Raw genomic sequence first — 72,089 nt, forward strand, 5'->3', positions numbered from 1 at the left:
TGAGGCACCTAATGTTGCCTGGCAGGGATGACACAGATACTCATTAGTCTGAATATTACAGTGGTATGTCACACCGGGCCAGTCACTTTTAGTACTATGCATCTACTTGTGAAATTTGACTAATAAACCTAATGGAGAAAAAAACACTCTAAACACATAACAAAAGAAAAATAAACTAAATAAATATTTATAATAAATAGTAAATCTAATAATAAGTAATAATAAATAAATACATATATCAAGCATAAAAAATCATCTCTGTGTTAACCAAGAATTCTCTCTTGGAAGTTGCTGAACCTTCATTTTCTGATTCTATTATTATCCCTAGCACAATTGCTACTGGGTTCTGGTATTTTTGGATATCATTGATGAGAATACACTCCAACAGCAATATGTTTTATAAATCCATTAACGTGACAAGACACTTTTCCTTTGCAGTTAGTAGAACATGCATAATTCCTATTCCTTGGGCATTTAAAACATTAGAATCCTTATCCAAGCCCTAAGCCAATGGTAAGTCCTTCAAAAATTTGCAGCATCTTTCACTTGAGCCCTGATCATCTAGGTTTCATCTCTGACATGGGAGCATAAAGGAGAGTATGGAGGTGTAACAGTTAGTTTAGGGAACTGGCAACTGTGCCTTGTAGTTTAAGATATGTGGAACTTCTCATTATAAGCCCTTTTCTTTGGGTGCTTATAACTTTGCCAAATTTTAAATATTTGATATGCAATTTTCCATGGTATTTGTCTGAGGTTGCCTGGGCAATATTAATTCACCTCACTTGTACATATATTCAGTATGATACATTCTCCAATTACATGATTATAGTATAATAGCAGAAAGAACCTGCGTCACCCGGGGAAAATATAGTAAAAGGTATGATGAATGAACTACGTCAATGACATTAACATAGCATATTTTATTGGAAATACTTTTCTCTGATATATTACTTTATGAAATTAACATAGCTAGTGATGTGCTTACAAAATGACAAATCCCATAGGGTCTCTTTTCTCAATCCCCACAAATCATGAAAGCCCATCTTCCTTTAAAGACTCTATGCAAACTGATGCCTGCAGCCTCCTTGCCAGAAGCCCTGAGAAATGGAGAGATGTTTCCTGGGATCTGCAGCAGCAGCAAATCACTGCTCCCCAAGTAGCCACTCCCCGAGTGCCTTCAGTGCGTGCTCCATGGGACAACCTGAATGGACTTCCTAGCGGCAGCTGGACCAGTTGCATTGATCAGAAAAGCAAAAGACCTTCAGACCAGGTGCAATGAGTGATATCTAGATGACCAGAATATGCAGCACCTGAATGTACCTGTCCTAATGAGAATAGGCTGTTCTGAGTGTACCGTGTCCTCCTAAGACTCCACGGTGCTCAAAACCTTGTCCTCCTACCCACCTTCTCTTTGTACTGTGAGCTGAATCCTGCAAAGTGCATAATGCCCCTGGCACTTGCTGATAACACACACAGCCCTGCCAGGAGAATGCGCGCAGCCCAAAGGAGGGCAAGTGGTGGGATGGCTCATTTGGGTGTGGGGGGGAGGAAGCAACTTTAATTTCCAGAAGGGGTTCAGTCAGCGCCCGGCTGCGTGAAGATGTTGAGAGGCTGTGATAGCTGGAGGCTTCTCTCAGCCACAATTAGCAAGGCTAGACCCCAAACAGCATTAGCCACATTTGGGTCTGTCCTGGAGACCTGCTGGTGCCCTAGTATAGGGGAGGTTGCTGATTCTCTGCCTCACTGAAGTCTCTCCCCCGTGGGCTGCAGGTGCCCACAAGCTTTATTCTCTAGCATCTTGTAGTTGCAGTTTATATGACACACTTAACAGAAGAGTCCAGCAAACGCCTATGATCAGGCGCTACTAAAAGCTAATTATCAGTGGGCCCAATTGGCGCTCTGGGGGAGCCGTAGGAATCGATTTTGAGGTATAACCAATCCAGTTATTTAAGTCTGGAAAGCAGTAATATCCGTGCAAAATTTGGTGTTTCTAGCTCTTACCGTTTCAGAGATCTTACGGGACAAACAAACAAATTTTCAGAAATATTTATAAAATATTTTTTTTAAATTCCTAATTATTTTAATTTTAGAACATGAGAACTTATTGCTTACCAGTTTTGTTTTCACTTGAAGTTAGCGTTTGACTTTCTCTAATCCTTACTGTTCTTGACCTCTCATATAATTATCCTCCTGCCTTTAACAGGCTATTTTGAGACACAAATATAAATAGATGGAGCAATATTTTGTACTTTTGATCAATAAAACCATATGATCCAAGTAAATATGCATGCCCTTGTTATGCCTTGGAGACATTAAATTTTGGGGAAAAGATGAGTGAGAAGTTGTTATTTTTATGTTAACGGTACTACAGGGAGTACATTTAGAAGTAATCAGATAGAATTAAGGAGAGGTCTTTTGAGATAGAAATCAGAGAAATAAGTTAATATATTTTGATTGAAAAAATAGCCCGTGAAATCATGTGTACTTGTCTTGCATTAGATTATATATTTTTTGCAGCAGATGTTGGTTCTCCTCATGTGTTTATGTAGCCGTTAGCACACCAATGTTGTGATCTTGGCTGGGGCCTCCAGGTGCCATCCAATGCAACGGCATAACATTTTTATTACAAGGAACAGATTACAAAATATAAATATGGAATGAAGCTATCAACAAGTACTAAATGTAATGTGGGGAAAGAGATAGATTACAATAGCTCAACAGAAGCAAGTATGCATAAAATATGACTTAGTGCCTGTTATAGTATATTAATTTCTGGAATGAATTTTTAGAATTTGTCCCTTTCTATAAATGTTTTTTCTATTATGTTTCTATTCTGATGTATAAAGTTATATATCTGTGTATATCTATATATCTATACAACATTATGGTGGTTTCGAATATGAACTATTTATACATTTTGAAAAAATGCATCAATTAATGTATTTTGGTCTTGAATTATTTACCAGTTTCTTTGCTGTAGGTGGTAAACCCAAATCATAGTAAAATTAACTGTGTGAATATTTCATAAACACTATATTTATTTTGTGTATTTATACATATGCCAACTTGTTGTAAAATCTGACCTAATTATAGGTGGAGGCTGTACAAGAAAAGAGGTAGAATTAAGATATTGTTTGGAATACCTAATATGATATTATACCTATGTGTGTTTATAAGATATGTTATCTGAACTTTGAATGTATAAACAATACTACTTTCCAATATTTATCTTCTCTTATATGCTAATTTCCATTCTTTTAATTGCGTAGAGTTCTTTCCCCATACATTCATTCTTTCTTTTTACATATGGATAGTAGCAACCATTTATTTACACTCTTAACACTATCTGACTATATTTTTGAAAATCTTTTTATGTACATTTATATTGAAAGTATGATTATCTATCTGTACCATTATTTATAGGGCACATTTATACTTACTCCTGTAAAATAGCAGAATAAAATTGAGTTAAATACAACTCATCCTTTAAAGTGAGTATTTGGCTATTTTTTCTAATGAACATTTATGAAAGGGATAAAAAAACTGTGGTACCCATGCCAGTGTTACCGAGGGTTTTCAGAAACCAAAGCATCAGCAATTTAACTTCTTCTCTCCAGGCAGTGTCAGGAATATATCACTTGAAACACAGCACTTCCATCTGATAAATAATTGATACAAGCAAGTCTACTTTTATCTAAAACTGGTATTCATTAGGTTTTAAGCACACACACATGCAGTCAATAGCTTAAGGATATCCCAGATACAGTTACCTACACAATGAGATGATTTTAAGCAATCACCAGTTCAAGGGACTCTGTTACCATCTAGCTGATGGGGAGTTTAGATGTCAGCTCCTTGCCCAGAGAAAAGCTCCCTCTGATTGCTTTGTGTGGCATTTACTTTTACCTATTATTTTGTAGCTAACTCTAACAAAACTCCTACAATACTCAAGGAGATGATAGAGGAAGTATTTGAGCCTTTAGCTATCATCTTTGAAAAGTCATGAAAGATGAGATAAATTCCAGAAGACTGGAAAAGGGCAAATATAGTGCCCATCAATAAAAAGGGAAATAAGAACAACCCAGGAAATTACAGACCAGTCAGTTTAACTTCTGTACCAGGAAAGATAATGGAGCAAGTAATTAAGGAATTTATCTGCAAACACCTGGAAGATAATAAGGAGATAGGGAACAAATCTGTAAAGAACAAATCATATCAAACAAATCTGATAGCTTTCTTTGATAAGATATTGAGTCTTGTGGATAAGGGAGAAGTGGTGGATGTGGTATATCTAGACTTCAGTAAGGCATTTGATACAGTCTCGCAAGATATTATCAATAGCCTAGGCAAATAGAACTTAAACACTGGAATAAGTTGCCCAGGGAAGTTGTGGAATCTCCACCTCAGGAGATATTTAAGAGCAGGTTAGATAGACATCTATCAGGAATAGTCTAGATCAGGGGTCTCCAAACTTTTCAGCCCGAGGGCCGCATTAACTATCAAACAGCAGTTCGGGGGCCGACTACACACTTGAGGTCCAAATAAAAAACAATCAAAACATGGATGTTGTTTTTAATTATTTATTTAATATTATTTTATTCAGTTATTATTTAATAACACATTGATACACTACACATGAACACCTGTATTAGTGTGAATGGTGAAATTGTTTCCTGGATGCCAAAATAGCAGACATTTCTGGCTTTAGATTTGTTGTCCCTAACATCAACAGTGACCTGAGATTATCATCGGACAAGTTTGTTCTCAAATTGTTCTTCACATATTTCAGATGTGGGGAACTCAGCTGTTGCTTCAGCCATGAAGACCTTGCACTGCTGAAAGTGCGTCAAGTTGTTGGCCTGTACTTGTTCCAAAAACAAATTAGCAGCATGCCAGGCACATGCTATGGGGCACTGCATTAATGCACTGGGGAAAACTCACCCTTCAGGCCAGCGAGAAGAAATCCAGAGAGAAAAATACTTAAAAGGAGCAAGGGACAAATGAAGCATTAAAAATTAACATTTTTCCTCACCTAGAAGCTGATTTTAGGCACTAGATCTGGTGTTTTAGGAGAGATCTGAAAGAATTTAATATCGATTTAAATCAGGGGTCACCTTTTTAAAGTTCCCGCCGGGGTTCACGTTCCCCCGCATGTCGCCGGGCGGGCGTTACCACCACCGCCCATCCTGCCCCCTGATTGGCCGGCTGCCCTGTCAGTCTGGGCGGGGGAACGCCGCCCGTGCTAACCCCCGCCCCCTGCGCCGTTTGCCGCCGCGCGGCCGCTTGTCAGCGGAGCGGCCCGCTTCTCCTGCCCCGGCGCGGCGTGAGTACACGCCGCACACCCCTGACAGGGCCCCCCCACCGCGGCAAGAAGGGCCCGTTCGGCGGCGCCCCAGGGACGGTCTCCACAGGCCGGATGAGAGGGCCTCGCGGGCCGCATTCGGCCCGCGGGCCGTAGTTTGGAGACCCCTGGTCTAGATGATACTGGATCCTGCCATGAGGGCAGGGGACTGGACTCAATGACCTCTCGAGGTCCCTTCCAGTTCTAAGGTTCTATGATTCTATGAAAACATAAAACCTAATGTGACTCCTAGTGGGTCAGCATAATATCTTCCTGGGTCACTTAATTTCAGCTGGAACCTCTCTGGTCCAGCACCCGCAGGACCTGACCAGTGGAGAACCAGAGAATTTGCTAAACCATGGGACGTCAATATTGTAGTGAGTCTGTTTCTTTATTTTTATTTCACCACGGTGAATAAATGAAACACTTGCAATGCTATTTAAAAATGTCTGACTGTGCTGATACATCCTATATAAGTTTATGACTAGCCAAGGCATATCAGATCTCTTCATAATAGCTTATGCTCCAATACATCTGTTAGTCTATACGGTGCTACAGGACTCCTTGTCGTTGTTGCAGATCCAGGCTAACATGGCTACCCCTCTGATAATAGAATGTTAGTGTTGTTGCACAATTTTACAAGGAAATAAGTAGATAAAATATAAAATCAGTAGGTAAAACTTAAAAATCATTCTTATTCTTTGAAACATTACCAGCACTTCTACAGCTTTCTGGTCCCTTTGGGATAATTTAGAACTAAATAACATCAAAGAACACTGAAAGCCAAGACTGGAAGCTATAAACAAAGTTTATGGTGGGAAACTTGGTCACACCCACAATAAGTGGACATCCAGCTAACTAAAATCACAGTGGACCATAGATGTTGCTAGAACAGAGAGTGTCAGCCTAGAGAGTTTCAACCTTTACTCATTATCTCAAAACATTTTGGGTGCATCAAAACGGGCAAGATTTTGTGCAAAAGCACTTGCTTTTGCGCAAAAACTTGCCAGCTGTCTACACTGGCTGCTTGAATTTGCGCAAGAGCACTGACATTCTAATGTAAGAATTCAGTGTTTCTTGTGCAAATACTTTGATGCTCCCACTCAGGGATAAGCCCTTTTGCGCAAGAATACTTGCGCAAGAGGGCCAGTGTAGACAAGCACCTTAATTTTTTGCGCAAGAAAGCCCGATGGCTAAAATGGCCATTGGAGCTTTCTTACGTAAAAGCGTGTCTATACTGGGCACGGATGCTTTTGCACAAAAGCACTTTTTGCGCAAAAGCATCCATTCCAATCTATATGCTCTTTTGCGGAAATACTTTTAACGGAAAAACTTTTCCATTAAAAGTATTTCCGCAAAAGCATGCCGGTCTAGACGCAGCAACCTAGTGTTTCTACCCATAACAACAATATATCAGGGGCATGGATCACTATTAACTCACTGGCTTCCATAAACTTTTTGCTCCCATTCTAATTAGCAAACTGTAAATATTCAGTTGTCTGACCTTGTCTCACAAAATCTTTCACAGAGAGAAGTCTGAGCCGTTTAATAAAAAAATTATATAGAGAGGCTGGAAGAGTGATAGCTGCAAGTTACCCAGGAGACCAGACATATGTTCAGAATATAAACTGAGGATTAAACTAGCCAGAGACATAAAGATAACAAGGAAATATTCTACAAATACATTAGAAGCCAGAGGAAGACCAAGGGCAGCACTGGCCTGTTACTAAATGAGTGAGGGGACAATAACAAAAAATGTTGAAATGTCAGACGTGCTCAATGACTTTTTTGTTTGTTTTCACCAGATAGTTTAGCAGCAATTGGATATCTAACTTTGTGAATGTCAGTGAAAATGAGGTAGGATAAGAGGCTAAAATAGGGAAGAGCAAGTTTAAAATTGCTTAGATAAATTAGATATTTTCAAGTTACCAGGCCGTAATCAAATACATCCTAGAATACTCAATGATCTTACTGAGGAGATATCTGATCTATTAACAATTATCTTCAAAAAGTCACAGAAGATGTATGACCTTTCAGGACTGGGAAAGGGCAAATATACTGACAATCCATAAAAAGGGAAATAAGGATAATCCAGCAAATTAGAGACCAGTAAGTTTAGCTTCATTAAGTGGAATAATAACGGAGAAAATACTAAGCAAATAATTTTCAAATTTCAAGAAGAAAATAAGATAACTAATATTCAGTATGGATTTGTCAAACCAATTTACCAAGACCACGTCCACATTATGAAATAAAGTTAAATATAATATGGTCTTATTTCATACCACCCAATTATGCAAAGTCAAAGGTCTGTGTCCTCTCTGTGTGGAAGAATCAAACATGGCCCTAAGCAGCATGTCCCCAATAAGGAGCCTACCATTGACTCAGAGAGTGAGAAACCATGGGAATCTATGCATTCTAGACTATGTTCAAGATGTCCACAGGGTCCAAAACTCTGCAGTGGGTGGCTGGGGGTCATGTTGCCATCACCCCAGAATGCACTCATCCAGTTCCTCCCTCCTTGCTTGACATCAGTGGGAGGCAGTCTGCTCATGCCTGTTTGTGCACTGGTTGTGAAAGCATGCAGCCCAGTTGTCAGGAAAGCACTGTAATGCTTATGTGTATCATGGTGCACTTTGAGAGCGTACAGGAAAAGGAGCTCAGTGTGGCATGGATGTATCTGCCAGTCAATCCTCTGGACACAGTGCAACGCTGGTTCCAGCTCCATGAGCTAGGGTCAGACTGGTGGGACCGCATTATGCCGAAGCTGTGAGATGATCAGCAATGACTGCAGAACTTCTGAATGCACATGGCCACATTCCTGGAACTGTGTGAATGGCTTTCCTCTGCCCTGAAGCACCAAAATACCCAACTGAGACCCGCTCTGACCATGGGCAAGCACATAGCAATAGTCTTCTAGAAGCTCTCTGGCTACACCAGACTGCTATCAATCAGTTGGGAATCAGTTCGGAGTGGGAAAATCTATAGTAGCGGTTGTCATACAAATAGTCAAGGCCACAGGTAATATTCTACTATGGAGGACTATGCCTCTACAAACATGGAGACCATAGTGGAAGGCTTTCCCTCAATGGGGTTCCCTAACAGTGGTGCCACAATAGATGGCACACACATCCCCATTTTGGCCCCTGATCACCTTACCACAAAGTACATCGACCTCAAAGGGTACTTCTGCATGGTGGATCACAAGGGACATTTCACCAACATAAAAGTAGTATGGTCATGAAAGGTGCATGATCCCAGCAACTTTCGGAACTCCTGTCCTGTGGGAATCTTTCGCGTACTGCCATAGGCTCTGAATAACTGCACATCCCCACATGCAACCTTCTTCATAACTATAATATTATTGGTCATAACTGGGAAATCCCTCCCAACAATCCAAACAGACTAATTTCCCGAACCATTCTCAAACAAGTTTTCAAGAACAGAAAGAGAAAGTGGGATGTACATTCCCCATGCAAACACACCTACACACAAGCAGAATATTTTGCTACTCTCCAATGCTACGGCTACCCTATGAGCCTCTTGCAGAAGAGCAATTGCAAATGGAGCACTCATTTGCATATGGCGTGCTCTCATTTGCATTTCCTCTTCCTTTCCCTTTCGTGCAAGAGGTTGTCTGTGCGAAAAAAGTGCTGTGTAGACGGCTCCTTTTTACACAAAAAAAAACCCTTTTCTGCAAGAGCAGTTCTTCATCAAAAAATGAGGAGGAACGGCTCTTGCACAAAAGGGGGGTTTTGCACAAAAAGGCACCATATACACACAGTGATTTTTTGCGCAAAAGGGATAGGAAGAGGAAATGCAAATGAGCGCTCCATTTGCATTTGCTCTTCTGCAAGAGGCTCGTAATGTAGACGTAACCCAAGTGAGAAGTAGAAGTCCTGATTGTGCATGCTTCAATCCATGTACTAAATGCCCTGAGAAGCCACTCACTGCTAGCTAGAACTATACTGTGCTTAGTAGGAAGAACTTTGCTTTGGGGATAAAGCATAGCAAGACCTCTGCAACCTGCTATATTTTGCTCCAAAATATACATTTTCATTTAAATAAAAAATGCTCATTTTTGGATGCTTAAATAAGCCTTCAACATGTGATACAAGTAGAACTGATGCTTGAGTTTGAAGGGGAATCTGTAACAAGATATCAGAGATTTTAATTGCCCTGTTTATCCCTCTTAAAATGATTTAAATGGCAGCTATTTTACTGCTCTCCAGTGCATGGAAGGAAAGGGTGTGAAATCATATGATCTGCACTATGTATCATCAAAAGCGGCGAGGAGTCCTGTGGCACCTTATAGACCAACTGAAGTGTTGGAGCATAAGCTTTCGTGGGCAAAGACCCACTTCGTCAGATGCACATCTGATGAAGTGGGTCTTTGCCCACGAAAGCTTATGCTCCAACACTTCAGTTGGTCTATAAGGTGCCACAGGACTCCTCGCCGCTTTTGCAGATTCAGACTAACATGGCTACCCCTCTGATACTTGACACTATGTATCATGAGTATGATTTCATTTTGGCATTGCAGGGGGTAGAGCTTTGGGGAGCGCCACATCTCTTTTCCATTCAAGAGAGATTCAAGTGAAAGCATACAAACAATTTTGGATGTGGTAAACATATCAGTAGGCTGTTTCCTCCATATAAACAACAATGAAATGTTGAATAAAGATGACAACTTAAATAGAAGATTGAAATCTGAAACAGTGGAATTGCTTCTAAATGAGACACCAGACGCAGACACATGCAGTCATATAAGGAAAAATATCAAAGAGATAAATATATTTCTTGGTTTGTGATTTAGGGCCTCATGCTTATTTACAGTAAGGCTATTTTACACTTTACACTGCTCTGGCAGTGCAACATGGGACTAAATATGGAGGTAAGACCCCCAATGCTCAGGTAGAGCAGAATAATGTGGCGTTAGTGCAAGTGAGAATCAGGCCCATCTTGTTAGCTCTTCTCCCTCCACTCAAGTCTAAAGGATTTTTGCATAATGAGCAGACAGAAGATCAAATGTTAACCTCCACAATCAGTGCATATTATAAAATCAGTTTTCTGAAAGGAAGTTAGAATATATGATGGGCAGCACACTGGCACTAATTTCATAGGAATGGAAGCAGAAATAGAACAAATAACTCACAAGAAGCAAATCAGTGTAATTCTGAACGTTAACTTGGTATTTTGAGTTCTCTTTTCGTATAATATAATGTTCTGCGTTAGACATTTGGAGATTCCAGGTGGGACTGTCAAATGGTGAGAACATAAATCACCCTGCCTAATGGTGCCTATGCCAGATTTCTGTCAAATATAGAAAATTTACATTATATTCTATATATAATCATGTAAATATAAAGCTTTTCTAAGCACATGATTAATGTAAAAAAGGTAAAGGCTCAGCATGGTAAAAAAACAACTGATGAAAGAGCAAAGGTTTCAGACAGAGGTCTGAGACCATTGACAAACATGTTAGGCCAACAATGGTGTAGATGTCCATCTGTACCTTGGATGTCACCATTAGGCTATGGAATTAAAACATCAGGCACGGATTTTGATGATAAGTACAGAAAAGTGATTACTTAGTGATGATCACATCCCCTTGAGGTGTCTGAAAACATTATTTAATTAAGAAGTGTCACAACTAGGTAATCAATAGTCAGTGCCACCACAGATCTCGCTATGCTGAGTAGGCAAGCAATCCTTCACCATCAGAGTCGCAATCGCTTTCTTTTAGAAACTGCCAGGGAAAAAAAACACTTCCACTCAGTCATTTCTTTCACTGAACAAAAAGACTTGAACATTCTCTTCAAAGAAGGGAAACTCAGCAAAGTAAATCAAGTTTTGATTTACTGACTGCTGACATTTAGGGTACGTCTAGACTACAGGGTTTTGTCGACAGAAACTTTGTCGACAGTATCGGTCGACAAAACTTCTGTCGACAAAGAGCGTCTAGACTACATTCAGTTCTGTCGACAAAGCAAACTGCTTTGTTAACAAAACCCTGTAGTCTAGACACAAGCCTACATGCAATAACACCTTCTGTCGACAGAACTCTGTCGACAAAAGGCGTTATGCCTCGTAAAATAAGGTTTACCAGCGTCGACAAAACTGCTGAGTTCTGTCGACATTATGTCGACAGAACTCAGCAGTAGTGTAGACACAGGTATAGTTTTGTCGACAAAAGTCCACTTTTGTCGACAAAACTCTGTAGTCTAGACACACCTCAGGCTGTGTCTAGACTACATGCCTCTGTCGGCAGAGGCATGTAGATTAGACACATAGGCAAAGGCAAATGAAGCCGCGATTTAAATGATCGCGGCTTCATTTACATTTACATGGCTGCTGCGCTGAGCCGACAAACAGCTGATCAGCTGTTTGTAGGCTCACGCGCTAGTCTGGACATTCCCCCTGTCGACATCAAAGCCCTTTGTCGGCAGCCCCGTTATTCCTCGTGGAATGAGGTTTACCAGGGCTGCCGACAAAGGGCTTTGATGTCGACAGGGGGAACGTCCAGACTAGCACGCTAGCTGACAAACAGCTGATCAGCTGTTTGTCGGCTCAGCGCGGCAGCCATGTAAATGTAAATGAAGCTGCGATCATTTAAATCGCGGCTTCATTTGCCTTTGCTGAACAAACAAATCTACATGCCTCTGCCGACAGAGGCATGTAGTTTAGACGTACCCGTATTGTGGTCAGATACTTTTTGGGCACTTTTTAAAGATAAACTGAAAATTCAGTCCCAGTCAGGAAAGATCCCTTTCATCTGCATTTCTTATTCTCAGAAAAATGGAGTATGACTCCTCTGACCCTTTGCAGAAGTACCAGTTCTGATGGCAAGTCTCACCTTTTTGAATATATGTCACGATGGTGCATTACCACCTACTTTGTACATAGGCTCAAATACATTTCTCTGCTTCTTATTCTATCTGGGTATGTCTACACTACCACCCTAGTTCGAACTAGGATGGTAATGTAGGCAACCGGAGTTGCAAATGAAGCCCGGGATTTGAAGTTCCCGGGCTTCATTTGCATAAAGCTGGGCGCCGCCATTTTTAAATGTCCACTAGTCCGAACTACCTAGTCCATGCCGCGTGTAGCCGCGCGGCACGGAGTCCGCACTAGTGGACATTTAAAAATGGCGGCGCCCGGCGAGATGCAAATGAACTCTGGGAAATTCAAATCCCGGGCTTCATTTGCAACTCCGGTTGCCTACATTACCATCCTAGTTCGAACTAGGGTGGTAGTGTAGACATACCTTCTGAGAATGCATGATTCTCTTATTTCATTTATATTAATGCTTTGAATGTGTTTTGTAGATTATGATAATATCTCTGAATCTTCTTTTCTCTAGACTGTAGAAATATAGATTCTTCCATCTTTGTATGGATCTTTATACATTATCTGTTGCTTTTGTTACTTGCTCTCTAACTTTATTAAACTAGACACTAAAACTGTACACAATATTCCAAGGCAATATATTACTATCTAGATCTGCATGCACTCCTATTATTAATTCTACCTATACAACTTTCAAGTCTTTAAGGCTAATGGTCAACTATTTATCCTGTGGGATGGTGGTCTACAAATTCATTTTGCTTTTTCAGTCCCCCAAACCTCATGCATAAACCCTTGCAGAAAGTATTTGTCCAGGATGGCAGGGTGGAGAACTTGATGCAGTTAGACTTTCAACTTTGAATCTATTCAGCTGGTTTTCTCTTGAATAGGCCTGCAAGATATCTTCTCTCCTTCAGTAATAGAGTTTACAGCATGAAATGACTCTTTCTTTCCCCTAAACTGGTTGTGAGAATACCAATTCCATTTACTTTCTCTAAGTAACCAGACTTTCTTATTATCAACTCAATTCAAATAATTTCCTGGCCACATTTTTGCGTATACAGTAGAGTTCACGTACTCGTAATCTGATAAATCACATGCCTGTTTATGTAGGATGATAGCCAGAAGCAGATTTAGCACAACACATTTTCATACATCTAACCAAATGGGGTATAACTTAAGTCTTCTGAAACCCTGGTCTCACTGGTAGTATCTAAGCCCTGGTCTACACTAGTGAGTTATTTCAAAATAACTCCTCTTTATTTCAAAATAATAAGCAGAGAATCCACACTACCAAGCCTCTTATTTCAAAATAACAGGCTGGTTATTTTGAAATCTGTCCTCCTGCATTCCATAAGGAATAACGCTAATTCTGAAATAGTTATTTCAAAATAGCATTAGTGTGAACATTCTGTTGCTGCTGTTTTGAAATAACTACTCCCGGGTATGGCTACACTACCCCGCTAGTTCAAACTAGCGGGTAATGTAGGCATACCGCACTTGCAAATGAAGCCGGGGATTTGAATTTCCCGTGCTTCATTTGCATAAGCGGGGAGCCGCCATTTTTAAAACCCCGCTGGTTTGAACCCCATGCAGCACGGCTACACGGGGCACGAACTAGGTAGTTCGAACTAGGCTTCCTAGTTCGAACTACCGTTACTCCTCGTGAAATGAGGAGTAATGGTAGTTCGAACTAGGAATCCTAGTTCGAACTACCTAGTTCGTGCCCCATGTAGCCGCGCTGCACGGGGTTCGAACCAGCGGGGTTTTAAAAATGGCGGCTCCCCGCTTATGCAAATGAAGCCCGGGAAATTCAAATCCCGGGCTTCATTTGCAAGTGCGGTATGCCTACATTACTCTCCTAGTTCGAACTAGGAGGGTAGTGTAGACATACCCCCCCAGAGTAATTCCAACTAATTACACCCCAATGCTTCTTGGCGCTCTAAGTTGAGGTAGTGTATTCACATTCAGGGAGCCGTCTTTATACTAATTTCGAGGCTTCACCATGGTGTGAACATGTTATTTTGAAATTATATTTTATTATTTGAAATATTTTGGGAGTTATTATTTCCAAATAAGTTATTTCAAAATAATTTCCCAGTGTAGATATGCCCTAACAGAATAAAATTGGTGGTTGCTACAGTAAGCTTGCCACTGTATAATACTTTGTTCATTTCTTTCTACTTCCTTGCTCTGTTATGATTTCAAAATGAATCACATTTATCACAGGCCAGTTTATAAATGTTTTCATTTTTGATACATTGTTTACTCCTAAAGTTTCCATAAAAAAAGATGAAACTGCCTACAGATATGGCAGGAAACTGCTTTTGTAGGCAGATCAAGAATAGGTGGCTGGGCTAACGGGAATCTGGTTTATGGGCCTCCCTGTGAGGTTTTGGAACTGGGGCAGAGCCATGATGGAGCTCTGATGTGCTTTTAATACACCTTTTGCTGCATATTTATATCAGGCACAAACTATTTGTTTACTAAGGCCATGTCTCCTCTATACAGTTTTGTCAACAAAAGGCAGCTTTTTTTTTTTACAAAATAGTGGAGTTATTCACACTGCTATGCTCCTCCCATTGATTTAACTCTCCTGCCACTGAGACATAATAAAAGGACCTGGACAAGAAGCACTTGCACAGTGCCAGTGTAGATCCTGCTTTGCTAGTGTCATCTTAAGAGGCATCCAGGAGGTGTCCCACAATGCCCATCATGACTACTCACATTGCATCTTTTCAGCTAGCCATTTCACCTTCTTGCAGCAAACACTGTTTGCATCTGCTTCTCATTCTCCTGTGCAGCTAGGGAGAGGTAGCATTGTTGAACAGTTTGTTGAAACACACTGAGATGCCCCAGGAATCCTCCATAGAGCCCTCTAGGAAACTACCTTTGCAGTACTCTGTAGCCCTCTGTGAAAGCTTCCTTGGGAGAGTAGCCTTGTTTCTTCCCCTATATAGGAAATTTTGCTACAACCACCACTCCAACACAGTGTAACCAGTCCTGCCAACAAAACATTGATGAGCACAATCCAGGAGAAGGGATGACAGGTAAGTGTGTATATACATTTTTCTGTACAGTGAACAAATGCAAAAATAGTGCACATCCCATCCCATTCTACCAAGGAGTATGTGTCAATTTCTCATTATTTTTCTTCTACCTAGAAGAGGCAGAGGTACAACAAAGAGAGTTATCTGCTTTTCATTTCCCTTTAGGGTTAGGCAGGATTTGTAATGTATAATTCTTTTTTATATTTGTGCATCTTCCCACCCCATAGCCTTTGTCAGTCAGCACATTGTTATTAGCTCACAACACATACTGCAGAATGTAAGGCAATATTCAAAGCATGGGCAGCACCACAAAACTCATAGGTTCAAAAGAAATCTCACTTAGTCATATGTGGAAATGCACCGCAAGCATAGCATAATTCATGGTTTCAGTGAAAGACAGGATAACAGTTGTACAAGTACAGGGAAACACAGAAAGTCATAGTCTTATTGTAAGGCAGTATTACATGTACGAATGGACACCAATCACAAAGCAATTTTTAACAATTCACAAAGCTTCAGGGTCAAACAACATGTCCACTGCACCACATTTCTGTGGCTAACTGTTAGAGTGATCTTTCAAGGCCTCCTGAAAGCACATAGCTTTACACAGGCCTCATAAAATGGACCATGTGTCAGGCTGTTCAGACTTACACATTGTCTACATTATGACATAAGGTCAAAATTATTAAGAGTGATTTTTAGCACCCAATTTTGTATAGTCAAAGAGTGCATGACTCCACTGTGTGCAAGAGTTCGACATACAGGCAGTCCCCGACTTACGCGGATCCGACTTACGTCGGATCCGCACTTACGAACGGGGCTTTCTCGCCCCGGAAGTCGGGGCGAGAAAGCCCCGTTCGTAAGCTGCTCCGGTGCCCCTGGTCTGCTGGAAACCGTCTCCAGCAGACCAGGGGCACCGGGCGGGTTCCCGCGCTTCTGAGGCTTTGCCAGAGCAAAGCCTCAGAGGCGCGGGGAACCGCCGCTGCTGCCGCTTCAATCTGGGTGCCTGTGGTCTGCTGGGGACCATCCCCAGCAAACCACAGGCACCCAGATTGAAGCGGCAGAAGCGGCGGTTCCCCGCGCCTCTGAGGCTTTGCTTTGGCAAAGCCTCAGAGGCGCGGGACCCCCCCGCGTCTGCGGCTTCAGTCCGGGAGCCTGTGGTCTGCTGGGGACTGTCCCCAGCAGACCACAGGCACCCAGATTGAAGCGGCAGCAGCGGCGGTTCCCCACGCCTCTGAGGCTTTGCTCTGGCAAAGCCTCAGAGGCGTGGGACCCCCCCGCAGCTGCGGCTTCAGTCCGGGAGCCTGTGGTCTGCTGGGGACCGTCCCCAGCAGACCACAGGCACCGGGACTGAAGCCGCAGCCGCGGCGGGGTCCCTCCCTCTGAGGCTTTGCCAGAGCAAAGCCTCAGAGGCTCTGCTCCCTGTGTCCCTGGTCTGCTGGGGAGGGGGGGGCGCAGCTAGTGTGCTCCCCCCCCCGCCAGCAGACCAGGCTTTTGTTTTGGACTCTGGGGCAGAGCAGCTGGGGCGCTGCCGATTGGTCCTGCAGCGCCCGCTCTGGGCACTACTGGACCAACCCGGCAGCACCCCAGCTGCTCTGCCCCAGGTCCTGATTCAGCCGCTGCTGAAACTGACCAGCAGCGGCTGAATCAGGACGCCTGGGGCAGAGCAGATGGGGTGCTGCTAGGTTGGTCCAGTAGCACCCAGGAGCGGCGCTACTGGAGCAACCCAGCAGCACCCCAGCTGCTCTGCCCCAGGCGTCCCCAAGTCAGCTTCTGCTGAAACTGACCAGCGCTGACTACAGGAAGCCCCAGGCAGAGTTGCTCTGCCCCGGGCTTCCTGGAATCAGCTGCTGATCAGTTTCAGCAGCAGCTGACATGGGGTTCTTAAGTTGATTCTGTATGTAAGTCAGAACTGGCGGTCAGTTTCAGCAGTGTCTGAATCTGGACGCCAGTTCCGACTTACATACAGATTCAACTTAAGAACAAACCTACAGTCCCTATCTTGTACATAACCCGGGGACTGCCTGTAGTTCAACATAGTGCCTTCCCAGTGGCGTGACTATAGTAAACTCTGACAGTGATACATTGTTCCTGCCAGCCCTTTGAATTCTGGGTTACGCTCCCAGTGCCTGATGGGACCAAAACTGTGCAGCAGGTGGTTCTTGGTACCTGTCTCATAATACTCTAATTTCCTCTCTTCCCACTGCTTGAAAGCAATGGCAAATAATCTTTTTATGCCATTTCCACCCCTGGTTCTGGTGCTATGAGATAAGCATGGACTGGTGGGACTGCATAGTTATGCAGCTATGGGATGATCAACAGTGGCTGCAAAACTTTTGCAGGCATAAGGCCACTTTCATGGAAGTTTGCAAATTGCTTTGTTTGGGACGAGCAAATGGAGGTGTAGTGCTACAGTTACTGAGCTTCCCTTGATTTATCCAGGTTGCCATGCATTATATCAGGCTTGTCCAAATCACACAGCATGATAGGGAGTGGATGCTGACTGTATGTGGCCAGAAACCTGGACCTTATGCTGCAATGTTTTGTGCTGCTGTGATGCAATACATTGTGTTATGTGCATCAATATGGAGATGATGTGCTACACATAACCTCCATATTGATGCACATAACAAAAATTATTCTCCTTGTGAATGATCTGTTATGAGGGTGGATAGAGGGATTCGAAGTATGAGGTGGGTTTCAGGGTTGGGGGGATGTGGGCTGTCTGTAGGGGTGGACTTTGGGCTGGGAATGATGAGTTTGAGGTGCAGAAGGGGGCTCCAGGCTGGGGCCAAGGGGTCTGGAATTTGGGAGCAGGCTCAGGGTAGGCAGTTGGGGTGGGAGTTTGGGGGCTGGGCAGGAATTAGGGTGAAGGAGAGGACTCAGAGTTGGTGTGTAGGGTCTAGGAGAGAGCTAGTTTGGTGGAGAGGGCTCGGGACTGGGGCAGGGGATTGGAGTGTGGGTCTGGGAAGGTGTTAGGGATTTAAGGTGCAGGAGGTTGAATAAAAACATTATTACCTAATTTTAGTGTTTGAAGCTATAGAACAGCAGGAAAATGGAGAATTAAATAATCTTAGGCTACGTCTCATTATGTCTCCTTATGCCTCAAAAAAGGAGGTTTTTTTTGCACAAAACGAACATACCTACACTGCTTGTTTTTGTACAAAAACCTCTTTTGCAAAAAACCTTGGGCAGAGATTATGCAAATGAAGCACGAGAAGTTGCTAATCAGTGCTTCATTAGCATACTCTCTGCAGGCAAAAGAGGCAGTGTAGACATAGCCTTACAGTCATCGAATTGGAAGGGACTGTGAGAGATGATGTCGGCTAGGGGTTTCCAAACTTTTTGACACGGGGACCAGTAAATCCATTTACGAGCTTTTGGAGGACCAGTAACAGTCATTTGCATATTTGCATATTCATTAAGCAACTGATAAATATTCGACTACGTTGTTTCTGGTCCTTCCAAAGCCCCCAGTGCCAGTGTTAGCAAAGCTTTTGATACAGACACCCACAATATTCTTGCCAGTAAGTTAAAGGAATATGGATTGAATAAATGGACTGTAAGATGGATAGAAAGCTGGCTATATCAGGGTTTCCCAAACTTTTTACTTTAGTTGGAACCCGGTTTTTTTCAGTACTGTTTTTTGCAGCCCAAAAATATAAACGCATATAAAAAAGAATTAAAAATGAATAAATTTTCAGTGTTTCACCCGGCTGCATCCTCCGCCCAGCCTGGGCTAGGGCTTGGGTGACCCAGCACCACATGGGCACTCTAGCAGGTGGGAACGGGAGCAGGAGCAGATGGGGGATAGGGTATCTGGCTAGGACGGAGAGTGCAAAGAGAGATAGGGTTGCCAAGTGTCCAGTTTTGTACCAGATAGTCCTGTGTTTGAGGCTTCTGTCCGGGAAACAAATTGAGAAAATACTGGACATATAAAATGTCCAGTATTTTCTAATTAGGTAAGTTTTATTATAATTAGGTGTATCAGTCTTTAGCTGCGAACTGCCTGGCTGGTAGATGTGCTCATGCTGCGTGAGTGTGTCTACCAGCCAGGCAGTTCGCAACTTCTTGAGGAAGGGTATGGGGGGGGGAGGGCAAAATGGAATCCCCGGGGCCAGACTCCCTCGTGTGCCTGGGTGTGCATGTGTCCGGTTCAGTCCTGCTTCCCTCCCCCCCCCACACACAGACTTCTCTTCCCGATCTCCCCAGTCCAGTCCTGCTGCCCCCGTCCAGCCCTGCTTCCGGCGACCGGTTCTCCCCTGCCCCTCTACCGGTCTCCCCCAATCAGTCCCACTCCCCCACCAGCCCTGCTTCCCCCATCCAGCCCTGCTTTGGGCAGTTGGTTCTTCCATCCTCCTCCCGATCTCCTCCATAGTCCCCTCCCCTCCCCCCGCCCTGTCCCCTGGCCAGCTCTCTGCCCCCGTCCAACCGTGCTTCCAGAGGGTGGTTCTCCACTCCTCCTCCTCCTGATCTACCCTGGCCAGCCCCCCCACCCCACGTTCAGCCCCGGTTCTGCCACCCACCCTCCCCGATCTCCACGGGACAGCCCCGCTATCCCCAACCTTGTTTCCACCGCCTGCCGCCCGCCTGGATCTCCGCTGGACAGCCCCGCTACCCTTAACCCTGCTTCCGCTGGCCGCCCACCCGCCTGCCCTGATCTCCACAGGACAGCCCTGTTGCCCCCAACCCTGCTTCCACCGGCCTCCTGCCCTCCCCGCGTCTCCATGGGACAGCCCTGCTGCCCCCAACCTGCTTCCTGGCAGCCGGTTTCTCCCCCCATATACACGCCTCCTCCCAGCCCACCCCACTCTGCTCCCCTCCCGGCAGCAATGCTGAGGCCTGGTATTTTTTTCCAGGCTGTGGCCCATAGTTTGGGAAACACTGATCTAGGCAATTTATTCCAATGCTTACCTACCTCAAAAGAAAGCTTTTCCTAATGTCCAACCTATACCATCATTTCTGCAATTTAAGCCCATCGCTTCTTGTCCTGGCCTCAGAAGTTAAAAAGAACATTTTCCCTCCCTCCTCCTTGTAACAATCTTCTAAGTACTTGAAAACTATTACCATGTCCCCCCTCAGTCTTCACTTCTACACAATAAATAAACCTTTTTTTCAATCTTTCCTTATATGTCATACATACATATATTTGTGTTGGGTTTTTTAGACTCTCTCTAATTGTTCTCATCTTGCCTGAAATGGGGTGCCCAGAACTGAACACAATATTTCAGTTGTATCAAGGGAGAGTAGAGCAGAAGAATTACTTCATGCCTCCTTATAATACTCCTACTAACACATCCCACAATGTTTGCTTTATCTGAAACAGTGTTACACTGTTGACTAATTTTTACCTTTAATCCACTATGATCCTCACATCCTTCTTTTTTTCAGTACTCCTTCCTAGGTAGTCATTTCCCATTTTATATGTGTGCAATTGATTGTTTTTTCTAAATGGAGTACTTTCCATTTGTCCATATTGAATTTCATTCTATTTACTATAGGCCATTTCTCCAGTTTGTCCAGATTATATTGAATTTTCAGCCTATCTTCCAAAGTATTTGCAATTCCCTGAGTTTGGTATCGTCAGCAGACTTTATCAGTGTACTCTATGCCATTCCCTAAATCATTGATGAAGAATCATTTATATATAATACTGGGATCTACAATATTAAGAATAACTTTTCCTATTTCACTTTCAGAGGATTATTCATCCATGGAATACCCACAGTTTTGGTCAATGTTTATATTGCATATCTCTGTAGTGTAACTTCTGTTAAATTGTTATTTATCAATGTGTATTAGTTGACATTCAAGTGAATGATTCTTTCAGTTGATGGTCAGGTGTGTCTAGACTACAGGGTTTTTTTTTAAAAAAAGTGGCCTTTTTTTGAAAAAATGTCCCCTGCGTCTAGACTACTGCCACATTCTTTCAAAAGTAAATCCAGACTGCCTAGCTACGTCTACACTGGCATGATTTTCCGAAAATGCTTTTAACAGAAAAGTTTTCTGTTAAAAGCATTTTTGGAAAAGCACGTCTAGATTGGCAGGATGCATTTCTGCAAAAGCACTTTTTGTGGAAAAGCGTCTGTGGCCAATCTAGACACAGTTTTCCACAAAAAAGCCCCGATCACCATTTTTGTGATTGGGGCTTTTTTGCGGAAAACACTACTGTGCTGTTTACACTGGCCCTTTTGCGCAAAAGTCTTTTGGAAAAAGACTTTTGCCCAAACGGGAACAGCATAGTATTTCCGGAAAAGCACTGACAATCTACATGAGATCGTCAGTGCTTTTCCAGAAATTCAAGCGGCTAGTGTAGACAGCTGACAAGTTTTTCCGCAAAATCATCTGATTTTGCAGAAAAACTTGCCAGTCTAGACACAGCCCCTAGGTGCTCTCTTTTGAAAAAGCGGTTTGCTTTTTCAAAAGTACTGGTTGTAGTCTAAACGCTTTTTTTTAAAGAGATTTTTTCAAAAGTATCTTTAGAAAAATCCTCTTTTGAAAGAGGCTTGCAGTCTAGACGTAGCCTAAAGGTATGTCTAAATAACAAAGTTATTTCGGTATAACGGCCATTATTCCAAAATAACTATACAAGCATCTACACAGCCATTCTGTTATTTTGAAATACTTTTGAAATAACAGGTGGTTTATTTTGAAATCTGTAAACCTCATTCTACAAAGAATAATGCCTAAGAAGATGTGAAATAAGGCCTGTGTAGATGCTCCACTGCTGCTGTTTCAAAATAGTCCCTCACAGGGTCATTCTATGCTATTCCTCCCTAGTATCCCCTGGGGCTGAAAATTGAGATAGCATATCTACATTAGGAAAGCCTGCCTCAAACTAATTTTGAGGCTTCCCTGAAGTGTAGATGTGCTATTTTGAAATAAACTATTTGGGAATAACTACAGTATTCTGGAATAACTTATTTTGAAATCAATGTGCAGTGTAGTTGTAGCTTAAAGGTGCATCTATACTACATCTGTAGGTCAAAATAAGATCAGCAATTGAAGCTACAGAAATTGTGTATTTTATTTCAATCTAATTTCAAAATAAAGCTCTATTCCAAAACATCCCTTACTCCTTGATGAATGAAGTTTACAGGGACATCACAATAGCGAGCACGTTATATTTGGAAATAATGGGTGCTTAAAAGATGCAGAATACCTATTTTGGTATACCCCTGGTATCCCAAAAAAGCTCTGCAGTATAGACATAGCCTAAGTATGAAAAACAAGCTGATTATAAATACATGCAACTCACACAGGAAAGCATAAAAGAAATTAATTCATGATGATCTTTGTCACGTCCATGAAGTTTCATTATTCATTTCATCTACCACATGAAGGTGTAGGATGCAAAGATTTTTTGCTACTCGTAATCTGTTTCCCACTTATGGGCACACCATTTTTGCAGTTGGTTGATAGCTACTGCTACTAGAAAGGAGATAGTACCATGGTCTAGACTGGCCAATAAAGTTAATCTGGGGAACTCACACTAAGATTTGGTGCCTCTCAAACATGCCACAGCAGAGCACTTCACTGCTGAACCTAATCTATATCCAATATCTTTAAGTCACAATGAGGTTCTTTGCAAAGTTGCCAGCTTTTATGAAAATGATTCTTCTGATGTTCCATGTTATTCTTAAGGCTCCAGCTCCTGAAGTCAAATAATTACATGAAAATGAAACCTGAAAGAAAAAAAAGGCTTCCAGCTCTCAGAGCTAGAGAGAGAAGCTGAAAAATGTGACATTATTGAGCCCTAAATTGTCATAATTTTTAACGTAATTACACTTCTTGGTACCTGACTCATAATTTTTGAATGTGTGGGAATACAATACTACCTTTGTTAAGCACCTATCCATACCCCAAATAAAGAACAATATAGTTTTTTCTTACAAATTATATGCATAATTTACACCAAGAGAGCAATAGACTGTCTAAACACAGAATCCAGAGGTCTGAACACTCCCATTGAGCTCAGTATGGTGTCATTTCTGCAAGATAAGCATGTATTTGGGCTCCAATGTTTGAAGACTTGCAATATGCTTAGCCTTAAGTGGTCTGAGTATCTGCATTGACTTCAATGGAACTAATCACAGCATGTAAAGTAATACATATTAATAAGTCTTTGCAGGACTAGGCTTACTTATTAACCATCTCTATCAGAAAACAGTGTGTATCTCCAGTAAAACAGTGTGTATCCATTCTGTCCTAATTGTCCATTCACCTGAAAAGATACAGCAGATATTGCAAAATATCTGGAAAAAATAAGATAAATAGAAAAATAAGATAAACAGATATTATTTTCATTATTCAGCTAACTGATATATTGTGTAAGATCTTGAAAATCTAGGATTAAAACAATGTTTAGACTTTTGCCAACTAAACTGTGTTGTACCAGTGGGCGCAGCTTGTGGAGTTTTCAATATAACTGTGAGCAGAATGGCAATTTAATGTAATAACCTAATAAACTTTTGTGGATCACTCTCCTTGGGTTTTTACAATGACACCTGCTTTTAAAACATAAATGTAAAGTTACAGAAAATATACACATGGGCCGTGTCTAGATTGGCCAGTTTTTCCAGAAAATCAGACGCTTTTCCGAAAAAACTTGTCAGCTGTCTACACTGGCCGCTTGAATTTCCTCAAAAGCACTGACTTCCTACTGTAAGAAATCAGTGCTTCTTGCGGAAATACTATTCTGCTCCCGTTCAGGCATTAGTCCCTTTTGCGCAAAACTTTTGCACAAAAGGGCCAGTGTAGACAGCTCAGATTTGTTTTCTGCAAAAAAGCCCCGATCGCGAAAATGGCGATCGGGGCTTTTTTGCGGAAAAGTGCGTCTAGATTGGCATGGATGCTTTTCTGCAAAAAGTGCTTTTGCAGAAAAGTGTCTGTGCCAATCTAGACGCTCTGTTCCGAAAATGCTTTTAACGCAAAACTTTTCCGTTAAAAACATTTCCAGAAAATCATGCCAATCTAGATGCAGCCTAAAAGTAACAGATGACAGGATAGTATAGATATCTGTAGTGAGGCATGAAACCTTACATCTTGTGGTTGCTTGAATTCAGCTGATGTTGGCAGTTACTGGCTCTTAAAATCATATAGCTTTTCTGTGAAAATTGGTGATCGCAATCCAGTTCCTGCTAGATAGGTGCCCCTTCCAAAAACCATAATCACAACAGGAATTAATTGGCTGCCTCTATAATGACACCATGGATAGAATAGGCAGATGAACCACCCTCTCCCACTCATAGAGAAAACTACTGATAAGGCAGTCTAGGAAGGATTGCACTGCCAGTTCCTAATTGTATGTAATTTTGGCTAAATAGTGTTCGTATGACACCAAGCACTACAGAATTCACTAAAGATATTATTGATTTATACTTCTGAGTTGAAAATGTACTATTCTAGGTTCTAGGAATCTTTGCCATACACTAAACATCATCACATAAAAAAGTGATATTCAATGCTGAATATTATAACAAAATTGCACTCAGTAACCAATTATTCCAGCCAAAGCCCAAATCAGAGTCAGTATACATCATGGATTGAAGACAGAAAATATTCCTCATATGTAATCAGGATGGTGGGGATTTTAATATAATTACTCATGGGCATCTCAAAAGATAATTCTGAGTTAAACATGACCCCATGGTCTCTTAGATGAGTCACCTAGAAGCCAATAATATCCAAGGAGTAGCAGCAACAGAAAACAATTTTGCCTCATAGGCACTTCCTGCAGTGGACTTGGAGCAGAGGTGCAATAGCTTATCTGGGGCTCCAGCAGAGAAGCCCTTAGGTATCAAAATGTAATTGTCCCCTCTGCTGCTGTATTCCATAGGAAGGTACAGTGTACTCCTCTCTCAAAATCTGGTTAATTGAGCCAGAAGGGGATAAGAAGTGCTCATTCCAGGAACTGCTAGTTTCAGATTTTATGTGTCCCAGAATGTCTTTATTAGCACTTTTTATAGTAACTTCAGTAGAATCATGAGGTTGCATTCATACAACTATCCATTGATTCAGGTGCTAGTGTGAGTTAGGCTAGCAGACTCTTAACCAAAGGTATGCTTGGAGACTGGTGTTAAAGAGTTAGTTCAAGAGACATATGCAGAGCAGCACAGAATTAGTCCAGATTGATTTTATACTTGATATGTGCAAGATGAGTTAGTTTTCTCTAACAAGAGCAAGATGAGTGACCAGGAAAATTCTGAGATCAAACTTAGGTGAGGAAAAGTCATTGGTTGCAATAAATTTCAAGGTCCTTGCATAACTGAGACAGATCTATGCAGCACTGGTCTGCAGTGGAAATTATTTTGACCCTAATAACCTTTCAATGGCAACCGATAAAGGGGGTTATAACAATATTCCGGTCCTATTATATACATTCTGTTTTAAAAAGAATAGCATGTGTGATCTTAAATGAAGTTCAGGCTGGTCATTATTATCCTTGTTAAAGATATGTTTATATACTATGTAAAACATATGCATGTATCCTAAAAATAGTTCTTGAAATTAGCCAAACAAGGGATGCTTATTGACTGGCCTGTCAGTCCACATGTAAAAGGTAACATATTGGGGAGTCATGTGAAATCAAGAGGAAAAACTAGTGACAAGGGTTCCTCTGTCTCTGAGATGAAACATGGAGTTATATGCAGAATATAAGGAAACACCTCTTTAGACACCTACGATATGTCTACACTGCAGGCTTTTGCCAGCAGAGAGTATGCTAATGAAGTGCTCATTAGTATTTGTCATGCTGTCATTTGCATATTCTCTGCTGATGCTTTTTGCAGTATAGAAGGGTCCTCAAAAAAGGAGGTATAAGGATCCATCTACACTGCTTGTTTTTGATCATAAGCCTCTTGCGCAAAAAACATTGGCAGAGAATATGCAAATGACAACATGACAAATGCTAATGAGCATGTCATTAGCATACTCTCTGCCAGCAAAAGCCTGCAGTGTAGACATAGCCCTAGGGAATAATGAAGCTGTGATTATATTCATGGAAATGAGTGCTTTGGAGGTTATTTTTTTTTAGACTTGAGAATGTGTTTACTCATTTTTTATATGTATTCCCCCTGCTTTAATTTTCCTTATTCACTACCTCCTAAATTTTCAGCTTTGATAACAAACTTATGTTTGTTTTCATTGTATATGTTTCTAAGTACTATGGTACTGACCAGGAGCTGACCCTGAGTTGAATCATTCAAGCGGCTGTGTACACTGTTCCCTTGGGAACTGCAGCCCAGGTTTTATTGTGAGTGTTGAGCAGATAAGTGACAGAGGATGGGCCAAAGAGGCTTGGCCAAAAGAGGCTGAGCTACACCTACTACTAACCTTCAAGGGAAAGTAAGGTCTAGCTTAGTACAGAAGAGGTAGTTTGGGTTGCTGATAGACCAGAGGAGTCAAGGAACTATTATCCGGTTAAGCACAAACCAGTCGTCCTCTCACTGTAGTCAGGAAGTAACTCACCATCTTGAACTCCCTGAGAACCATCACAATAAGGCTATGTCTAGACTGCAGGCTTCTTTCGAAAGATGCTCTTTCGAAAGCATCTTTCGAAAGAGCATCTTTCGAAAGATCGCATCTAGACTGCAGGCGGATCTTTCGAAAGAAAAATCCGCTTTTTCGAAAGAGAGCACCCAGCAAGTCTGGATGCTCTCTTTCAAAGACGGCCTCTTTACATTGAAGAACGCCTTCCTTCGAAAGAGGAACTTTCGAAGGAAGGCGTTCTTCCTCGTGAAACGAGGTTTACCGCCATCGAAAGAAAAGCCGCGTTCTTTCGAAATAATTTCGAAAGAACGCGGCTTGAGTCTGGACGCAGGGGAAGTTTTTTCGGGAAAAGGCCTGAGTCTGGACACGGCCTTAGAGAGAGCAGTTAAAAATGGAGGTACTATGCAAAAGAAAATCTCCATTTCTCCTCTATTCTTTTGTCATCAAAAGGTCTAAGCTAGCAGTAGTGAAAGAAAATCCTCTTATAACTACAATCTAAATGTTAATTTCCTTTTTTTAACCTTAAAAGTAAAATGTAGAACACAAAGAATAAACTAATTCCTTCAGAAAAATAATAAAGAGAAGAAATCATTTGTCAGTGTCCTTCCTTGAATGCTCAAGAAAAGGAAACATAAAAATCAGATGTAATTTTGTTGTTGTCTCAATTTATGAGCATCATACCTGGAAAAATATGATTGATTTTACTATTGATATTGAATTTCTAGAGTTAGTGTGCTTTGAATTTGGTTTTAATATTTTAGAGGAATGTTTATTCATTTATGCTCTACTAAAAATGCATATAACTGAATCACTTTTTTTCTTCTCCAGGATTCAGCTACCATATATTAATAAACAGACATAGAAAATAGAAAATTAAATGTTAAGAATAATGGACTAGGAAATGATATATCAAATAGGAAATGATAGAAGTGTACAGGCAGTCCCCGAGTTACGCGGATCCGACTTATGTCGGATCCGTACTTACGAATGGGGCTTTTCTCACCCCGGAGGACGCGGGCAGCGGGACCACCCAGACGTGCTGCGGTCCCACCGCCCGCGTCCTCCGGGGCGAGAAAAGCGTCTCCGCGTCTCCCTGGTCTGCTGGGGGGGGGGCCGCAGCAGATCAGGGAGACGCGGCACAAAGCCGCCCGCGTCTCCCTAGTCTGCTGGGGGGGATGCAGCTAGTGTGCCCCCCCCAGCAGACCAGGCTTTTCTTGTGGACACCTGTGCTAGAGCAGCTGGGGCGCTGCCGGGTTGGTCCCAGCTGCACTGTTCCAGGCGTCCAGATTCAGCCGCTGTTGAAACTGATCAGCGGGCTGCCTCGGGCTTCCTGTAGTCAGCTGATCAGAAACTGATCAGAAACTCTGCCTCGGGCTTCCTGTAGTCAGCCGCTGGTCAGTTTCAGCAGCGGCTGAATCTGGACGCCAGTTCCGACTTACGTACAAATTGAACTTAAGGACAAACCTACAGTCCCTATCTTGTATGTAACCCGGAGAGTGCCTGTATATAAACATTAGATCAAATACAAAACTCTCTACTCAGAATCTAGATCTACACTTTGGAGGGAGACTTCCTGTGTGAACAGCGGGATGACCCCACAGTGAGTTGAGCTTAGGAGCAGGTGACGGAACCTGAGACAGAGGGGGACGTAGACCAGTGGAGACCCCAAGGCACCTGGTTCGAGGTATAGGAAGCCAATCTATACTAGGTAGCCTGAGACCCTAACACCCGGGGGGAGGTGTGGCAGCTCCTTGTCACCAGGAAATATAGACGGGGCATATTAAAATGGCCCATGCAAACCATTGGGATCGACACCTGGGGTGGGAAAAGATCATGGAACAGGTGACCCAGAGGTTCTTCTGGCCAGGAATACATTGGGAGGTTCATGATTTTTATGAAGCCTGCCCCGAGTGCCAAAAGACCAGCAAAAAAGGAGTACTCGAGGCCCCTTTGGTAGCATTATCAGTGGTGGGAAAGTCGGCAATTATCTGTTTCAGAGATGACTCATCAGGCTTAAGAAGGGTCAGGATCAGAGGTAACTCAAGGCATGACTACACTAGGGAGTTATTTTGAAATAACTCCCTTTATTATGACATAACAAGGTGAAAATCCACACTATCCAGTCCGTTATTTTGAAATAAAGGTATTGTTATTTTGAAATAATAGCTCCTGCTTGCGAAGAGGAATAGCACTATTTTATTATGGTCTGTGGTTTGTAACGGTCAGCCGCTAGCTGGCCACAAGATGCTTTCTTTTCCTGCATGTCTTCAGGCATGAGCATTTGCAGCTCCCAGTGGCCGCAGTACACCATTCCCAGCCAATGGGAGCTGCAGGAAGTGGTGGTCCAGCCAGCACTGCTTCCTGCAGCTCCCATTGGTCGGGAGCTGTGTACCATAGCCACTGGGAACTGTGAGCACCCATGCATGTGGAGTCTCAGGTAAAGAAAATATCTCGCAGCCAGCTAGAAGCTTACCTATAACAAGCCACAACCCAAATTGGAAAAACCCTGCATTAGATTGTAAATGGCTATGTTACTTATTTGGTATGCATGTATTTATGTTGAATTGACATTTATTTGCTAGCCTATAATATTTTATTTACATATACCTTTGTTATAGCTCAAATAGGGCCAGCACTTTATAATCTGACTATACAATTGAAGATCGGAGTGGTGCTGCTTGCCTTTCAGAATATGTCTATACAGTGCCTAAAAAAACATTGCGTCATTTTTTTATAACAGTAAACGATCAGTCCAAACACATCTCATAATTACGTGGAGTAACTCAACTATTATCTCTAGCACTATCTGATAGTATAAAAGTTTGGAGACTTATCAATCAATGTGGCAGCTACAGAAAAAGACAAATCTGACTGCAGAGTATAAATAACCTAAATAAGTTGTCTCAAGGACAAAAAATAAAATAAAAATAAAAATAGGTTATCTTGTGTTTTTTTTACAATAGTGAATATAAATATTTCAATGAAGATGTATTTCAATATACACTGTGCACTGATAATAATTTCAATGTAATTTAAAATTGTCAACATTTCAAGGACTATTTTCTTATTAAATACAAGGTCATTCTATTATTGTATCTTTTTAGTTTATGACAGGTTCCATCAGCTTTTCTGGGTGATGATTGATCTGTATTCTCTATGTGCTGCCTTGATTGTCAGATATGTAGGTTTATTAGGACTGACTTGTCGGCCATAAGATGTCATCTGTCTCAATGTCTGGAAAATAAAATCAGTTTATTTTTTTTCGTTATTGAAGCACAACTATCTTTGTAGTACAAATTAAATTAAGTGATCCCTTGGTCACCATCTCATCTTAGCCTCACGCAAGGAAAGATACAGTGAATTTTTAACTTCTGACACTCATAATACAACTTGGCAGGTATATGTATTCTTAGTAATACTTTAAAAGATTTATGTTATAATATAGGAAGACAATGTAAATAACTCATCATGTCTGATGATGCTACAATCAGAACAATATTTGGTTCCAAAGTTCAGAAATTGTTCCATTATTACTCATTAGAAAAAGTTTAAACCTCCTTTTCCCCACCCTTCTCATTCAATATTGTCCATGAGAGTTAATATGTCTTATATCTAATTTGATTTAAAATCTAAGTGCTGGTATATTAAAAGTCCACTCCATTGTGCCTGTTTTACACCACTGTAACTCCAGTGAATTTAACAGATTTATAATGGCATATAACTGCTGCAACAGAATGGTGAATCAAGCCATACAACATTAAATTGACTGAAGTTTGATTTAATTGATTTCAGTAAGATTGTTTCCAAAAGATTTAGAAGGCCTTCATTTAAACATAGGTAGATAAATTTGATGCCTATCTAGTAGAATACTCTGAGTAATTGAAATAGACTTCAAACATTTAGCTATAAAATGGTTTTGCAGTTCCAACAGACAACTTAAAAGTATAATTTAGCAGTATATTCTTGAGAATAGAATGAAAAGCATCTTGAAAACAAGAGACGTGCTGAAATTAATGTGAGATAAGGCAAGTAAGGACAGATATGAGCTCTTAATTTCATCCAAAAATAATAAAAATGAAGTTAAAACAAGACCAAAGTAATCAACAGTATGTCTATATTACAGTAGGGTTTTTTTCAGAAAAATGGCCATTTTTCTGAAAAAAAAAACTTACATCCACACTGCAATCGTGTTTAAAAAAAAAATCAAAAGAACGGACGGTAAACCTCTTTCCAATATTGGTAAACGTCTTTCTATGAGGAAGAAGCATTTTTCCAAAAGAGCTCTTTCGGACAAAAGCGTGTGTGGACAGGGAAGAGGGAGTTCTTTTGAAAGAAGAGGAAAGAGGAAAAAGCACAGGTGCCCTGGTAGCCACTCCATCCATAGTAATCACAGCTTAAATGCAAGATAGCGTCCATTTAGTGTGGACGCTATCTTTTGAAAAAGCAGATTGCTTCTTCAATGCGCTTTTGCTGTGTAGACACTCTTTTGGAAGAAGTTTTTTTGGAAGATCTCTTCTGGAAAAGCTTCTTCCGAAAGAAGCCTGAAGTCTAGACATAGCCCAAATTAATATAAGTCATTAATATAGATGCCAAACACAAATGACACCATAGACATTGAGGTTAGTTAGGGATAAAGTTAGCTCAGTCCATGATCCCACTTACTCATTTTTGCCCTGTTAAATGCATAGGATTTTCACACAGGTATATATGGCTCAAGAATATAGCAAGTTATGATTTTTGTGGAGAAAAATGATATAATGGGGGGAAATGTTTGAAAAAGGAACTTTTTTACATCATCGCGATTCATTTATTCAGATATAATGGAAACCAGGAGGAAAAATAAAACATTTGGACATCTAATACCATACTTGAATAAAGACTTTAAGAAAAGAAACACCCTGTAAACCCTGTCCTCGTCGTCTTCGTATTCGTCTTCGTCTTCTAATTTCCAATTTGAACTAGGACAGGACAGGACTCTGGGGCTTGATGTATGGCTGTGTGATTCCATTTTTTATGCAAATGTATAAAATAAACTGAAATTAACTGAGTTTATCCCACTAATATTGGAGCCACACAATGTAAATCAGGTCTCAGAAATACTAAGATACCATAAGAGGTTGGTTTTGGAAGATTTCTGATTCAGTGATCATTTCTCAGAGTTTGAGATTGTTCATGTACATTGTTCATGTACATAGATTTGAATATTTATTGAAATCTAAATAAAATTAATATAGTTTTCTGAAAAGAACTAGAGACACTGAGCAATAGAATTGCTCATAGATGACAGCGCTACTAAACCCGAGGTTTCATTAAATGTGACAGCAATTGTAATACAGCTCAAGTTTTTCATTGAAATTCTAACAGAAACTACAGATATGATACAATTTACAAATCATAATGGAAAATCCCTACTTTATAAATTGCTTTTGTTTATTTTGCTGGTTTACAAATTTGGTAAAATGTACCGCTAGTGAATACAATGTGATTTCCTGCTCCTCCCACCTAAGCATAATAGCTCTCTAGTAAACTGTAGGGAGAAAAGACTTTGGCTTTTGAAAAGGTTCATTATGAAATTGCTGGTTTAGTTAAAGTTTATGCACATTGTCTCAGAGATATGAAATCTTGCCTGTTGACATCCAAAAATAAAGAGAACAAAAATTGTCAGGGGACCCTCTGTCCACACTGGAAGCACCACCAGCAACAGTGTGATAAATGCACTGTGGGTATGTATCCCACAATGTCGACATATTCTATTTTAAAGCAGAAACCTCCAGGGTCAACCAGGCTCCATCCTGAAAGACATTTTGAACACAGTTTACTTCCTCTTACTTTTAGGAATCATATGGCTCATCTAGATGACCCTAACGTGTTGAAAGGGAATTTGCATATCTTCTTATGATTTCACTTTGGAAAGCAAAGCTTTTGAAAGTGAAAGTAGTCAAGACGTGTTTTTTTCAGCACCCTCCTCCCCCTCTTTTAAAAAGCTGCTTTTCCTTAAAAAAAAAAAAAAGAGGTTTACATGGACTTTGCATATCCCCTTTTGACACTTTAGCGTAGTCTAGATGAGCCCATACATGGTAACTTATTTGTGTATATATGTTGGCTTGCTTTAGCCTGTAAATAACTCTAATTTCTTTATCCAAATTAAAACATTTTTATATAGTTTATTATGAGATTGGCTACAGATATTATCTTTAGTGTCAGATCTAAATACCAATTGATCTGGGGGTAGTTTGTTTGTTTTTTAAACTGGAAGCAACATGAATATTTTGTGCGATTTTCATGTGAGTGCGTCTGTGTGTAAGTGACCATTTCTTACTAAATCCAACTCCTGAATGTCAAAATAAGTTGCAGACCTTAAGGGAACTGTCTATGTTCTCATGGTATGACTCCTATAATGAGCTAAGGGTTCACATTTGTTAGTGGATTGGTGAAATCTAATCATTTAACCACTGGTCTGGGGTGTCTGCTCTGTTATTGACAGTCTTCCCTGAGGCAGAGATATACAAACATGAGCCACTCTATGGGGGTGCCATATCTTTGGGGTCCCTAAGCTCCTGCATCTGCTGGGGCTCCCTTTCCTGAAAGCTGCCATGACTTCCTGGCTCCAGGGCTACCAGAACTCTGGGCATCAGGGCTGCAGTGGCAGCTGTGGCTCAACTCCCCAGGGCCTCCAGAGTTCTGCTCTCCTGAGGCTACCAGCGCTGATGTGGCTCCACTGTCCAGGAGCTGTCAGGTCTCCATTGTCCTGGGGCCACAGAGGCTGCTCTTGCTCTGCTGCCCTGGAACTGCTGGGACAGCCCTGGAGACACTAGAACTCAGCCATGGATTGTGCGGATCCTCTGTTCCAGAGCTGCTGCAGCCAGCCTCATGACCACCCAGGTCTCTGGTCCAGGGGCTATCTGATATGGCAACATCCATGGTCCTATGGGACCTCGGATGTTGCTGGATCAGAGAATTCCAGACAAGAGAGGTGCAACCTGTATATCATTAGAATGGTTGACAAAGGAAGATGGAATTTCAGGAAGGCAAATTGAAAGACATATCCAGTTGCTCTAGAAAAAAGGTGTCATATACATACTATCACTCATCATCTTGGTTTATGAAACAACATACAGGACTATGTAGCACTTTAAAGACTAACAAGATGGTTTATTAGATGATGAGCTTTCGTGGGCCAGTGCTACATAGTCCTGTATTTTGTTTCAGCTACACCAGACTAACATGGCTACATCTCTATCACCATCTTGGTTTATGAATCTGAGTCAATTCCAAGGAGCTACCTTCAAAGCCATATGTGCGCCCATACTGTACTCACCACTGTCTGGTGGTATACACAATATGACTTGGTGTGGAATGTGCTAAAATGTTCTATCACTCTCCAGCAAGCCAATGCTCCAGTCTAGTTCCATTAATCTCATATCAGGTTATTTGACACTCAGGTATATTCAACCATGCCCAGTTTAGGTAGGATGATTTGACAGACACCATTATCATGGCTCTGTGTATTAAGCAACAGCCTTCCTTCTCAGGCCTGTTGTGAGGATTCTATAGTGAGAATGGTTGAGATAATCATGGCAGACCTTATCCTACTACTGTGCACTGACATCTGACGGAAGAATGTGCTTGCCATGGAGGCACCTGTTGGAGGTCCACTTGCCCTATCCTATTTTTTCTGTGACGTATATGCAACATGAAGGATGGTCTGCAGCTGACATTGGAAGCTATTCTCTTATTAGTCACCCGACCTTGCATATATGCAGCTTTGATTTGCTTTGCTGATCATGGGCTCTTCTGACCTGATTTTGAATGGTCTATGGGAAATGTGCAGCCAGCCTTCACATCTAGAATCAATGGGAAAATTCCACGTACTTTGGCAAAAGACAATGTTACACATTACTGACAGCTGCCTTCTGACCAGACTCGATGGTGGTCCAAACACTATGCCCTGGCTTGGTGAGCTCCACATCTAATAATAAGAAGAAATTGTATTAAGATCTGGAAATTAATTCATTTTCAGTTACCTATGCTAATAAATAACATAGTTTTCTTAAGTATTTATAGACTAGAAAGAAAATATTAATGCATATTTCAAAACATTATCAAATTAATTCCAAAATGTTCCATCCCATTAAATATATGAATGGAAATATGTTAGAAACAGCTTAACATCTGCTACATGAATTGTATTCACTCTACAGAATAAACCTTAATTTCAGTGGTTGACATAGAATAACAAGTACAAATTTAGTTTAGTTCTTTACTGAAGCTTTAGAAAGCAAAATCTTAAAGAATTGTGCATTATAATGTTTCTGAAAGCATAAAATGCCTTTTAAAGCTCTACTCTATTCTATTCTACTGTGAAACAAATCTTTTTATTTCTATTTATATATTTATACTAGGAATATGCTCACTTCTTCTCTACCAACTAATTTGGTATAATGTAATTGTCATAACATAATTCACAATAATATTTTAGCATGCAAAAGATATGCAGTTCAGTAAGTGTTATTTGCAAACAATCAGAGCTTGTGCATAAAGTCCTACAGAGTGAAATTACTATGCAAGTGCTAAACTGGGTGTTATAACTTGCCATCTGCTCCAGTAAGTCAATATCTAATATGAAGAATGACTTCTGAAAAAAAGGAGAAGCCCTCCCATGACGGGGTGGCTTTGTCTTCACTGCACATTGTATACTTTTTTAAAATGAGACTGTCTGGGGGATGCCCCTGACGGGGGTTGTGCCCCCCTTCTACTGGCTTGTGTCTTGGTCCAGTCCCTTCTCTCAGGGCATATACGGTACCCAAAATCCCAAAAGTCTCAGCCCCTCTCTCAGGGCATATACGGTACCCAGACCTAATTCTGGGGAAAAAGCCTCGCCTGGCCCGAGTGACTCCCCAGGTGCAGCAAGGGGTGGTAGGGGGACCTGGGCCCTCCCTCTCCACCGGGTCCCTGCCCAGGGCCCTGTGGGCAGGGACTCTAGGTCCTGCCAGCTTGGTCGGGAATCCAGCCGCTATGCACCAAGCTGGATTAGGAAACCTCTGCCTTGGGCCGCTTCCTACCACCCTGGCACCCCCCTCTCCTAGCCTGTCCGTCTGGGCGGCGGTCCTTACCGGGGCTGGAGTTGGCAGGGTAGCTGTGCCCGTTACTCCGCAGAGTTGGGGTTGGCTTCACTCCCGGGGTCCCACGCTAGCCTTCAGTTGGGTCTGAGATGCCGCAGGAACACTGGATTTGCAGCCTGACTCCTTCTAACCTCTAGCTGCTCTCCTCCCTGCTGGGCCACTGCCTGCTTTATATACTGGCCCGGTTGGGAGTATGCCCAGCAGGGCTGTAAGGGCGGGGTCCTTTCAGCCAGCTGGGCCTGGGCTACTCTCAGCCCTTTAGTGTGGGGCTTGTTTGCTCCATCACAGAGACAACTAATGGTCACTGTCTAGTTCTCTGTAGCAGTCTAGTGGGAAATGTCTACACTAGGAAATTATTTTGAAATAACTAAATTTGACTTAACTCCCAATTTAACAAAATCAAAATAGTGTGTCTTCACTACAGGGAAGCCTCAAAATTAGTCTGAGGCAGGCTCTGTTAAAGTGGATGTGCCACCTCGATTTAAGCCCCACGAAGGACTGGGAGTAATTAGTTCAAATTACTCTGGGAAGTAGTTATTTCTAAATAGCTGCACCAGAGCATCCACACTAAAGCTAATTTGAAAAAAATTATTTCAAAATTAGCATTATTCCCTGAAGAAAGCAGGAGTACTTTCCTAAAAAAGCAGCCCGTTATTTTGAAATAATGAGCTTAGTAGTGTGAATGCTCTGCTTATAAATTCAACCTCAAGGGGCTGCATAGTGTAGACCAGGACATGGAAACAAGCCACTGTAGCTCTTTACTGTGATGTAGCCAGGTGAGTACAACCATGTGAGTGTGGGAGGGAGAAGGGGAAATAGAGCTGACCTCATCTATTTACTTTACAATAAAAATTACCTATGTCTTGTCTCCATTAGGATTTGACAATAAGATTACTAACATGTTTTAAAGCAAAAACCACAATACCCCACAAACATTTTTGTCAGTGAGAATATAGCCATTGAAATTCTGTTCAGAATTATGACTTTTTAAAATTACATTCCTACTATGCCAATGATTGCTCAAAGTGGAATGCAACAAAGAATCAATGTCCACATATTTCTATTTTAGTTACTCTCACATCTTATTAATTATGTGCATATATCCTTGATTTACTGGAAAGTATGCCAATTTGAGTTTTCTTCAAATACCTAAGAATACCTTCAGGTAACTGAATGTTTGTAAACTTGCAGGCAAGCACGTATTTTTATCCCCACAGTTATTTCAAAATTCAATATTTAGCTTCACAAAAGGACCTAAGTACCTAAGGGTATGTCTACACTACAAAGTTAGTTCGAACTAACGGACGTTAGTTCGAACTAACTTTAATAGGTGCTACACTAGCGCTCCGCTAGTTCGAATTTGAATCGAACTAGCGGAGCGCTTAGTTCGAACTAGGTAAACCTCATTTTACGAGGACTAACGCCTAGTTCGAACTAGCTAGTTCGAACTAAGGGCTGTGTAGCCCTTTAGTTCGAACTAGTGGGAGGCTAGCCCTCCCCAGGTTTCCCTGGTGGCCACTCTGGCCAACACCAGGGAAACTCTATGCCCCCCTCCCAGCCCCGGACCCCTTAAAGGGGCACGGGCTGGCTACGGTGCCCGTGCCAGGTGCAAGCCTGCCAGCACCCAGCTAGCAGACCCTGCACCTGGCACGGCACAGAGCCACCCACCCGATGCCCCCCAGCCCACCCCCTCTTGCCGGGACCAGGCTGGCGGCTCCCGGGAGCTTGCCCTGGACCGCAAGAGGCGGGCACCTTCCTGGGCTAGTGCGGACATCGTGGACCTCGTCCACGATCTCCGCACTAGGCACAGAAAAGTGGCCATCTAGGGCAGGAGAGCTGCCAGCCTGGCCACCCAGGACCAGGTGTGCATGAAAATCAAGGGGGTCCACTGAGACCCCCGACACTGAGCCCTGAGCTTACAATGGCCGTACTGGGTCAGACCAAAGGTCCATCTAGCCCAGTAGCCTGTCTGCCGACAGCGGCCAACCCTAGGGACCCTGGAGGGGATGGACCGAAGACAATGACCAAGCCATTTGTCTCGTGCCATCCCTCTCCAGCCTTCCACAAACTTTGGGCAGGGACACCACTCCTACCCTCTGGCTAATAGGACTCCATTGACCCAACCTCCATGACTTGATCTCACTTCCCTTTAAACTCTGTTCTAGTTGTAGCCTTCACAGCCTCCTGCAGCAAGGAGTTCCACAGGTTAACTATTTGCTTTGTGAAGAAGAACAACTTTCTCTTACTAGTTTCAAGCCTGCTACCCATTCCTTTCCTTTGGTGTCCTCTAGTCCTTCTTTATGGGAACTCATGAAGAACTTTTATGAATGCACCCTCTCCACCCAACCCCTGCTTTTAGAGACCTCTATCCTGTCCCCCCTCCGTCTCCTCTTTTCTAAGCTGAACAGTCCCAGTCTCTGTAGCCTTTCTTCATCTGGGACCTGTTCCCAACCCCTGATCATGTTAGTTGCCCTCCCCTCTTCCAGCCTTTCTCTTCCCCTCTCCCACCTCCTTTTCCCAGTCTCCCCCAGTTTTGTTCAATAAAGACAGAGTCAATGTTGGAAGAAACGTTATCTTTATTTTGTACATCAATAAGAAGGGGGGCTAGGGAAGGGTAAGTGGAAGGAGGTGAGGGAGGAATGGGGTACGAGCCCCCGATGGGGAGGACTGGGCTGGCTCTGCGGGCTTCTGGGGGTGGAAGCTCTCCTGCAGCCCCCCAATTACTCCCTCTCCCCAGATGGCAGCCTGCGGCAAGTGCAGCCGGGCTGATGGCCGAGTGGTGTGATGTGCCCAGTGTGGGCACTCAGGGCACTCCAAGCCAGAACTTCTTTGCAAGCGGGGCACCCCTTAGAACTGTGTGTCCGGGGTGGGGGTCGGGACCCTTTAAGCGCAGCCCTCGGCTAGCCTGAGACAGCATCTCCATGCTCTAAGTCCTCCTTTTATGCCCTGCCGGCACTGCTTCCGGCCATCCTTAAGCCCTGTTCAGAGTCCACTCAATGTGGACTTACTAGTTCGAACTAGCAAAACGCTAGTTCGAACTAGTTTTTAGTTCTAGATGCGTTAGTTCGAACTAGCTTAGTTCGAATTAACTAATTCGAACTAAGTTAGTTCGAACTAACTTTGTAGTGTAGACATACCCTAACTGACACTGTAGGCACCTAAATCTCAGAATCAAGCCCTACTGTTGCCTCTTGGCTTGTCACCTTCCATTGTCAAGTTTAAACGAGGTGTTTTCTAGTTTGCTAGCTTTTGTGATTCCCATTTTGAGGTCCTTCTCTCTCCCCTCATTGTATACTTAGCATAGGTGGCAAACTCAGCCCTTGTGATTTGTTTTGTTACACCTGAGTGTTTTATTTTGATACTTTGTAGAAGTATTCCTAAATACACCTTAAGAGATTTATTGGTTTGAAGATGATAATGTGAATCCTTCAAAGGAAATATATCACTGTCATATGTTATAAGTATTAAAAAGAAATGAGCCAGAATCAGTTTAGCTCCATTGAAGTCTGTGGTGTTGAGCAGTTTAGAACATTTAAGGAGATGACCAAATATATCCATGCCTTTACTTGATATACAATTTCAAGTTAGTTTCCCTTATTTTATGGCCTTGATTCTGCAAATCTTTTGTATGGCTAACAGCAAAGGGAAAGGTTCAACCTCTTCAGCACAAACGTGAGCAAGAGTTATGAAGCTAGAGTGTGACAAGTAAAAAGGGAACAAGATTTTGAGTCACGATATTTGGAGGCTATTCCTCTGGCTTGTCCACTGATCCGTTGTTTGATCTTCAACAAATCACTTTACCTCTTTTACGCCTAGATTTGCCTTCCACTATATCTGCTTTGTCTACTAATAGTGTAAAAGGGTCACTATATATTTATAGTACACCATGCACAAACAAACACCAACCTCAGATCAGACTTTTTAAAGCTATAAATTAATAGTAGTATGGAAGAAATGACTAGCCTTCACACTGACTCAGACTACTTGTGCATTAACTTTGCTCTCTGTATTACCAGGTAAGAAGTGTCAGGCTGCAGGTGAGGAAGCGAAAAACAGGTTAGTAGAATCTTCAGCATCCACATAGAGGCTCTTCTTTTTGGCTTTATTCCTGTCACTAGGCCCACATAACTTTTATATATTACTTTCTAGTCATATAGAAGTGCTTGCATGACAAATGGACTTTTCTGTACTCCCTGCATGATCAGCATCTTTTTAAACGTATGCACATATAAACAATAAGTTCAAGACAAACCTTGGTTTTGTAGCAAGGAAATCCTGGCTTTTGCTAGAGCACCAAGCTACCTGTTGTAACAGAATGAAATTAAAAAGCACTGTAATATAGTAATTTAATTTAATAAATGGCTGCCCTTCCAGAATATTATGTCCAGATGTTGAAAGGTCAAGAAGGTTTGAAGCATGCTCTCAATGTCTACCTTGGGACATAATATAGAGTCAATAAATCAGATCTTTGGACACAAGTTTGAAAGAGTCTTGCATTTAAACAGGACATAAAAACTGATATGGGCCCCAAATGGATGCCAGAAAATATCATGATTCATGACACTATTGGTTCAAATCAGTTACAGACTTGTCACCTACATTTCACACTATTTGCCTTTTGATGATTCTAAATGAGGAGAGAGACACCATGAATTACAAATAGCTATGTGGGAGGACATGATATGGATGGGTGAAGAGCTAAGCTGCTCTCACAAAAAGTAAAATAAATATTAAATACATAAGCGAGCAAGAAAACTATGTTACAGTATAAGCATTTCTAGGATATTCATCACTATATTTTATGTGTCATTCCTTTAGAAAAGCATGAAGGATCAAGTGTTAACTTTTCATTTATATGGATGGAAGCATCCTGGATGTGAAAATGCATGGGACTGTAAGAAAGCATGTTGGTAGGTCTGGTTTCCCGTTAAATTTCAGCTGAATAGGATTGTCTTCTTTATTCCTGCCCTAGCTTGATGATTAGTATTGCTGAACACTATTAAACAACTGTACAATTCAGAAATGGGTAAAGGAAATCTTTCCCCTTCGTGCTGTGTCACAAGGGTTCTGTGAGACTTAATTCTTTTATGTAAATGTGAGAAGAAGCCATAGAAACATAAATCATTTTATCAGTGATAGATCACTGATATAAAAAGTGCATAACAAACAGTATTGAAAAGCATGGCTGAAGGGATTCCTAGAGTATCCTGAGACATAGACAAGATAACACTAACACATAAGATGCAGGCCAGTACATGAAAAGTAAATCCTACTTGCTGGAAAATCTGGGAGGTCTTCAACTATGTAAGAATTTTGCAAGTATTTCAGATGACGGTATCTCTGGCTCTGAACAGTAAAGGCAGAAATTACCCTATCATCAATGTTTTTTATAAAAAAAAAAAAACTATTTACAATATTCCTAGCAATGTTCTGCATTAACAATTAAATAAATTGGCGTTTCCCTTTGATTCCCCTGGGAGCAACGTAAAGTCACTTTGTATTTTGTTACATAAGTGGAGAGCAGAGGTGAGTAAGAGAGAGATACATATAGGACAGAGAAAAAAAGAATATTGATAAAATGTGAATACCTTGGAACAGATGTGTTAGCAATTAGATAGCTGGATTTATTAGCTGTATGAAACTAATAAATCCTCTTTGAAAGCTGTTTCCTCTTTTTTGAATAATGATATGAGCGTCTCCTCTTGTTCTTTGATTAAAAGGGAGGAGCTACAGTCTTTCCACTGTAGGCAGAATGTTACTATAAAGAGTATCTTCTCTGATAAAATCTGGTTTTCTAAAATATTCTGGAAAAAAACGTGACCTTCATCCAAGCCTAGAGTTTGGCCAGCAATGAGAGCAGAGCACTTGAAAAATAAAGTTACAGATTTCCTACCTGAGATTAAGTATTGTCACAAGATGAAAATGTATGCAATAGAGATGCCAACAAAAGCTGAGATCCTGCACTATGTTTTCACAGCTTAATAGAACTGAATGGCATCTTGGTGGACAGAAAACATTTATTCATGTTTATTGTTTTGACAGAAACACAGTTAATAATGAAAAGGAAATCTTACATTTTGTCATATTCTATTCTACCTTAGTTGTGACTGCGAATGTCTTAATCTTCTGAAGACCTATCTTGTAATAGTAATCTGTATGTCTGATATATTGACTGATGGATTAGGGTGATGCATTGAATACAAGATATAATGATTGCACTGGCTGACAGATTCCTAAGCTATAAGCCATTGCATCATCAAGTCTGACCTCAGGTATATCATAAATCACTACATTTCACCCAGACTTAAGGGTATCATTTTGGGAAAGTATGGAGAGGAGAGAGCTGCATCCATGGATAGTGGGATGCTGATTCCTCTTCTTTACTTTCCCCCGAGTATTGGGGAGTGAGGGGAAAGTACACGCTTTTGTGCACTCCTGTCACTACTGGCTGAAGAGGGGAGGAGGCAGAGGCGTAATTCACGCAAGCTGTGTACTTGCTTCTTGATCCCAGATAGGCAAAGGAATGAGAAGAAGCTTTTTCGTGGTATATGATATATTGTTACTCTTCCTTTTACTCCCAATTCACGCTCTGTGCCCCCTCTGGCCTTCAACTCGGCACTCCTTTCCTGCGCCCACATGGGGAAACTGGCTGGTGTGCACAGAATAGCTGGCACTGCAGCTAATTGACTCAAACACTGTTCCTCTGTAACCCCACTGAGATCTGGTGAGGGGCACAGCAAAGAGCAATATAAGGACTCTCTGCATCACTCTCCCCATCTGAGCTGAGTAAGGAGACGTCAGGACAGCAGCAGTTCCTGATGCTCTCCTCACAGCACAACCCAGATTGGGAAAGTGACTTTGGAGCTCTTAGTGTTGCTCCTCACTTGCCCCGGTATCACATCTTCATAGAGGGGTGCAGAACAATGCTGGGGGAGAGGAACAAAGAGTATCTGGGCATAATTACTCCCCACCCTGGTTCCTTTGCTGAGAGGAGGTAGGGAGAAATCAGAAACTCCTAATGTAATTCTTACTGGACTTTTGCCCTCACCACAGAACAACAGCTCAAGGATATAAGCAGAAGTATCTTGGATTTTACATTGTTAATTTTGAACATTGATTTCTTGACTAGCAATCCTTCAGAATGACAAAAGTGTTCCTTCAGCTTATTGTGCTAAGTGGGCCATATGTTCTTGTCACTGTGGGCAATGTTCTTTATTCACATTCAGCACTACTTTGCTCCATGAGTAGCGAGACTGGTCTATATAGTGCAGCCACAGTGCTTCAGTGTGGTTGATGTGGTGGTAAACTCTTCTATAAGCTATCTGTAACGTAAGTGAATCGATGCAAAACCAATCATTACACATACAAAAATGCCAGTGGGCAAACTATTAAGTTCTAAGCAAAATAAATTCCATCTATCAGAGATCCCTTTCAACATGCAGGTAAAGGCATTTCAAATTTAAGCTCTGGAATTTGAACAGTGGTGCTGTTTCTAGTGTACAAAGATTCAATTACATTTTTTTAAATAAAGATGAGAGGCTCAAACTTTCCAGCCATTTTGCCTGGCTGGATTCCTGTACCCGTGTCAAGCTTTGTAGAATTTAATGGGAGTATGCTTACATGGAATAGCTTGCAGGATCCAGATTCCAATGTGCATATTCCTGTGAGGAAAGCCCACATCTTTGTTCTCTCCAGGATACAATTTTGGCACTAAATTTAAAAACAATAAAGCCCCAATTCATGTAGTGGTATTTATTATTTGGAACCAAACAAACATTTTTCTTCGGGAAGATATTTCTTTAACAGCTTCCTTCGACTAACCTTTCAGCAGATGTTGCTTTACTGTATGGCAGTAGACTTTTGGCTAATTAGTTGGCACTTGGAAGAGAAAAGGAAGAACACTGTATGAGAATCACTTTAATTAGCAGGTGCTGTTCTAGATAAGGGGGACATTCACAAGTGCAGGCAAGACACAAACACAATTGATAACATTACTTGCCATCTCTGTATTTTAAAAAAAAGCAAGCAATGATGTTAAGTTTTGACACAGCATTTTAGACTACATTATTTTCCCTGAATTTTGTGGAATGCTTATGGGTCTCAACAAGGAATGCAAACTGGTTAGACATAACTACAGTATGCAGGCTCCAACCAAATCTATACTAATATATGCTGGTGTCCAGAGACCATATCTACAGGTTGATTATAATATTCACACCATCATTCACACAGATCAGTCGTGATGGTAATGCAGTGAGGCATATTCTAGATTAGCGGTTCCCAACTGCTGGTTCACAGACCACCAGTGGGTCACCAACCGCTGGCTGCTGGGGTGCGTGACTCTGGGGACCATGGCTGGGGAACACCACCCAGTGCCTCCCCTCCCTTCACAGCTGTTGGGAGATGCATATCCTGCCCCCATCTCTCGGCCAAACAGCACCGAATAGGAGCAGGGTCTCTTCCCAGCTGAGGAACAGCATTTTGATGTGTGGCCCTTTCACAGTGCAGGAAAGCACCCTTTTGCAGCCCAGAGGAGACCCCACCCCTGCTTAATGCTGTTTGGCTGAGAGGTGTGGCAGGATACAGCTCTCTCTTTAGCCACGGCGGGAGGTGAGGCACTCGGTGCTGTTCCTTGTGCTCAGCTGGGGTCTGGGAGACAGTGCAGGGCTTGGTGTGGGGAGTGGGGCAGGCACTGGGGACTCCAAGGGTGGAGCTAGTGCTGGGGGATTTTGGGAGTGGAGTGCTCTAAGCTGTGTGTGGGGGGGGGGCTCTGGGGATGGGGCTAGTTGGGAGACAGGGCTGGTGCTGAGGAGCTCTGAGGATGAGGCTAGTGTTGGGGACTCAGGACTAGCACAGTGGGGGCTCTGGAAGAGTTAGGTGCAGTGTCCTTGCTAGAATGCCCATAGTTGGGGCATCAACATTTACTGATACATAAATATTCCAGGAGCTGTCTAACTGAAAACTTTTGGCATATCCTAAAGAACAAAATTGTCAAATGCATAGATAAACATAATTTACAACTCTTGCTGGAGCCAGTGAGGCTGACTATGGGCAAGGTGCACGGGAGACAGCTTCAGCCTCCAAGAGGGTCAGGGCCTCAAGTGGAAGGGGTGGGGCTGGGATAGTGGTGAGCCGCCCCCTTTATATCACTGTGCCCTGAGGCAACTGCTCTCTACCACCTCCACCCTGTTTCAGCAGACCTGGTTGGAGCCTTTATACTGTAATTATATATTGTCTCTATTTATATCTATTTATGTGTGTCTGAATACTGCATGTAGATGTGGTCACCCCATCAAAAAAAGACTTCTTGGGGTTGGAAAAGGTTCAGAAATGGACAACAAAAATGGTCAGTGGTATGAAACAACTTCCATATAAGGAGAGATTAGTAAGATTGGATTTTCAGCTTGGAAAAAGACTTTTCAGACCAAGGGGGAGATATGACAGAGTCCCCAAAAAATCATGACTGGTGAGGAGAAAGTATGTAAGGAAGTGTTACTTACTCCTCAGATCACAAGAACTAGGTATCAACAAATGAAATGAATGGCAGCAATTTTAAAAGAAACAAAAGGAAGCATTTTTTTTCACACAATGCATAGTAAACCCATGGAACACTTTGTTAGTGCATGTTATGAAGGCCAAGACTATAATGACATTAAAAAAAAAACCTAGATAAGTTCATGGAGGATACGGCTATTAATGGCTATTAGCCCTAACCTCGGTTTCCCAGAAGCTGGGAATAGGTGACAGGGGATGGATCACTTGATGATTAACTGTTCTGTTCATTCCCTCTGGAGCACCTGTCTGACCAGTTTCAGAAGAAAGGATACTGGACTAGATGGACTTTTTGGCCATTCATATATTCTCTAACAGATTTATATATCTGAGGGTACGTCTACACTACAGCGCTAGTTCGAACTAACTTAGTTCGAATTAGTTAATTCGAACTAAGCTAGTTCGAACTAGCGCATCTAGAACTAAAAACTAGTTCGAACTAGCGTTTTGCTAGTTCGAACTAGCGCGTCCACACTGATTGGACGCAGGGGGGCATTTAAGGGCAGCTGAAACCTGTTCTGGCAGGGCATCAGGTCAGCAGTTGCTTTGTGTGGCTGCTGTCTGAGGCTATCTGAGGCTCGTGCTTAAAGGGACCCCCCTGGACAGCCGGTTCTCAGCTTTTCCTGCTTGCTTGCCAACCTCGCCGAGGGACAGCAAAGCGTCGGTCTCTGTGCCCGTCTGTGTCGGTGCTTCCCTTCGGGGGGGACCGCCGCAGGTGGCAACATGGAGCCACGGCTCGCCCTGCACCTTCTGGTGCACTTTCTGGACTTGCTGCTGCAAGCCTGCCAGCAATGGCTCGAGGCTGCCTGGCACCACCTGGGGAACGTCAGCCCCCTGCCTCTCCGCCTGGCCGCCCTGGGGGCCGTGGAGGAGCCGCGGCGGCGCCCCGGCACCGGCGTGCCCCGCCGCATCTGGCGTCTGGACACCAGCAGCGACTGGTGGGACCGCATCGTCCTGGAGCGCTGGGACGACCGACAGAGGACCCAGAACTTTAGGATGAGGAGGGACACCTTCCTGGAACTCTGCGAGTGGCTCGCCCCTGCCCTGCAAAGAAGGGACACTCGCATGAGGCCCGCCATCCCCCTCCAGAAGCGGGTGGCCATCGCCCTCTGGAAGCTCTCCACGCCGGACAGCTACCGATCCGTCGGGAACCAGTTCGGCGTGGGGAGATCCACTGTCGGAGCAGTGCTCATGCAGGTACGGCGCTCGTCGGCCACCGAGCCGGGGGGGAGGGGGGCTGCGAGGAGGGGATGGGCCGCCCCAGGGACAAAGGGGGGGGCGGGAGGAGGCGAAGGCGCCCCGCACCGGAGGGGTCGGGCTGTCCCGGCCGTACTACACGCCGCCAGGGGGGTTGCTTCCGGGAGTGGGGCGCGGGGCACTGCCAGGGCACGAACGCTCCCAGCCACCCGGGCGCCCCACTGATTGACGCTTTGCTGTGTCTCTCTCCGCAGGTGGTCAAGGCCATCAACCGGGTGCTGCTCCGCAGGGTGGTCCGCCTCGCCGACCCGGATGCCGTCATCCGGGGATTCGGCGCCCTCGGCTTCCCCAACTGCGGGGGGGCCATCGACGGGACGCACATCCCCATCCGTGCCCCGGAACACCAGGCGTCCCGGTACGTGAACCGCAAGGGGTACTTCTCCGTCATCCTGCAGGCCGTGTGTGACCACCGGGGACAGTTCACGGACATAAATGTGGGCTGGTCCGGCAAAGCACACGACGCACGGGTGTACCGGAACTCCTCCGTGTGCCAGCGGCTGCAGGACGGGACCTTCTTCCCCGACCGCCACATCAGGGTCGGGGACGTGGACATGCCCGTGTGCCTGGTGGGGGATGCCGCCTACCCACTGCAGCCGTGGCTCATGAAGCCCTACACGGGGCACCTCAATCCCTCCCGCCAGGCCTTCAATAACAGGCTGAGCAGGGCCCGCATCGTGGTGGAGGGGGCCTTCGGGCGACTGAAAGCCCGCTTTCGATGCCTCCTCACCCGTCTGGACCTGGCCGAGCACAACATCCCTCCCGTGGTGGCGGCATGTTGTGTGCTCCACAATTTGTGTGAGCGGAAGGGGGAGGCTTTCTTGCCAGCCTGGATGGCTGAGGCTGACCGCATGGCTGGACACTACGGTCAGCCCCGCACCGCCGCCGTCCGGGAAGCCCAGCGGGGGGCCATCCGGATCCGGGAAGCCCTGCGGGAGAGCTTCCAGGTGGAGGAGGAGGAGGACTGACCTCTCCCTGCATGCCCCACCGGGGCCTTCTTCCACCCTACCCCCCCCTTCCCCCTCCCTACCTACTGTCAAATAAAGACACCTGTTTTTCAAACAAAAACGTCTGTTTATTTCAGAGAACTGGGGTGGGGGAGGGAGGAATGAAGGTGGGAGAAGGGAGGGGGAAACCTGGGACGAGGGAGCTGGAAGGGGAGGGGAGGGAAGGGAGGAAGGGAAAGGAAAGCTCAGGGGTGGGAGTCCGGCTGCCTCTCCCGTCTCGCCACACTGCGGGTCCGGGGGCGTCGGTGGGGAATGGTTGTGGAGGGGGGGGCAGAGAGGACAGGGGGTGTGGAGGAAGCAGGAGCAGAAGCAGGAGCGGAAGCAGGAGGAGCAGGGGGAGCAGGGGCAGCAAGAGGGGGAGAAAGAGGGGGAGCAAGAGGGGGAGAAAGAGGGGGAGCAAGAGGGGGAGCAGGGGGAGGAGGAAATGGAAAGCGGTCCAGCAGGCTCTGGAGGTGGCCTCGCAGGGCACGGCCCTGCTCCTCCTGGGCCTCCAGACTCCTCTGGCGCAGCCTGAGGTCCTCCTGGACCCAGTGGTCCTGGAGACGGAGCTGTCGGTCCAGGAACCGGAGATGCCGCCTCTGGTAGTCCTCCTGGTTCCTGGATGTCCTGCTTGCCCGGGCGCGGGCAGCTGCTGCAGGCGGTGTGGTGCGCCCTGCAGGCCCCGGTGCTGCAGCTGTGGTGCAAGAAGACCAGCGGTCAATTACCCCGGGGCCCAGGTGTGTGAAACCCAGCTCCCCTCTGCAAGGCCAGGGCCCCTGCAGGATCCCCAGCTGCTGCTCCGTGGTGGGCAAGGCCCAGGCGCACGGTCCCTGGGCTCCCTCTCGCCCCAGCCCCCCGTACACATAAGGGGAACACGAGGGTACTCACAGGTGGACGCCTCCCCGGCCTCTGATGATACAGGCAAGCGGCTCTGTGGGGTGCCTCGGGGGTCCCGGGTCCTGGGCAGGCTGGCGGCAGGCTCCTTGCTCTCAGAGCCCTCCTCCTCCTCCTCCGTCTCCAGGAGCGGTCCCTCTGCCCCGGGGTCAATCACGTCCCGGGGGGCAGGGACGGCATGAGGCCCCAGGATGCGGTCCAGGGCATGGAAGTGGGGGCAGGCCTCCGGGTCGGCCCCTGGCTGGCAGGCCCGGGAGTAGGACTGCCGCAAGTCTTTAATCTTGCAGCGCACCTGCTCCCGGCTGCGCTGGTGGCCCCTGGCGGCCAGGCTGGCAGCCATGCGTCCGTAGACGGCCGCGTTCCGGTGGCTAGTGCGGAGATCGTGGACATTGGAGGCTTCCCCCCAAACCTCGATGAGGTCCACGATCTCCGCACTTGACCAGGTGGGCGCCCGCCTTTTGCGCCCCCGGGCAGGCTCCCGGGAGCCGCCAGGCTGGTCGTGGGGAGCAGTGGAGGGCTGGGAACCTTCGGATGGCTGGCTCATGTTGTGGCAGGTGCAGGCTGTGCAGGCACGGGTGCTTGCAGCCTTGCAACTGGCACAAAGTGAGTAGCCAGCCCGTGGCCCTTTAAGGGCTCCGGGGCCGGGAGGGGGGCAATAGAGTTTCCCTGGTGTTGGCCAGAGTGGCCACCAGGGAAACCTGGGAAGCCTTAGCCTCCCACTAGTTCGAACTAAAGGGCTACACAGCCCTTAGTTCGAACTAGCTAGTTCGAACTAGGCGTTAGTCCTCGTAAAATGAGGTTTACCTAGTTCGAACTAAGCGCTCCGTTAGTTCGAATTAAGTTCGAACTAACGGAGCGCTAGTGTAGCGCCTAGGAAAGTTAGTTCGAACTAACGTCCGTTAGTTCGAACTAACTTTCTAGTGTAGACATACCCTAACATATCAACTAAACACTACAGCTATGACAGCTACTTTCAACCCTTTTAATGGATGACAGTAACCAGAGTCCACTGAAGGCCACTGGCATCTTCCCACACCAGCTTTCTAAAGAAGCTACAGAGTTATGGCAAAAAAAAAATGTCTTAATTGGTTAATTGAGAATAGGATGAAATAGTTTTCATCATGGCAAACAGCAGAGTATTTCAATGTTATATACTAGTTATGTTATTTTATATAATAATTCATTATCATATATATAACAATTCAATATTTGCAGCTGTAATTTATTTAGATTGCTCAGAGCTAGAAAGGATTGCGAGGAAGGTCACAGAGACCTAACTAAGTCAGGTGAATGGGCACCATGAAAACAAATTGATGTCGAAGGTAATAAATGCAAAGCAATGCACATTAGAGGAGAAAACATAAATGCACTTGGACACCTTACATCAGGGATGAGTAACCTCTGGATCACAGGCTACATGTGATTTGTCAGGGTTAGCTTCTGGCAGGCTGTCAAATGGTTTGTTTACTGAGGCCAGTTCTACACTAGCAGAGAAAATTGATTCAAGATACACAACTCCAGCTACGTTAATTGTGTAGCTGGATTCGATGTACCTTGTACTGATTTTCTAGGGCAGCCCCACAGCGGGAGGTCGATGGGAGTAATTCTACTATCAACTTCCCTTACTTCAAGGAGTACCAGAGTTGATAGGGTTGCTCTCAGCATTTGATTTAGCAGGTGCTTACCAGACACACTTAATCGAATGCCAGAAGATCGACTTCTGGAGCATCAATCTTCCTGGAAGCGTACATGTGTCTTTAGTGTCTGCAAGCAAGATTTCTGCAGCTCCAAGTGGCTGCAGTTCTCCATTCCCAGCCACTGGGAGATGCAGGAAACAATGGGCTAACCATCTGGTGGCCTGCCGGTGGTAACCTTGACAAACTTCATGCATCTAACATCCCAGAGGTTCCCCAATTTGAAGCAAAAAATCACAAACATGTTAGGTTTCATAAGGAATGAGATAGTGAGTAATATGAACACTATTATAATATCTTTATGTAAATCAGTGATATAGCCTCATGTGAAAAATTAGGTACTCCACCTCAAAAGTGATATTCCAGAACTATCAAGATTTTGATGAAGGATGATGAGGGTGAACAGGATCATGAAAAATCTCATGTGAAGAGAGATTAAAATGTTTGGGATTTAATGTAGAAAAGAAACATGATACATTTTATAACATAATTAATGCAATAGAGAAAGTACTTTGGGAGCACAGAATTCCCTGTCTCCTAACACAAGAACAAGGTTATAGTCAATGTTATTAACAGGTTGCAAATAAAAAAGAAAACTAAATGGAAATATTCTCCCTCTCTCCTGAGAATATGTGATTTAACTCTGGGACCCTGTCACTGAACAGAAAGGCCAATATTTTATCAGGATTAAAAAAGCATTTGGATGATTATATGGCTATTATCACTATCCAGAGTCATTGTAAATTGTGGACGGAAACCTGATTTACACCAACATGTTTTTTACAGACAATGATCATACATAACAAGGGGGATAGATTAATCTTCATCTACCTATTGCAAGTTTCTTGAGCTTTCCACTGAAGCATCACATGTCAAAGATAAAACTCTGAACTGGATGGTCTTGGGTTTTTTCTTATGTTTTTATTGACTTTAGTGTGCTTGGTTAAGAACTTATTAACATTGATACTCTCTAATTCCAGTTGAGGATATATTATGAACAGTTTTACAAAGCTAATATAATGTATTTTAGTATCTGGAACAGTATTATTATTATTTTACATTACCTCCTAAAAATGGTTACTTTCAGATAAAATGTCTCTTCCACAAAATATTGAAGGTCTAATAAACACTAAAAACATTTCTGGAAATAGAATCTTTTCCAGAGATATCACTGGGAATATAAAGCTAAATCATAACTCAGATATTTGCAGCTCTCTGAATTTGGTTGCTGTACTTGCAATAAGTCATTATGCCACATTAATACTTTTTATTTATGGAGATAATATTTACTGGAAATACTGAAATAGTTTTTCATGCAGCATAACAAAATGCTTTGGAGAAGTTACAATGGATATTTATTTGTTGGGTAGGGTTTTCTTCTACAAAAGTCAAGCCAAATGATTGTTCTCTCATATTTGATAGAGTGTAGTGTTTTCTATTTATGATTTTTTTCTTATTGTTGCAAAAACAACTGAAGTTTAACAGCTTTGATGTTTCACAGAAACTGAAAAATGTTTGTTAAGACAAGTGCAGATAGATAAATTGTAGCACTGGCTCCTCAGAGCTGTAACATCTGTGTTATGATGTTTACTGCCACAAGTTAGGTTTTTCCAGATGGAAACAATGGTGTCATTCATGATTTTCCTGGGGAAAAGAGCTTGTAAGCTCTTGGAAAGAAGAGAGGCAAATGAGCACCACTTCAGAGGCAATATGCAGAAATCTGTGAAGTTTTGTTAAATAAAGCCAATTTCTTACCTTGTGGAAAACAAAATTAGTAGATTATTTACATTTTGATGTAGAACAGAAGCAATGCAGTAGTAAAACGGGCCCAGTATAGGTTTCAGTGAAGTTATACTGGCCTAAAATTGGAGTAACAGTGGTGAATCCAGCCATCTTTTCCCAACAGAAACCAATTTACTAGATGACTCTGAAGCCATCTATGACCAGACACTTGTTCAATCATATACAAAACAATATATACCTTTTTTGTCTAAATCTGCTTTACAATATTCTAACGTCCTCCTTCAGTAGGCACCTTGATTGCCTTTTTATCAGCATAGTTCCAGAAAGAAGGATTCATCCTGTATGTTTGAAAACATTTTTCTTCATTCCTCAGTGGAATTGGACAATGACTTCCTTTATTTTATTTCTTTTTATGAAGGACAGGGACAGATGTCTGGCACAACTGCTTTATAAAACATCATACAGCATCAAAAATGGTGATTGCTCCAAATTTGTTGTTTCCACTTAATTGCATATTATCCTGCTTTCTGTCACTCTGTTGTGTACTTTCCTATGATGATGGCAAGAGACCTAGCACAGACAAGACTCGAATAACATTTAATTCTGGAGGAAATGTGCAAACACTGATTTGGAGAGTAACATACTTTCCCAGATTTATATTTTTGAATAAATTAAAAGTACTTCATCAGTTGCCTGGAAAATGATTCTGCATAAAAATATGTTTATCATTAGAAGTAGCCATTTAGTAAGTTGCATACATTTGTTTAGGTCATGAATCCAGTTTTCATGTGGTTTAACGTTTAAATGTGGGTGGTTTGTGATTTCAGTGCATAGGAAAATGTATGAAAGGATGGGAAAATATACAAGTGAACTGTTATACCTTATTGGCATTACCAACTCTTTAGCGAACAGCCCACAGGATGGTAGAGGAGGCAGGTGGAGAACAGGGGATCAGTGACACAACAGTAAGAACCCAGAAAATAAATGGGCCTGTGGACTCTTATCACACACACTAAGGCCAAGATGTTCTTAACATGGTGCCTAAAGCTAGACTGCTAAACCCAGTGCTTTTTTTGTGACGGTATTGCCTGGTACGCAATACCGGCACCTCCACACGCAGGACCTGCACCTCCAATCAGAACTCAACAACTTTTCTCCTGGAGTACTGGCACTTTTTTTTTTTTTTTTTTTTTTAACAAAAAAAGCAATGGCAAAACCCATATATAGGAACTGAAATCATTTGTCTGATTTTCATCAGTTCGAAGCACTCAGCAGCTCCCAGGGTATGTCTACACTACAGCACTAATTCGAACTAACTTAATTTGAATTAGTTAATTCGAACTAAGCTAATTCGAATTAGTGCATCTAGACTTAAAAACTAATTCTAATTAGCATTTTGCAAATTTGAAATAGCATGTCCACATTGAGGCTGTGTCCAGACTCAGGGGTTTTTTCAAAAAAACTTCACCTGCGTCCAGACTACAGCCGCGTTATTTCGAAATTAAATCGAAAGAACGCGGCTTTTCTTTGAGGGCAGTAAACCTCATTGCACGAGGAAGAACGCCTTTTTCGATGGAGATCCGTCGAAAATAAGTGAGTGTGGACGCGGGGAGCCCCTTTTTCGAAAATAATGGCCTCCAGGAAGAAGCCCTGGTGGACAATCTGGGGCATGCCTTGCATGTCTCTGGTTCCTGTCTGCAGCCATTTCTTAAAGGGACAGGCACCCTCACAGCCACTTGTGGCAGCAAAGCAGCCAGAGTACACGGCTGGTGAAGTGCAGCATGTCCCAGCCCCAAGACCCTCCTGGCCCTTCTAGAGAGCCTTCTGGGGACCCAACAAGGGGCTCCAAACGCCGGGCACCGTCATAGTCTGGGCCAGAGCTCAAGACCCTTCTCGAGCTCTGGGGAGAGGAGGAGGCCTTACAAGTCCTAAAATGCCGGTGGTGAAATGCGGACATTTATGGCCGCATGGCAGAGGCTCTGGCCCAGAAAGGACACTACCCCCGCACCCAGGACCAGGTGCGCTCCAAAGTTAAGGAGCTGCGCCAAGGGTATGTGAAGGCCAGGGAGGAGAGCTCCCATTCTGGGGCAGCCCCCCACTCCTGCCCCTATTATACTGAGCTGGACCAGATCTTGGGTGGTGGTGAAGTACGCACACCATGGTGTCTCATGCAGTCAGGCTTGGTGGACCCTGTGGTGGACGCGCCAGAGCAGGACCCAGAGCAGTCTGGAGACAGGGACATGGTGCCAGAGGAGGACAGTGAGGAGATGGCGACCCTCACCCTGAAGCCAGTCACACAGACCCCAGAGGCCTCCCAGGTGATATCTGACGCCGGAGATGAAGCAGCAGGTGAGTGCAGTGAGGTTGTGTAACATCCGGGGGAGGGGTGGTAGGTGGGTGCACAGTGGGTGATGCACAAAGGAAACCTGTAATGCTCAGGCTGACGCCCAGGTCACACACGGTGTTACCTTCAGAATGTCTGATTCCCCTGTCTCAAGGAGAGGGCATGCCCTTTTGGACAGCTATTGCACACATGACTGATTGTGATAGAAGTGTAGCCGTGTTACTCTGATCTGAGGAAGTGGGTCTGGGCCACGAAAGCTCATCCCCTAATAAACCATCCTGTTAGTATTTTAAGTGCTACATAGTCCAGTTTTCTAGGACTGATTGTGTCTTCCTCTTTTCCTCCACAGCCGGACCAGCCATGCAAGAGGGCCACAGCACCCCAGCCCCACCTCCATCTCGGGGACATGGGAGCCGCAGACACAGGTGTGTGTATGCGGACATCCTGAGGCAGCATGTGGAGGCCATGAAGAAGCTCAACACAATCCTGCGAGAGAGGGCGGAGACAGAGGATCGGTGGCATGACTGGCTGATGGAGGAGCTGGTCCAGCAGTGCACGTCCCTGAGTGCCACTTTCAGGGAGGTCTGCGGCTTGCCTGCTCCTGTACCTGGTCCTGCTCCTCCAGCACCCCATGATCCCGCCCCACCAAACCCCCCTTCCACAGCAGCATCCCTTTCCCCCCTTGGACCTCCCTCTCCCCCAGCCCTTCCAGTTCCCCAGCCCCTCTCTCTCCCTGGCCCTCCTCTCCCTCAGGCCTCCCAGTCCCAAGAGCACCTACCCGCTGTTATCCAGCCAACCGACAGGTGCACCACCCGATCCCGTGGCCATGGTGGACCCCGAACACGAGGCCCAAGCAGGAGACTGAGATCAGGCAAGCACCGTGCAACCTGATCTCCTTCCCTCCTCCAGGTTTCAAGTCCCCATCCCCCCTCAAGGTTTCAAGTCCCCTTCCCCACTCCAGGTTTCAAGCACCCCCATCATCCCAGTTAAATGACAAGGAATGTGTTAAACAAAATGTTTATTGTACATAGTTTGGCATGAAAGTATATTTTCTACATAAAAAATGAACAAAAGCTTTTTTATGTTTGCAACAGTTATCCTATTTTCCAGTGAGTGATATTTAAAAAAATAAAACAGAACTTATTATTTTGAGACAAACCCTGGTGTTTATTATTTCTCCAAACAGAGTCAGGAGATTGGTTGTGGAGGGAAGCTTCTATTGGGCCAGGGCCCAGTCCCCAGGCAGAAGCCCCTCAGTAGAGTCAGTGGCCTCCAATTGAGAATTGCTCCCGTAGGGCCTCCCGTATGCAAACAGCAGACCGGTGAGCCTGGCGGATGGCAGCTGTCCGGGGCTGGGCAAAGTGCCTCTCCTGACCATCAGCACCTGTACCCCACCCTGGTAGGAAGGCCTCCCCTTTCCTCTCCACCAGGTTATGGAGAACGCAACACGTTGCCACCACCTCAGGGATGTTGCTCTCCCCCATGTCTAGGCGTGTGAGCAAGCACCGGAATCTGCCTTTTAAACGTCCGAACATTCCACCTGGTTGCGAGCCCGGTTAAGGTGAGCATTAAATTGCTCCTTGCTCACATCCAGGTGGCCGGTGTAGGGCTTCATCAGCCACGGCATCAGGGGGAGGCAGCATCAGCCACTATGCACACCAGCATGTGCACATCCCCAACCGCAAAGTTGTGATGTGGGAAAAATGTTCCTGCCTGAAGCCTCCGGTAGAGGTACGAGTTCCTGAAGATGCGGGCATCATGTGCCCTCCCTGACCACCCAACTCAAATGTCAGAAAACTGGCCACGATGGTCAACCAGGGCCTGGAGGACTATAGAAAAGTAGCCCTTTCTGTTAATGAATTGGGCTGCTCGATGGGGCGGTGCACGGATTGGAATGTGTGTCCCATCGAGCGCTCCTCCACAATTCGGGAAGCCAAGGGCAGCAAAGCCGGCCATGACGCTGTCCAGATCTGCTAGACAGACGAGCCTGTTCAGCAGCTCCGAATTGATGGCCCTCACCACCTGCAGAATGACACAGACAACAAAATGTTAGAAGGGGTGCCTTATCTCTTAGGAGAAGAACCCACCACCCACCTTCCCTCTCAAACACCCCGGGAATCCCCTCCTCAGAACTCCCCCCCCCAACAATTCAGGGTGAGTGGAGGAGCTCCCTCCCACTCACACTCCACTTTGCCCTTCCTGACAGTCTCCCTTCCCCCCAACCCAAACTGTGACTGTCCCCAGACAATGACTTACCTCCATCAGGATGTATCCAACAGTAGACCTGCCCACTCCAAATTGGTGTCCCACGGAGCGATAGCTGTCGGGGGTTGCCAGCTTCCAGAGGGCAATGGCGACCCTCTTTTCCACGGGGATAGCGGGCCGCAGGTGGGTGTCTTGCCATTGCTCCTGGAAAGTGGTCTTTCGCATCCGGAAGTTGCGTAGCCACTCTTGGTCATCCCAGAGCTGCATAATTAGCCGGTCCCACCAGTCAGAGCTGGTGTCAAGCCTCCAAAAACACCTGTCCACAAAGAAGTTTGGAGGCAAGGGCAGTGGGGCTGCATGACGGACGATCCCTTCGTACCTCTGGTCTGGGTCCAGATGGGGAAGTAGCCTCATGACTGTGTCATGCAGATGCAGCAACACTTGCAGTATGATGGCATGGGACCATCGCCTGCCCAGGGGCAGCTCTGGCTCCATGCCGAAAAAACGGGTCTAAAACAGAAAAACCTCCAAACAAAAAACCTGCTGGGGTGTCCCAGGAAGCTGAGCACTCCAAACCAGCACTGCAATGCCTTGCTTACCTCCTAGAGCGACAGCAAAGGCAGCTGCAGAAGCAGAGCAACAGGTGTTCAGGGGCATCCCTTTAACCACGCGTCTCTGCAAAGGGCAGGCAGCAGAACCTGGAAGGAAATGCTGCCCCCATGCCCTGGCAGAAGCGGTTCTGGGTGGCTTTTAATTTCAAAAGAGCCTTCAGCAGTCACGACGCTCTTTTTCGAAAAAGCGGATCGATTTTCTGATCCACGTATTGTAGTCTAGATGCGCTTTTTCGAAAGAGGCTTTTTCGAAAGATACTGCAGTCTAGACATAGCCTGAGTGGACCCTGAACTGAAGTTAAGGTTGGCTGGAACCAGGACTTGCTCACAGGAGTGTGGAGATGCTGCCTCAGGCTAGCCGAGGGCTGTGCTTAAAGGGACCCGACCCCCACCCCGGACAGACAGTTCTCAGGGTTCCCCGCTTGCAAGTCTACCTTGCTGAGGGACAGCAAAGCATTTGTGTCTCAGAGTGCTCTGCTTGACCTCACTCGGGGCACCACGGCACTGTGCAACATGGAATCAGACCTGCCCTCGAGGACTCCGCTGCATCTCGTGGACACGTTGCCGGCAGCCTGGCTACACTGTCTGCAGGCTGCCATCTGGGAGGATCATCGAGGGGATGTCAGGATCCAGGGGGCCCTGCAAGACAGCTTCCACCCTGAGGAGCGCTAACAGTCTCCCCGGTCTGCCCCACCGGGGGCTTGTGCCCCATTCCTCCCTCTCCTCCTTCCACTTCCTTAGCCCCCCTTCCTGATGTCAAATAAAAGACACGTATTTTCAAAAATAGAAACTCTGTTTATTCAACACAACTGGGGAGGGGGAATGAAACTGTGGGGAGACGGGGGAAAGGAGGCGGAAGGGGGCAGGAGAGAGGGTGGGAGAGGGGAGGGGGAAAACTGGGAGAAGGGTCCTGGAAGGGGGAAGCAAGGGGAAGGAGAGGGAGGGGAAACTCAGGGATTAGGGGTGGGGGTCTCGCCAGGCCAACCGCCTCCCAACACGGTGAGGGAGGGGGCCTCGGCATCCCCGGGGGGATGGGGTGGAAGGTGCGGAGGTTGAGGTGGGGGGTGTGGACATTGAGGAGAAGGGTGTGGAGGTTGAGGAGGAAGAGGTGGGAGGGAGGCAGGAGTGGGAGGAGGGACAGTTGTTTAAATTCGAACTAGCGGTTTGCATGTGCAGCGCCTATGAAAGTTAATTCGAACTAACAGCTGTTAGTTCAAATTAACTTTGTAGTGTAGACATACCCCCACTGACTTCAGTGCAGGACTCTTATGTAAGACCCTAAATTCTGGCTTATTTTTCTAAATTTGAGCATCCACAGGGAGCTTTTTAAGAGAGGCTAGAGTGTTTACAAAGTACGTGTCCTGTAGTGGACACACTGGTCATAAGCACTTAAGCACATATTGTACATCCCCGTTTCTCCAAAACCCAGTTATCCAAATCCTTTTATTGTTCCCATGCACCTCGTACTTGGGAACAAGAAAGGGCTTCAGAGAATGCACAGATTCATATAGTAGAGCCCCTTGCCACAATGGCAAGGGAGAGCAGGTGGAGCTCCTGGCTGTGGAGGAGTCCACCCTGCTGCAGAAAGACTCCTATAGCAGCCAGGAAGCCCTCTGCAGTCTGATGTCATAGGAATGAGTGACACCTGGTTTTTGCAGACAAAGGATGCAGGGAAGTCCATGGGCAGAGCACAATCCTGGCCAGGAGTCTCCATTCTTCCTTTTGCTTGCAGGGACTGAATGTCAGTTGTCTTGAGTCAGTGCAGGGATTCCTCTGCAATCCCAATGTCCCAGGAGTGAGTGAGTGGAGCAGAGCAGCCACAACCATGAAGATGAACCTCCCCATCGTCCTCTCCTGAATGGATGATTAGCTCCTGCCCCCTTAATTATTCAAATTCCCAATTCTACTGATAAAATCTGCATCCCCCATGCCATTTGGCTAATCTGATGTGTCCTGTAATTAAATCGAAATGGAAGTAATTAGGATTTAAGCACATGCTCAAATGTTTTACTGAGCTGGATACTCAAGGGATTAGTTAAATGGTCCGATTAAAATGATCGTGTGGGTCATCAGACAGAATTTTTTGTTTTTACTTATCCCAGTCTTATTGTTTACATTCAAAGCAATGCTGTTTCATAATCTGATATTATGTATAATAGCTTTGTGATGCTCATTAAAGCTACAGGCAGAAAAATGACAGCAGTGCTTTCATCAGGATGTTTTATTTCTAACCATAGAATGACAGTGAATTTGCAGTTTTAGCATCTTTAACTTGTCCTTTCATTAATGCTTTTGCATTTTGTTTTGAATGTTGTTTCCCCCCTTGTGTTACATTATATAACTGAGTTATTTTACAGTGACAGCAGGATGAATAGATGAGAATATTAATACATTTGTCTCACCTCAGACTGAGCGCCATAAATAATAGCACATATTAAACTTGAAACCTACACTTTGCTAAATCAGAGAAAGTTTACTTACAGCTTTATGCCTTCACAAAACTAGATCTCACATATTTTAACATGTCCCCGCTTCATGCTTCGTTAATGTGGCATATGGTATGATTTCATGTAACACAAAACTGAACCACTGTAGCATTTGCAAGCCTGCTGTTGGTTTTCCAAAAAGCTTGTGCAGGTGAAACTTACAAAATTGCACGTATTTATTTAATTTCAGTTCCAAGTTTAACATATTGGCTGCGTCTAGACTGGCATGATTTTGCGGAAATACTTTTAACGGAAAAGTTTTTCCATTAAAAGTATTTCTGCAAAAGAGCGTCTAGATTGGCACGGATGCTTTTGCGCAAAAAGTGCTTTTGTACAAAAGCATCTGTGCCCAGTATAGACACGCTTTTGAGCAAGAAAACTCCGATGCCATTTTAGCCTTCGGGCTTTCTTGCACATCAAATTAAGGTGCCTGTCTATACTGGCCCTCTTGAGCAAGTATTCTTGCGCAAGAGGGCTTATCCCTGAGTGGGAGTGTCAAAGTATTTGCGCAAGAAGCACTGAATTCTTGCTTTAGAACATCAGTGCTCTTGTGCAAATTCAAGTGGCCAGTGCAAATTCAAGCAGCCACTTTTGCGCAAAATCTTGCCAGTCTAGACGCACCCATTATGAAATCAGTTAAATACATAAAACAGATAAAATAAATATTATTAATCTTTATTGTGATGCAGAGATATCCCTCACTTTTTTTAAAGGGTTTTAAAATACAGAGAGTTAGAGGATCAAATATTTCAGAGGTTACTTGCTTGTGTTCTGATAATGCTTTAAGGGTTCCCCACAAGGATGAAAGTCACTTAGAATTTATGGGCTTAGATAAAAACACAGAAAAACATGGCCTCATGAAAAACAATTGACAAAACTAGTGCAGATATTCCTCTTACACAAAAAGTAGTGACCATGCCATCTACAGTAAACTTCCGATAATCCGGCACCTTTAGGACCCAGGGGGTGCCAGATTATCAGATATGCCGGACTATCAGAAGGGGGGGCTATGAGGGGTCTGGAGTGGGGTGGGTGAGGATGCCATCCCAGACCCTTCATAGCCCCCCCTTACGATAGTCAGGCTCTGCCCCAGGAGTCCCCGATTCAGCCGCTGCTGGTCAGTTTCAGCAGCAGCTGAATTGGGGATGCCTACAATAGAGCAGCTGGGGTGCTGCCGGGTTGGTCCCGCAGCGCCGAGGGGCGGCGCTGCAAGACCAACCCAGCAGCACTCCAGCTGCTCTTAGGGACGCCTGGGACAGAGCAGCTGGGATACTGCCCGGTTGGTCCCATAGCGCTGCCCCTTGGGGCTGCGGGACCAACCTGGCAGCACCCCAGCTGCTCTTGGGGACGCCTGGGGCAGAGCAGCTGGAGTGCTGCCGGGTTGGTCCCGCAGCGCCAAAGGACGGCGTCTGATTCCAGGAAGCCCGGGCAGCGGCTGAATCCCGACGCCTGGGGCAAAGCAGCTGGGGTGCTACTGGGTTGGTCCCGTAGCGCCGCCCCTCGGCGCTATGGGACCAACCTGGCAGCACCCCAACTGCTTTGCCCCAGGGGTCCCCAAGTCAACCGCTGTTGAAACAGATCAGCGGCTGATTCCAGGAAGCCCCAGGCACAGCAGCTCTGCCCCGGGCTTCCTGGAATCAGACGCTGATCTGTTTCAGCAGCGGCTGAATCGGGGACCCCTGGGGAAGAGCAGCTGGGGTCCTGCCGGGTTGGTTCCGCAGCCCCGAGGGGCAGCGCTACCAGACCAACCCGTCAGCACCCCAGCTGCTCTGCTCCCGGCTTCCCCGATTCAGCCGCTGGTCAGTTTCAGCAGCAGCTGAATGGGGGAAGCCTGTCTGGCTGCCCCAGCACTTCCGGGTTCCTGATGGTGCCGGACCATCAGGAGTCCCGGAGCATTGGATGCCGGACTAATGGAGTTTTACTGTATTTACTCTTTAGTCTTGCTTTGAGCAGAGGATTGGACTAGATAACTTTCTGACATAGCTTGAAACCATAATATTCTGTGATTCTATTATTTGTGTATTTCTGAGGATCCTGTAGAAACTGATTATTGACTCTGTGCTGTTTAAACTATTTTTCTGATAACCTAGAAAAAAAACAAGTTTGAGGTTGACACAAAGATTGAGATATTTGGTAAATAATGACTGGCACAAGTCACTGATACATACTAATCTGGGTCACTTAGTAAACTAATCTGGATCACATAAGGGAACTTGTTTTAATATGGCCTAATATAAATGTATATATCTAGGAACAAAGAATATTTGATAATCGACACTTCAACCTAGCACAAAAAGATATGAGTAAAATCTAGTCATCAGAACGTGAAGTTAAATAAAGTAAGACTAGAAATAAGATGTAGTCCCCTTACTAAAGGGGCCTCTGTTTTATTCTGAAAAGACCCTGTGTGCTACAATCCAGACTACAATTCCCATGAGTCCTTGGGAAAAACAGGAAGGAAGGACTCTTGTGTGAGAGAGGACGGTTCTCTCCATGTGCTTGAAGAAGAGGCCTAGCAGTCTGGGACTCTGCCTTGGAATTTGGAACCAAAGGGGGAGCCAGGCTGCTGCCAAGGACATTGACCCAGTGCAGGGGCTGTTGGATGCAGCTACTACATGCCTGTTGGAACTGGGAGTTAGCAGACTGCTTCCGATAGGCACAGCATGAGGCAGTAAATTTCTGGGCCTTGCTGGAAGAGGCTGCCTGGGACAGAGCTGCTGTCTAGCCTGGACCAAATCCTCACTACAGCTGTAACATCAGCGCGCCCACGCAAGCAAGTGTCTTGGGCTGTGAGTCCAGGGATGTGCACACTCTGGGGTGGGGTCACTGTTGTCTAGCTATATAAGCTTCAGTTATTGTTGTGTGTTTTGTTAATGCTATTCCTTGCTAATCTGTTAATCCCTGTTTAGTTAAGTAAAGATGGTTTATTTTAAAGTATTCTATTAGATGTATATGATTTGTAGTTGTTCTGGAATTAGATCCAGCTTTATGTTGGAATGAGGATATTCCTGGAGGCTCTCAAGGCACCAGTGTGTGTACAAGGCCAGCCAGGTGGAGGTGCCGCCATTTTACATTCATTACAAGCAAGGGATTGAAGCAAGGGGGTGGATAGGGCTTTCCCCAACTAAACACCATCACCACTGGGGTGCTCAATCTCTTTTAGGTTAAAACATCAGGATCCCAGGCATACCTGTGAGTGTGACTTGCTCCCCAGTAACCCGGGGAGGAAAAATGGGGTTACAAGATATAAATTTTCAAGAATAAGGGAAGTTAACCAATGGAAAAACTTATCAATGGTTGTGGAGAATCATCAATTAATGGCAGTTTTTAAAATCAAGGTGGCATTTTTTCCCTAAAAGATCTGTTCTAATTCAAACTCTTTCAATGATGATCAAGTGCCGGTATTAAACAGGTCAGTCTATAGGTTGAATTTTTCTTGTCTGGGACTCTCTGGTCTGGAAACATCTGAACTATGAATATTGCTGGATCACAGATCCTCTGGACCAGAGGTCTTGGTGGCCTTGGGGTTGGCTGCGGTAGCCCTGGGTCAGCAGAGCTGTGGCAGCTCTTGCAGCCCTGAGGAGTGGAGCCCTGGTGGCTCCAAAGCAGCAGATCCATGGCAGCTCCAGCAACCCCAGAGTAGCAAAGCTGTGGCTGCCCCAAGGAGTAGAGTCCTGATGGCTCTGGTGAGTGGAGACATCGCTGAGCCTTGACAGTGCTTGAGCCAGGAAACCATGATGGCCCTGGGATAATGGAGTCCAGCAGCCACTCCCCAGCAGCCCCAGAGCCATAAATGCCTCAGCATCCTGGAACTGTGTCAGTGTCGGCATTTGAATACTGCGGCAGCCTAGCGATAGCAGCCCTGGGACAGCGGAGTCCCGGTAGTCCCTGGGCATTGGAGCTGTGGCTGCCCTAATGGTGAGCAGAGCCTGATTGTCTTAAGGCAGCAGAGCTTCAGCAGTGGAGACTGGCCAAGGGAGCTGGAGGCCTGGGAGCAAGTGAGCTCAACTAGGTCTGCTGACTGAGCCGGGAGAGACCAGTCAGGTTCCGAGGGTGCTGGATCTAGATGATCCCAGTAGTCCTTTCTGGTCTTAGACACTATTGATCTATTTCTATGCTCTCAGATCAGTTTATATTAGACCATATCCTCTGTCCATTATAGGAAATTGTGGATTTTCCTTTGATTTCAGTAATGTAGGATCGAGTCCATTGTGTCTTAACATTTGCATCTCTATGTTCTATTTGAAGGATCAGAACCAAGCCTGTGGCATATTGTATACAGTCTAATACATAATATCTTCATAGTTTTCAAAGCATTAAATGTGAGTCAGTCTTGGAATGGCATATTAGTATGTTACAAAAACCTATAGGAAAATACAACTTTGTTCTATACTGAACACACTTCTTTCTGTTGCCACCTCCCACTCCCACAGCCTATGGAGTAGGCTCAGCTAATGAGGGACCCCAGAAATAGCTGTCCTAATGAATTCTACTCAAAACAAAACAAAACAAAATTACTAAAAAGGCTGGAATGAAATTTACATGGATTTCCATATAATCTGAAAATAAGTGTCCCAACTTTGATAACATTTTTACAGAGTGACACATTCAGATGCAAGCAAAATCACATGAAAGAAGCCTTGCCAGATCAAAAAATGGGGCACATTTTAATGCTTTCAGGTGGTTTTTATTCCTAAAAATATATCACCCCATTCTACCTATCAATGTTAATTGTGTTTCTCTTTGTAGTACTATCAGAAGGAGAGATGCAGAACCAACGTGGAGACAAAGAAGCAGAATAAATATTATTAAATGCAAGAGTAGAGGAAATGAAGACGAAGTCTTCTGACAAAATAAGCCTGAAAAATGTGATTCTATGGTTTGTGGGGAAGGACAAAGGTGAAATAGGAGAAGTATGCACGGGGTAAAAATACTAGGTTAGTTGTGAAGACAGAAGTTCTCATTTGTTACAGCCTTATCCTAAAGGCTGTCTTATGAGAAAGACAGAACTGCCTCTGGTCCGAAGAAGCATTAAGATCCATTTTGAAGCACTTTGAAGAGAGAAAAATGATCAGGAACAGTCAGCATGAATTCATCTGGAGTGTTATATTCAAATGGAGTGTTATATTTGTAGTTACTAGTAAAGCTCATATCAAAGTGTAACAGAGTGACTTTGTGTCAATTTATAAATTTACATACAAAACCAGGTGAGTTCCTTATATTTCAAATACAGCAGAGGACTAAACTATTTTAAATAACCTTTTAGTGTAAAATTTACTCTAAAATGAACATTTATTTTACAGTAAATAGATGCAAGATTATAATTTTAAATTATTTTTAAATTAAATAGTGATCATATCACTCTGTCATTTCACTGATTTTTATTTTTAGCTAAAATAAATGTCAACAATATGTCACTTGTACCAGGTTTGCAAAAACTAATTTTATACTGCAGCATGCTACCATAAATATCTTAGTAAGGGGATATGGAAGACTCTATTTTGGTTCATTCTGTTTTACCAGGAAAACAATCTGTCAACAGAGAAAGGTACAGGAAACTGAAACAAGTATTCCTTGAGCATTCTAGAAAGTTATCTGTACGGCAAATATAGAAGTCAAGTAGTCCTAGTGAAGAAAAATATATTCATTAATTTAGCACTCCCTTGGATCTTAAGAAATTCCATCTGAAGTAAGAGATCCTTTCCACCTCTACTAAGAAAAGACTGGAAACAAATTTATCTGTTTCCTTTGCTCTAAAATAATTAAATCTGCTTGCTAAGGCTGACACTTGGAGGTCTGTCAGAGCTCATTTATACAATGCTGTCTGCAGTTGGAAAAATCTCAGATGTTTGTACACACAGGAAAAGTGCTTCTGGGCAGAAGTAGCTGGGGTTAAAGATTAAAACAAAATGTCTTCAGCAATACCTTGGAAAAAAAGCTTTTGCAGTCCTACCAAGCATGAGCCCAAGATATGCTTTACCATAGTAATAAACTTTGATATGGTCTAATATACATATTTTACATAAAAGTTGATGTTCAAAATACTTTCTGAAACTGTGCAGCACATTGTGATGATACCACTAAAAGAACCTGGATAGTCAGACTGATCAAAGTTCTGAGAAGTTAAGGTTATTAATATTAATAAGGTTATTAATATATACCAACAATACTGGAAAGAAACTTATTATGTAAAACGGACTTCTGGGAAAAAAAACCACACCAAAACCAAACAAGTTTCATTTAAAGACAAAAATGAAAAATTTAACAAATCTATTGAGAAATCCCAGTGATTATGGGAATCGCAAGAGAGGATGCTAATGAAGTTGAAAGAGCTGTACCAATAAGCTTGGTGGAATTCAGTATTGTTGTCATTCTCCAAATCGGGACCGATGTCAATGAACTATGATTATACGTATGTCAGGGTGTGTCTAGACTACTGAGTTTTGTCAACAAAAGTGGACTTTTGTCAACAAAACTATACCTGCGTCTACACTACCGCTGAGTTCTGTCGACATAACGTCGACAGAACTCAGCAGTTTTGTCGACGCTGGTAAACCTCATTTTACGAGGCATAACACCTTCTGTCGACAGAGTTCTGTCGACAGAAGGTGTTATTGCCTGTAGGGTTGCGTCTAAACTACAGGGTTTTGTCGACAAAGTAGCTTGCTTTGTCGACAAAACTGAATGTGTCTAGATGCTCTATGTCGACAGAAGTTTTGTCGACAGTATCTGTCGACAAATCTTCCGTCGACAAAACCCTGTAGTCTAGACGTACCCTCGGATTCCAATTGTAGTAGAATTGGAATATGCACATACCATCACATACAATTAAAGGCACATGTCTAGCATATGTATAAGGCCACAGAATAATTGTTATCATCTAGTCTGACTTTCTGCATAGCAGAGGCCATAGAATTTCACTGAATTAATTACTGTTAACTACTGAAGTATCTTTTGGAAAAACATCCACACTGTCTCAGATGAAAATCAATTCTCAAGTTCCTTAAATTAAAGAGTCACTTGTGAGCATATAAGAGTGAACAGACTAGAATTCCATATCTACCCTAACTACAAGTAATATCATAGCTGTATGTGAAATGTCTAATCCAGTCCTAATCCAGGTCAGTGGGTCCAATAGCCAACACAGGCCCAGGAGCAAGGTGTGGGGGTCGTCTCCATGCCCCAGAAGGAGCGGAGCCTTGGGCACAAGGGGGGGAGGGTGAAGGCAATCATCCCTTAACACCTACAGGAGTGCCACCCCTAAACCTCAGAGCCCTGCAGAGTGGTAGAGCGGCATAGTGGTGCTCCCACAGTGTTTCAAAGGGGCCTAGAGGCTCTCAGTCACCACCACTGCTACTGCAGCAGCAGCAGAGCCCAGTAGCTTCCGGCTCCTTTGAAATGCTGGGCCCTTGTGCAATTGTCTCCTTTGCCCCCTCCCCCATAGACAGGCCTGATTCAGTACCTATCTAGTGAAACTCCTATCATGTACAAAGAACATCAGCAATATGATAAAACAAAATCAGTGACCCATTCTCAGGATAGGTACAACAGAGGAAGAGCTGTTACATCTATATTCATAGTGAAAAGAATGAACAAGGAAGTGTGGCTCTAACTACTTTAGAAAAAGAAATATCCATTACATGAGACAGAAGCAGTATATAGTTTGGAAGTATGGAATATGTCAAGCAAATCTAATGCCTGCTGTATTATTTGACAACCATTAGGCCGACTGTAAAGGATGGATTCTCAACTAGAAGGGCACAAGAAATAAATGCATATTGCCATAGAACAGCAACTCAAAATATCAAATTTGTGAATTATTAAGACAAATTGAATGCACAGACAACATCAACTTCTAAAATAATAAATAAAAAAGATTGGAGAGAGAGAGAGAGAGAGAGACAGAGAGAGAGAGACAGAGAGAGAAAGAAATTTCCAAAACATCAAGTGAGAAATTAATGGTGCACTTGATGAATCAATGAGTGCAACTGCTGAATAAATGAGTGTTGTCAGTAGAAACCCATTTATTCCATTATTGCTATAAAGGTAGCTAGAGGGAAGAAAACTAACACCAGCAATATTTCTCTGGTATTTACTTCCACCGTATAGATGCCAATCCTGTGACAATGAATAGAAGTGATAGTTCAGGAGATGTACACATGAACATTATGCCTGTAAAAACATATCATTGAGCTATCAGTTCAAAAATGTCACATATTGTGAGTGTAAATGCCAGTTCACCCAAAGAAAACAATGAAGAAAAATAACAATAGTCATGTGATGGATGAGCAAAGTAGTTCAGACGATTTTGTAACTGACTGACAAAACTAGAATGATATTCTAGTAAGTCAGGCCTGAAAGAGGATAGAATGTTATGGTGCCTATACTTGCTACTTATAGGCAATTATAAGTATCTGACCCTATTCTTGAGGATGTGCATTGCTATTTGTAACACATCTTTGTAACTTGGGGACTTGATGTACCAATAGCAACCTTGAGAACAAGTGGCAGAATTAACAGATGATGTAGTTGTGTAAATGTAATGTAGGCCTCAAAGTTAAAAACAAGTTGTCCTTGGACCTAGCAGTTTAATTTCTGGATCTACCCATGGACCAAGTGAATCTAGCATCACAGGCAATTTCTCAATGATTTTAATGGGACAAAAACATATTAATTATGTAAGAATAGTGTTGATGATTCATGTGCTCAACCTGCGGTTAGATGTGCATAACATCTGTATATTAGATTTTAAAAAAATCCCTTCCTATGTTTCGGGACCTTACAGTTTCAGCCGTTCCCAATCTTCGAAAATGTTTTTTGGCTCATCACAGTCACTGTGATCCTTGTGGTGGAAGAGGAGTGAGTATGGCCCAGTACTCCATAAAAACCTCCTGTCTATCCATTACCGTAAAGCAGTTATCCTCTTTTTCACCCAGGCCCATTCTTCGCTACCATCACCTGACATCTTTCTAGTTGTCTACTGTGAAACTGTAGTCCCAACCACTATGGGGATTTACTGCTCATCATTATTATGGGTATTAACATAAGTTACAGCTTAACTGTAACAGGGTCAGTTTGTCCCCTCAGAGCCAGGTGATTACAATACCATTCTTCCGTCTCGCCTCTCTTCAAGGGTAGCAACTTTCTTGTGGTCAATAATACCCCTCCTGGAGGTCTGTATTTGTTAACAAACCATTTCAATCATCACCAAAGTTCCCAAAACCAATCTATTTACACACCTGCTCAACTCTGTCAGAACCAGGGTCCTTCCTTGGTCCTAGTCTGTTTTTCGTTAATCAGATACTCCAGCCCTTTCAAACTAGAGTCTTTCTTTGTTCTTCACCACAGGGACTCCCCGTCTTACTGTCTGGAATACCAGTTCTTCTGCAAGAGAGGGTCCAACCTCCCTTGCCCCCTGAATGCTGTGTCTCCTCCAGCTTTCAGAAGTCGGCTGTCAAAACCTTCTATTGTTCTGGCCCTCAGACTTCTTCAGCCCTCTCTCTTCCAGGCTCAAATCCTTCTCTTGGTACTTCTTGCAGGATCCTCCTGCTCAGTGCACTTCTTGTCACTCTCTTTCTGCAGCTGCCTGCTCGGGGACACCTGTCCTCTGTCAGGCCCCACAAGTCTGCTAATTCAGCATGAGTGGGCTGCAGACATTCTTTCTTAAAGAGCCCAATCCACTCTGTGACACAAATTCACATCACTGCTCTCAGTGCAGGAAGCCCCTTTCCCAAATCTCAAAGGAAAAGGATCCTGCCATTTACAATCTCAGAATATATGACCAAGAAGAAGACACAGTGTCTCAAGTTTTAGAGGTAAGAGGAAGAAGTTCCCAAAATTAAGGGCTTCAGGGCTCATGTAGCAGAAAATTAGAGTGGATTGGGTAATGTACAATGAGGCAACATGATATCAGATAAAGAAGCAGGCCCTGAAGCAGGTTTTATCTTGCTGTGAATACCTGCTACTGCATGACAGAAATGATAGATTTGATGTTGCCAGGACAGCCTATTACCAAGCTTTTTAGAGTCCTGAAAATTTTAAAGAATGGAGAGAGAGCGAGAGAGATGGTTTTTCATGGAAAGGACAGAGATTTTTCTTTTTGGCCCTTTTGTATGTGACAGAGCAGACTATAAAGCTCTTCCCTGAGTCTGCTTATGTGACAGAAAATTATTTTTCAGTGATACATATCATTCAAACCTTTTTTCAGTAAGTCAGAAAAAATCCTTCTATGTACCCTTAACATAAATGATAAACTGAGAAATATACTTCTTGCTCTTGTAAATGCTGGCCACACTGAGAAAAGAGACGTATTTAATTTTCTTTTCAGTACCATATAATTGATAAGTTATATTGACAGTAGTGTCATCTATCTTTCTGACACTATAAAGATAAAAGAAGGAAATCTAATTGTTCTCTCATTCTATAAGCATTCTGTTCCAGTACACTCACATGTTACACACACGTTTGATTTCACTGCATTTAAAGAGTTTTGTCACAGTAATGTGATCCAATTTGATTTGACTTCCTTTACACAAGATAGAAATAAAGGTGTTTTGTTTGTTTTTTAAAATCCCTGTTTTCACTAACTCCATTACAAATAGAGTAAAGCAGCCACTGGTAGTGTGCATGGAAGGGAAAAAATCAGGGTTCTAGAATGGGGATGGGCAAATGGCCTGGTTATCTATGAATTCCCTAGAAGTAATGGGGTCTACAGCTTTCTCCCATCTAGGAATAAACTATGACCCATTATATGGAGAAACTCCACTATATTTAAAGAATGAAAGATATCTCTGACTTTTGTAATGAAGACAGATTGCCCATCACTGTTGTAGAATCTGAGTATTATCTTCAAATCTTAGGGACAATTACATGTACAGTAATTTACACATTTAGGAAAATGGAGTAAGTTACAGAAAAAGATGGATTCTGCTATGCTGCCTCTGTGCAAATGTGCACTTCTGTAGTGCCCAGTTTACATATTGTGGACATTAAAGGAAATGGCCAAAAGCCAATCAATCCACACTAAAGAAGGGGTCAGTAAAGTGAATTTGATATGAACAGTGACAGATAAATGCATGAATCCAATGCATGTGGGCTTCAGTCAATTTGGGGGACTCCACAGGTGTACCAGAAACTAGACAGACACTCCCTGCTTCTTCTCTTCCACATGGAGTACCACTGCCTTGCTATTCCTCTTTCCCTAGAGATTCTGCCACCAGAAGACAAAACTGGGTTGTGTTAGGGTGAGCATTCTCCTTCCCAGTGCGGGATTGATCCAAGCCTCCTTCCGCATGGGGCTGGCCTGAGCCACTGACAATAGACAGCTCTCTTCCTCTACCACCCACAGAGAAGTCCAAAGCCATTAACGTGAGGCCCCTTCCCACTTCACATGCAGCTGACTTGAAGTGCTTACCTGAAACCCCTCTTACATGCTGTGTGGAGTTGGCCTGAGCCTTACCCCCTCCCCCATGCTGAGCTGCCCAAGCCATACAAGCCCTCATCCTTCCCATGGGCTTTTTTGGGGGGCAAAACTGGACTTTGTGCTATTTGCAAGAGCAAATGTGACAAATACCCAGTTGTTCAAGTTTGGGACATCCATGAGAGGGCTTAAAAATTGGACATATAGTCACCATAGGCTATGATAAGAGCTGCCCAGGGACCCTGGGTCACCGTGGAGAGCCTGGAACTTCCATAGGCCTTCATTAGCAGCACAAGGTGCCTGAGAAAAGCTCCCAGCCCATGTCCCTAACTGTCATAGTGCACCCTGGGCAGATGGAGTCACCAGGGCTCCCCACAGTATCTCAAGCTCTCTGGGCATCTCTAACCAGAGCCCGAGTCTGGTTTTCACTCTGGCCAGAGGCAGGGCTTTAGGAAAAATGGGAGGAGCAGGGGGATGGACCCCATCATGAGGAGGGTTGAAGGGGGCCAAATTTTTCTTTGTGCACTAGCCCCCAGTAAATCTTAATACACCTTTGTACATGAGTGCAAGCTATAGCTTCACCAAACACCTGGAAAATACACAATAGGTTACATCTTCACACAGCTCCTCCGCCCCCAGGCCAATCAGGACATGGGAGCGGAGGAGTGCATGACGTCTCCTCCGGCCCTGCGAGCAGTGCGTGTCACTTTGAAATGCCGCATGCTCCTCACTGTGCAGGGGTAGGGCAGGAAGAGGCTTCACGTGCTTCCCGTGCCCCAAGGCCAATCAGAGCATGGGAAAGGGTGTGTGTGTGATACCTCTTCTCTCCCTGCTAGGGGCATGGGTGCCTAGTGGGAAGGGGGCAAAGGGATTCTCTCACCCCCAGATCAATTATTGTCTTGGGGGTGGGAAAGCCCAGAAGCATTCTGGCCCTGCCCCTTCCAGATTAGGCCGAACCCCTTCCAGGGCGGCCCGGGGCCACTTCAAAAATTTTTGAAGTGGCCCCTGGGCAAAAATTATTGCGCACCCCTGGCCTAGAGTGAAGTGTAAAA

General features: G+C 44.0%; 1 long non-coding RNA gene across 1 annotated transcript; it reads right to left on the reverse strand.

The window, feature by feature from the left end:
• Positions 1–28,700: 28,700 nt before the first annotated feature.
• Positions 28,701–35,977, reverse strand: LOC142827085 (uncharacterized). The gene is made up of 3 exons (XR_012901483.2): positions 35,841–35,977; positions 34,600–34,696; positions 28,701–29,961 (listed from the first exon to the last, which is right to left on the reverse strand). It is a non-coding gene; the product is annotated as an uncharacterized LOC142827085 (long non-coding RNA).
• Positions 35,978–72,089: the final 36,112 nt, after the last annotated feature.

This window comes from Pelodiscus sinensis, chromosome 1 (genome assembly GCF_052426305.1).
Source record: "Pelodiscus sinensis isolate ZL-2025 chromosome 1, ASM5242630v1, whole genome shotgun sequence".
Lineage (NCBI taxonomy): Eukaryota > Metazoa > Chordata > Testudines > Trionychidae > Pelodiscus > Pelodiscus sinensis.